This window comes from Glycine max, chromosome 3 (genome assembly GCF_000004515.6).
Source record: "Glycine max cultivar Williams 82 chromosome 3, Glycine_max_v4.0, whole genome shotgun sequence".
Lineage (NCBI taxonomy): Eukaryota > Viridiplantae > Streptophyta > Magnoliopsida > Fabales > Fabaceae > Glycine > Glycine max.
In genome coordinates, this window is record NC_016090.4 from 42,441,858 (window position 1) to 42,513,438 (window position 71,581).

The following is a 71,581-nucleotide window of genomic DNA, read 5'->3' on the forward strand; positions in this document are numbered from 1 at the left end:
AATTAAATAATTCATATATATTTTACTAATAGTATGATTTTAAGTTACTGTTGAATTACTCCCCTTAAATGGTAAGAAAATATTATTTTCACCCATAAATAATCGTTACTTATATAAACATCCGAAATTTAATATTGAATAATTTAATATGATACGCAAATCATCTTCAATAGTAAAAAAAAAATAAACAAAGATGTCTAAAATTAAAAAACTCGTTAAACAATGAGCGTTAAAATGCTCTAATTCATTCAAGTAATCCCACTGACATTCTAAAATAAACTCATTCAGGATAATAGAATCAAGATTGCAGCAGAACAATCGAAGTGAACCGAACAGTAAAAAAAAACTTCTTTACACAAATTCCACCCAGTACCGTTGACTAAAAAAAACATGTAGTGACTGTCAGGGTGCTTCAAGGGATAAAAAGACCCACAAAGTGAACAAAAGGATGCTGACAAAAGCTGGGTTCGTGCGTGTGGTTTTGAAGACGAAGAAGGTTCACCACTGTGGGGCTAATAATAGTACTATAGTACTTAGTTGCTTGGAGTATTGATGGAGATCACAATTAATGCTTCTGTTGCGTGGAGCTTTGCTGTCTTGAAATGTTGGTCAGCGGTAATGAAACTAAGTGGATATTGACAAAAAAATAACAATTGTCTAATATATATTTTATGTAGTAGATGATGTATTTTTTTTTCTTGAACTAGAGATCATTTTTATTTATTAGAGATTACAGTATTTTCTAGCTCATTAGGACTAATTTCGTTGACAGTGTGTAATTGTTATTCATCAATTGTTTTTTTTACACATTATGAAAACACAACAGAGCAGCTTTGTATTACTGCGTGAACCCTGTGGGGTTGTACATGATGCATCTGATTATCTGCGTGTATTTTTTTTATTGACCAATAATAAACAATTAGCAATTTTGTGTGAGCCATTGGTTCATTAATTAAGTCTGGTTATACTGTCCCTGTTAAGTGTTAAGTACGTGTGTTGCAACTTGCAACACAGTTGTAGAAGTCCTAGCTAGTGGTGCTGGTGCATTAATATGGCATATCAAATTGCTATTGGTTGGTATTATTGAAATTTCTAAAGTGATATTGCAATCCGATTCTTCCCTTGTTCGTGCTTTTATCAAAGTTTGCTGCCTCATTTCTGGCAAGTGTTGTAATTTAAGTGGGCATCCTTTGGGTTTGGGCAATAAAGATAAGCCCTAATCCAGCTTCTTCAAATTTGCAATGGAGGGAGGAAAATACAAGATTTATACAATGAACCATTACGAGTCACAATTATATATGGCATGCACTTAAATGACCGGTTATTTTTCAAGAAGGGAAAAATATCAAACATTTTTTTTTTATTTAACACACTTTGAATACATTCCTTTTTATTGATTTTTTTTTTATAGAAATTACTAAATTAGTGATCCCCTATTGTTCATTAAACTTAATATATATATATATATATATATATATATATATATATATATATAATTACTTTAAAACATTATTCATTTAAACACTCTATCTAACACATTTCTTAAAATTTTCTTTAATTGATTAAAATTTATTAAAAATTATAAGATTGGGGGAGAGAATCATTAAATATATAAAACCCACAAAATTTTATCAATTCTAATAAATTTTAATCAATAAAAAATAATGTGTTAAAAGAGTGTATTAGATAATGTGTTCCTAATATTTTTCAAAAATAACCCTTTTGTTTCAATTTTCTAAGAGTAACGAATTTAGAAATTCAAAATCAACTTCTAAAAAATACAATAGGGTTTGGTAAATTCAATATATCTCCTAAGTGAGAACTAGGGACTGATAACTCAAATTATTGAAATCTATTTAAAAAACAGACATTTTTTAATATATGTTTATCCGTAAATCAGAATATGGAGATTAATTCCCATGTAGATGTAGGCACCACTCCATGAAATAATAAAGCTAATGTGATACTGTAGAAAAAATATAAACAACAACTATAGAATACTATTATATTAAGAAAATTTAATGGGTCTCTGTAAAGACATCAAAGTAGCCGCCATAACAAAGATGTTTTTTCTGAAAAAAGAAAAAAACTAAAATCGAAGTATCCCATAATTAAATACTCCTTTTCCTATATTTCATAATTCCCTTGTATAGAACTGCCCTATTAGGAGGCATCATGTCCTCTTTCGGCCCATGCCTCCATTTCTGAACATTCTTCATCACCCAAATTTCCTCAGCTTTGATCCGTTGCAGCCTTATCTTAATCATTTTATCACCTTTACGACAACTATTGTTTCTCAATGCTTCTTTTGCAAACCGCACCTTCTTCTTTGCTTGATGTTTCTCTGATCCTAGCAAACGCAAATGAAAACTCTATGACATAAGCTTTTAATTTCAAGTACATAAGGAATTTAGAACTAAAGTGGAAAAGAAAATGGTAATTTAAAGTTGAAATTAAGGAATGGAAATGGGACCACACAAATTCTTTTGGCCATGTGCGTTTAAGACACCACCCATTTCACACTCAAATATATCCATGAACTTAGATAGTATACGTTTATGGACTTGATGAACCGAGAAGGCCATGCTTCCAGATACAGCAACCACAGCCATGAATCCTAATCTCATGGAGTCCTCCATCCTTTTTGTGTCTTTGTTATTTGACAATCAAACTTTGGATTGGAATATATATGGATATAAACATAGACATTTACAAGTATTCATTCAAGAAAAGAACATACACACTGGTAGGTAGGAAGAAAGAAAGGAATAATCATTTTGTAGAGTAGAGGTAATAAAATGATTACGAAGGAGAAAAGAATATAGGGAAGGACATATCACGATCCTTTGTTGTTGGTGCATATATATATGGAACACAAGAAGGGTGGTAGAGAAAAACCATCTTCACAACACAAGAATTTTTTTAGTCAACTATTTTAAACACGAAATTCCAACAAATGCACTGACGCCAAGTTAGGAAAAACAAAGACTTTTTTATTTTTGTCAAAAGGAAAGTCCTTAAATAGTGAAACTAGAAGACTGGCACCATGCAAATTGCTGGGACACCCAGCATAATAACATGTGAAATTTTAGTTTTGTCCTTTCATAGGTAGGAATCCAACTTGTGATTTTTAAGTTATTAACATAACGTTCTATTTCATAGGTAGGAATCAAATTTGTGATTTTTAAGTTATTAATATAACGTTCTAATCAACTGAGCTAATAAGTTAATTATGTAATAAAATAATTAATGTCACTATATATATAACATTAAAATTTTTAATATATATTTAATGTACATGTAAATTTACATAATAAATTATTTAACAATTAATTTTTATCTAATAATTAATTTATTTATATATGTACATTTTTATGAAACCTATGATTTTTATTCATAATTTATATATGTCAACAAATTAATTATTAAATCAAAATTAATTGTCACAAAATTTATTATGTAAATTTACATGGGTATTAAATATACATTAAAAAATTTAATGTTATATATAACGATATTAATTATTTTATAACATAATTGATCTATTAACTTAATTGGTTAAAATATTATATTAATAACACAAAAGTCACGTTCAATTCCTGCTTACCGAAGGACAAAATTAGAATTTCACATGGCTGGTTGTAGCAGCAATTTGCATGGTGACCAAAGGAAAAACCCTTGTTAATTTTGGGTCCATAGAGTGGCTGCTGGATTAATCTTTGGGTTTCTCTATCTTGAATATAACGATTTTATCTGCAAGTGTTTCTCTATATTCACCATTCAGATAGATTTGCCTATGTAAGATGGGTAAATTAATACAATAAACTCACAATGCTTAATTTAAACTGATCCGGCTTTATATTCTTTCCTACTCTAGAATATTAGGATATGATTCTCTTAAACAAGGAAAAACACTTTAATTAGTACCTTACGGATCTTATATATATATATATATAGTCAATCAAGACTAATCGTTGCATGACAAATATTGTCTCTTCTTATTTGTAACATGATCATATCAAGAAGAGAATACAAGCCCCTAATCCTCTTACAAACTGTGTACAGGATCAACTTGTTGAAATAGTCAAACTACAAATGGACTATGTTTGCAGTTCAAATATTATTAGCCAAACTATATATATAGTCACATCACTAATTAAAAAATTCAAAAGTGAATAAATATTTGTCATTAAATCATATCCTGAATATTCAAGTTCAAGATTAAAATATACAAGTCATATTTTTTTAAAAAGGTCATAACTTTTAAAATAGTCATCATATAAACATCAAATTCTAATCATCCATGCATTATATATATCACGCCAGTCATCTGAAGTCACAAGCCACAATTAACAGACAATGATGCTCTCCACTTATTATTACAACCTTTCCTTACATACTACACATTGCTTAAGTTAAAAAGGTGAATCGTGAGAGGCTGAGAGCAACATGATACTGTCTCACTAACACTTATTTAGACCCCAAAATAGGTAACTAATGGTTTGGGCTCCCAAAGACATTAAAAACTGAAAACGAAAGATCAGAATAACAATAAAGTGAAAATTTCCAATCATACACATGTATTCATTTATGATTTTTCTGAACAGACATTTTTGTATGTATCTACCATAATACAAATGTATAAAGAATAATCAGGGTAATATTATAAAACTAAATAATTTTTTTAATAAAATGTCTACGTTATCTACAACTCACACTCACAGGCTCAGACTTGCTGAAAGTTCCAAGTGCACCTTTCAACGAATACGGTTCACATGAGCAAATGGATCAGTGCTAGCTGTTGGTGCAGGTTTGGAAGCCTGTGCAGTCCCAAAGACATTCCAAAATCTCAGTGTCTCGTCCCCTGCTGCAGAGGCCACAGTACACCCGTTTGGACTTTGTGCCATATACAACACCCTGGAGGTATGACCCTTGAGCTCTGCCATCTTCAGCATTGAAGGGTATTTCCAAAGAGCGAGCTGGTTCTGGGTGAAACCATGAGAGCTAAGCAACTCACGCTCATTCTTGCTCCACAGCAGAGCGCACACTTGTGAGCCTGTGTCAACAGAGTTCAAGCACGCCCCTGTATGAGTGTTCCAGAACTTAATGCAGTGATCACCCCCACCTCCACCAGAAGCTAGGAGATTTGCCTGGAATGGACACCAAGCTAGTGCCTTCACGGCAGCTCTATGCTCCTCAAACCTGTGAAGCCAATGGGTCGGTGAATTTGAAGAAACCATAGTCCTGTCCCATATGTGAATAACATTATCGTTGCCACCACTCGCCAATTGTTGTCCCGAGGGAGACCACCTGAGCCCACAGATTTCCTGTTGATGTCCCCTGTAAGATTCAACAATGTGATGCCTCACTCGAACATCGTTGTTAACAATCCTACCATCCATCCCTCCTGTTGTGAGGATATGATTGTTCCAAGACAGTGAACCCACTCGTGCTTGGTGTCCACCCTTCAGTGTTCTTAGCTGCAGTTATCAAATCAAACCATAACATCAGATTGCATAAAAAGAAAGTAATTGTTATATGGTTTTTGGAGCAATTATTACAATAACAAAAATCTTATCACACTAGAGGAAAATAATTATTACAAAAAATGAACAATTTTTAACTATGTGATCATTCATACTTGGATGACAGTGTTACAAAACATTACACTAAAGGTCAGCATACTATTCTAATTAAATTCTACAAAAAAGTTTGTTAAAAAAGGTATAAAATTTACCAGCCTAGAAGCATGAGAATCCCAGAGCTGAACATGAGAGTTGTTCAAACCAATGGCTACATGGCGTCCATCGGGGGCCCAGGCAACACTTGTAACCGGTCCATCTTCCTCATCCACAGTGACAAGTTCAGCAGTGGAGCTATCAGAGGCATTCCATAGATACACCGTGTTTCCAAGGGCAATGCTCAGAACATCGCCGCTGCCCCAGTCCAACAGATTCAAATAATAATCATCCAGTATATCGGGAGCATCCAGCGTCTTCTCCGAACTCTGAAGACCATTTACACAAACAGTTAGAACACAATTTCAAAGTTCAAGTGTATGATTAGTAAACTTGCAGAATTTTCATTTTGACCTACCTGAGGAATGTACCGTCTTGGCTTAGAGGAATTAGGAGGAGGAGGAGGAGGGTTTAGGATGGAACTGGGAATGAGTTCAACCGGCGTTCGGGGTTTGTTCTTAAACGCCAAGATTCGAGTACGATTCATGTTGAAAGCCTCAGCGAGTTGCTTCTGGTATGCTTCTCGGGACGGTGATGTCACCACAGGGTTCTCTTTCTCTTTGCCCTTCTTATTCCCCTCTGTGAGCATGTAGTGCGCGTAATCGAAGTCCATCGCAGAGCGATTAGGAATAAACCTGTCCAACTGTTTCCGAAATTATAAAAAAAAAAAAGTGAACAAAAAATTCTCAATCTAGGGTTTTTCTTTTTTACTTTCTTTATCGAGAAATTAAAATAGAGAGAGAGAGGTTAGGGTTTACATTTTCCTGAGAATTCTTTCTGCGGAAGAGGCGATCTTGGAAGGAGAATCGGGACTTGATCTTGGAGGGAGAAGAACTCCACGATCCCACGTCCATGGTTGGAGAGGGAATATGAAGAAGGTGGTGATGAGCAAAAGAAACCCTGCAAAAATGAAAAAACAAGTAAATGGGGAGCGATAAGAAAGAAAGGAAATAGAAAAAACAGAGAGAGGAGAATGAGAATGAAAATGATGGTGGGGGTGGTTGATTTTCCGGTTCAGTCACAGTTAGTTTAGATCAGAGAAAGCGATCATTCGAATTTCGATCAATGAGTAGAGTAGTGGAAGAAGAAAGAATAGTAACATGCCATGGACAGAAAAACAGGGTTTCGTTTTATATGTGAAGTAGCCGTTGGAAGTGGTATGACGGAAATACCCTTAAACCCCTTACTAACGTCGTTTTGCAACGGTGGTAGATTGGCTCAAATTGATACGCCAGCATCTTTCGCGGGTTACTAATATTATCACCCATCTTTTTCTTATTTTTTAAAAATAGTTCTGACATAATTTATCATTTAATGCATGTATAAAATATTAATAATATAATTATTTTAGGATTCAAATATATTTTTAATGTTTAATTTTTTTTTAAAAAAATTAGTCTCTCTTTAATTTCTTTTGTTTTTAATCTATACATTTTATTTAGAAACCCTAAGCATATTTTAATTATACAAAATAAATAATAAAAATTAGGTTAAACATCTAATTTACTCCCTATATTTATTTGTTGCATATTCTCATTTTGGTCCATCTACGTACATAAAAACTTATTATTAAATCAGTTCCTACTTCCTATTATGAATGCACCACATACAGAAGACTAAATTAATAATGCCCCACATAATAATGAATTTATAGTAAACTCTATTATCAAATTTATAATTTAGACTTAGAGCCTAATAAACGGTATAAAATCAGTTTGTAATGTAAAGATTATCCAAACTTCACAAGAAATATATTGATGATGTCCTTAGTCGATGTTAAATCTCAACAATAGAAGCAGTGGGTGGACTCATCTTAAATTTAAATTGATCACAGAGATAAAAGTAGATTAATAGTTCATGTTTATTCTTGAAACTTGACTAGTATAGTAGGTGGCATAACCAACTGAAGTTCTTAATACTTAAAAGTTACAATTTACTACTAATATGTTGCACAATCACCTTTAATTCTTAACTACCAGAGTTGCGAGCTTGAGTTAATGAAACAAATCTAATAAGAAGGGTTATACATCCGAAGAAGTTAAATAATTTCAAAAGGCATCTTCTCTAAACTCTCCTTATATTGATGTGCGTGTGATAAGATTCAGCATGATTTTGTTGCTTCAACATGCTAAATGAAATAATACATGAGATTAGACAAATTGAGTGCAATTCACTTGGTAGTTGTCCCTTACATATGATACAATTATGAGTTGTCATTCAATATCAATTTTCTTAATTTCCAGCTAGAAGTTTCATCCGCCGCAAAGAAAGATATGCCAATAAACGGTAACCAAAAACCATGGCTGTCAGAGCAGCAACCTCTGTGAATCCACTGTCAATTCTGATCCCATCAATGGTAGGTGTAATGTGTTCATATTGAACCTTGAGCAAAAGTTTATACGTATGGTAGTTGAAAGATATGTAGCGAATCCATGATATAAATATGGGGACTTTCTGTCAAATTTAGAAAGCAAGAGTCAGTAGCATTTATAACATTTACAAAATTTAGATGAGGTTTCTCATATTCATTGTTTTCAAGTTCTTATATGAAATTATGGCATTTTTTTAATATTCAATAGCTTCTATTAATTGCGAATATGTTTTGATTTTTTTAATCACATGTCATCTGAGTTCTGACTTAAAGTCCAATAAGTCAAATTGTTCCCTTAAACAAATTTATTGAGCATATGTCAGAAAATGAGGATTTTGTATTCCAATAAAAAAAAAAACTCAATTAAATTTACCTTCACAAAAAAACCTCCAGCCAGCATGAAAGTCATCACAGTTACTGAAGCCAAAGTTGTTGCCCTTTTTAAGTCCATTAGTGTAGCCCCAATAGCAAGTCCAAGACCCTGCTTTCACAAGCAGTCGTAATTAGAACTATAGGCCATTTTGTTTTATGTTATTTTCTTTCTTAATAGTTGGATTATGAGATACAATGCATACCTGAGCTGCTATGATGCAGAGAAAAACGGTAAGAATACTAAAGAAAAAACGCCCTGAACCGAGTCTCAAATTGGCCATGAAATAAACAACAAGGAGGAAAAACACTGGTAGCACCAGGTCTAGTAGAAGGTCACTTGTAGTTCTGGCCACGAAATATGCACTTAGTCTGTACATATCGGTTGTTCGTTCCTTAGTCAGCATAGCTCTCTCTTGAGGAAATGTGAATATAGCAGTGAAGACAGGAAAGAATCCCCAAAACACAGCAATAAAGAAAAGCAGTCCTGCCTGCAGTGAAGAATGAAGATGTTAGCATGCAATATGTTTATGCTTTAAGTTGGAATCTGATTATGGCCTTTTAAGAATAGGGGGTTAGGCTCTTGGAAAAAATAGTTTACCTGGTCTTGCAAACCTTTTGGTGTTTTAGCATCTGATTGCCACCAGAGTAATCCTAAGATGACTGCAGTGGCTAGAACTTGGGTGATTCTCAACCAGCTAAAGTAGTCATGCCTCCGTTCTCTGAATCCTCTAGAAAATAATATGGAAAATTGCTCAAACCAACTTGCTCCCCACTGTCTTTTACAAGAACAAACCTTAGACTTCAGTTCTTCATCAAGGGGGACAGGAATCATTAGCTTTGTCTTCTCTATTTCTGCAACTCGAGAATCATATGCCTCCACCAGATACTGTTAAAATTCAAATGTTTTTGATGTGAAAATTATACTCTCAAGTTTCTTTTCCAATTAAAGGATATCAAAACTAATAATGAGAATTTACCTCTTGTACAACTGAAGCTGATGGTTTCCCATTGGATGTTTCAGCTTCAGCATTTCCCATCTGCACTTTATCCTTTAACTCTGATGGCACAGAAATATCATTTACGTTTCCATTTGCAAGGTCTAATAAAAACTCTGCTGGGTTCATGGCAATAAGAGGTGCACACCCTATAAACTGGAAATAGTCCATGGCATCAGATGCTTTTCCAAAGTAAAGCAAGCTCCCTTTTCCTAGAAGGATCAACTTATCAAATTTATGAAAGAGTCTGCTTGACGGTTGATGGATTGTTGTCACTACGGTTTTACCAGCCTGGTATAAGACTAAAAGGTTAGTGATAAACTCAAATTGGACCAAACCATAGTCTAGACTAACATCTTTCCATGTCATGAGTTTAATGACTAACTGTATCACCGGTGATGTTACAAGAATCAAATTGTTAAGGATTCTATTGTCAAGAAAAAGATGGTCAACTAGACTCAATAACAGTAGATATAATAAGTGATATGACACAATAAAAAAAGAGACGAAGAGAAATAAGGGGAATCAAAATGAGTGTTTGTAATGGAGGACTGTCCATATATTATTGTTGCAGGTATGATGAGTTATATAATGTGATAAGAAAAGAGAGAAATAAGAGGTGTCAAATAGGTGTTTGTAATTAAGGGGCGCCAATATATCATCTTAATACTACTAACCTAAATGAGTAAAATTTAGAAAGTTTAATTCTTTCTGAGTTATTTGAATGAGATCTAAGACTTTTTTCTTTGATATAATGTTTGTAAAACAAACTATAACATTCATTAGTAAGTTCAAATTGGGGTGGTTGGATGCTAGTTCATTTAACTCAAAGGGAAGAATGAGGGCAAATACCTCTGCTATGTCTTGTAGCATCTGAACTATCCTCAAGGCTGTTGTAGAATCCAAACCAGAAGTTGGTTCATCAAGAAACAGAAGTGAAGGGTTGATTATGATCTCATTGCCAATACAAACTCGCTTCCTCTCTCCACCAGATATTCCTCGAACATAGGAACCTCCTATCATAGTGTCTTGGCACCTGTTTTCATACACCCGAATTATACTGATTGGCTTTTATAATTAATATATAAAATTTATCACTCACAAGGGCTCACAGATGATTATGACTTTGCTCATAATGATTGAGACACTATTGTCATGGATTGAAGCATTTACCTCTCCAATCCCAGCTCTTCAATGACTTCTAAAGCTCGTTTTTCCTTTTGCTCTTTCCTTAATGTATTTGGCAATCTTAGGAGGGCTGCATAAGTCAATGTTTCTTTTACAGTAAGGTGAGGAAACAGAACATCATCTTGTGTCACGAATCCAATCCTGTCAAATGCATGTTTCATGTAAGTATGGTATAAACCAGATAGTTAGATTTTTTTTTTATTATTATTATCTGATGGCCTCTATATTTGTCTCAGACCATGTAAAAAGTTGTCATCAAAATCGATATAAAAGAAAATTCTAACCATCAAAATTGTGGGGCTACCATAACCACAATTTCCATCTGATTGACTCTTGATTAAAAAACCTTTGATCGTATAAAAGTCAGCGAGCTTTCCAGCTACATTTATAATATTTGACTTGTTAAGAATTCAATCTATGTATTTTAACTTTTAAGTACCTTCCCAGTTTAGGTACAGATAGTTATTAGTAGGATTTTTACCTGCTCTTTAGGAACTTGGAATAAGGTTGATCATTGTAAGTGATAGAGCCACCAATTGTGCATTGAATCAACCTTCCTCCTAGCAGATTTAACAAAGATGTCTTTCCACTTCCTGAAGGACCCATCAATGCTAAAACTTCCCCAGGATTTACAGAACCAGTGATCCCCTTCAAGATATCCTTCTCCTTAGTTGTAGTTATGCCTTTCATCACTAACTTGTAGGTTACATCTGTGAACTGCAGAATAAGAATTTATCTCAATCAGCGGGATCCATCACAAACACACATATAACTTAAAATAAAGCACAAAAGTAAACTCAATGCACGAAGGCATTTTTTTTTTCTAAAAGATTTTGTCTAACTAGTCATACTCATACCCTTTTTTTCTCAGCCAAACCATGTTATTAAGCCTCACATATAGCTAAATCCTCGAAGCCAGAAAGGTTCCAATCTTGAACCTAGGTCTTTCAAGCGTTTGAGAAATAAAACTAATGTGTTGATGCCCTGTCGGAGGCATCAAAAAAGAAAAATTCAGAAAATTTTAGTACCAAGTTAGGCATATGTTGTACTTGTATCTACTGTATTACTAATCATTTATGGGGTAGTCTTGTACATTGACATCACATGAAATGAAACTTTGTACAAGACTGAACCTGACCATGCTATATTGATAGCCATGTAACATGTTCTATTGGCGGCGTTGATCGCTAAATGAAGCTTCATCGTTGCCTGCCCAAATACATATATAGCACTAAATCAAACTCAAGCTCTATTGAAGGTTTGAACAGTACTGGCAGAGGTAGGTGCAGGCAGGGAATGAAGAGGAGCATAGTTAATTTTTGATACATAAAATGTATATATATTACCTTTAGATATATTGGCAGAGTAGGTTCCGTCTGAAACTTTGGCTTAGGAGTTCCAGCTTCAATATCCTCCGCTGCAATATACATAGTAACCCTTTTTATACAATTCATTCACTAGGAGGGAAAAAGAATGGCCTTCATGCAAGAGCACCAGGCAGTTAATTAATAAGTAGCTTCATATATTGCAGTATTTTACTATAAATTAGAAAATGCATGTTCATGACTCATGAGTATGGGTTGCTCAAACAAACACACGGTAATATAAGTGAAGTTGATTTTTCAAACTGTGCACATGATGCTTGAAGTTTCAAAGGGATCATATATATATCATGTGTACTGCATGATTCCATATAGTTAAGGCATACAGGACAAAAGTTGATATAGAGCACTCACTAATTGTGACACTTGATAAAGTAAGTCAAGCTAATTCGACGCAGTGGTGAATAAAAATCAAGCCGAAATTTAATGAAGGGGCCCAAGAATGAGACAACATGCTCTCCCACAAAAAAGGAAGACTGGGTCCAGGTACAACCTAGCTAGTTGTAGTTGGGGAATTATGGGGACCAAGATAAAGATGAGTCATATCCCCCGCATTGTTAGTTATAAAGATAAAGATGGGCACAAGATAGTCAACAAGTTCGAAAAAATACAAAAGTAGTGAATGAAAGTGTCAGTTTGTGGTAAAATATTTACATTGGATTGTAATATTCAATTTTGTTATTTAAATAATTTAGATGCATATCAGAATTTTAAAATATATTTTATTTTATTTTAATACAGAGAAACCTAAACCAATCAAATTAATATCAATCCAGCTAGTAGAATCAACCTAATGGTAAGAGAGTTTAAATAATTTGTATAAGATTATACTTCGTTAATGTCATTATTACACAAACAAAAATCAAATTTCAATCCATTGGTTTGATAAAAAAAAATATTAAGAATATATTGGTTTATAGCATATTTGGAAACATGTTGACAAATAAAAAATCATATGTTAAATATGAAAGCTATAATAATTACTAGCATTTCGAAATGAAAAATCATATGTTAAAGGTGAAACTAATTAAGCATGCCATTAGTATACTAAGTTAAAAATATTGTTTTCATACAAGACTACAAGAGTGTAACATATCATTAATGCTTCTTAAACAAATGTTACCCATTTTCTAGAATTTTAGTTTGAGCATAAGTCATGATCAAAGAAATAAAATAGTGACGTGAATGCAGTCTAGGGAGAAATAGACGTACACAGAGCATGCATGAAATGAAATGATAATTATCGTAATTAATTAGAACCACGTTACTATGTAGGTGTGAATGTGTGATGATAGGGGGACCATAACTAGGCACAAATACAAGTGGTTTATAAGAGATCATATTTTGGATTTTTAATCATATTTTCTGTGGATCCCGTAGTGTTATATTAGTCTGATGTCTTAAATTTTTTATTTCAATAATAAATCTTATTTTGAGATCTTAAATCATTTTTTATAGATTCCAGGAGGGATCCATCTTGTAATATTTATTTATAAATTATTTTAAAATAATAAAAAATAAATAATTATATATTTTTAAATTTCAAAAAATTTATAACGAAAATACAAAATTTATTAATAATTAAAATAAATCATGTCAAGCTATAGTAACCATAAAAAAAAGGGCAAAAAACTATCATGCTTGATAAAAATAGAAATAGAAACTATTTTGCATGATAAAAATAAAAAAGAAACTATTTACACGTTGGAAATATATATATATATATATATATAATTTTATTTTTTGAAAAATAGTGTCGATCATGGTTTTTATAAAAAAAAAAAAAATCAGATCCCTACGTGGAATGAATCTTAGGAAAATCAGATGAAACTAAGATTTCTCTCCAAAAATCAGTATCGGAGATGATGACAAGCACAGTAAATGTGACTCTGTGAGTCACTTGTTATCTGGACCGTTATTCACGAGTTTGCGCTGAGAGGTTGTTAGTTGGTTTGGACCCGACTAAGACACCTCCACGTAACCGAAAACAGGTGAGTCTAATAAGACACGACACTGCCAGGATACAAGTCAAGAGAGGTTCAATTTTACGATATATATATATATATATATATATATATATATATATATATATATATATATATATATATATATATATATATATTTTACTAAGCATAAAATTAAGAATTCGATAGGAAAAAGAAGAAAGAAATGCACATGTTCTATGGGTGTTGAGCCTTTTAAGTTTTAACCAGAACTTACATGCAAATATTATAGATCCAGTTAAACTTTATGAGACTACGACAGTACGACATGGATGTTTTATATTATTTGTTTATTACTCTTTTACATTAATTTTTGTTTTTGTTTTTATAAATGATCTATAATAATGCATACATTTAAACGTGTACTATTTTATTTTTATTTTTGGATCAATAAATATATATGCAAAACTAATATATCATATTGCAAACATCAAAACTCTGTTCTAAAACAGAATCGATTAATTTGGATTATGTTTTAAACCCATTATTGAATCTTTCACTAGGTTTTTGGTTAAATTAATCAAATCTCTTGGCTATCAAGGGAAAAATGTTAGTATAAAAGCAGGTTCTTGAGCTTGATTGTGTGGAAATTTAAGTTGAAATGCGAAGTTTATATTGTGTTAGTTACGTCTTTGAGACAAAAAGAAAGCGTTCTTCTTTGTTCTTTTAATCATTGGGATGGACCAATTAGCTTCACATCGCTTCCGTAGTACCAAACTACCAATGCCCCGCCAAATTATGAATAAGTCAAACTAACTGTCTTTCCTGTGTCTGTTTTAAGTTTTTACTTTTATATGGCTTTTTTTTTATCAATTTAATTAAAAAAAATTGGTTGATATTTCTGCATCCTTTCCTTTTATATATCTTTTTCTTAGCTATCGCATTGTTTATTTTTTCCTTCTTATTTTTCTATTATTCAATCTAATGTATACGCTTGAACCAGCTGTTAAATTATTTTTTATGAATTTTTCTATAATTAGTTTTAGCTTATTGTTAGTGCTTGATAGTATAAAAATTATATTCATATTTAGTGATATATTGTCAAATTTGCAATAAATTTATATATAATTATTGTTAATAAAAAAATTGCACTTGTCTTTAGTGAGTTTAGTATTAATTCCATGTAATTATTAACGAATTTATTATCTCATAGCTATTAACGTGGCCAAACTTATTAAGTATGTTGTCAATAATTAAAAAGTAAAAATATATACTAACGATACATCAAAATTAAATTCTTCATTTATTTGTATAAAAAAATATAAGTTTGTAATTTTAAAAAATAAAAATATTGAGAATCAAATGGAAAAGCAATATTGCTTCATTTTTTTCTTCATCACACAAAGGTTACTCTTTTAATTCTGGATGCACACGTGTTGTCATTTTTAGAAAAGAAAAACAACTAATCACCCACATATCTGAAGTGTTATAATAATCAGTGGATTGGGAATCAATTTGGACCTTTGATTAATTATTTTAAATGATAAATTTATCTTATATAATTAAATTTAACAATTTTTAGTGGTGGGGTTATTGTAAACTGCTGGGGATCACATTGTTCTTATCATCAATATAGCAAGCCTTAATCCCAATATATATTTTTGTGGTTAACTACCCGTAACGACACAAAAGCAAGACAAGTTTTTGAGCATTCCTAACCGTCTGTTCTTTAAAGGACGGAAATTAATTATAATCTCAAACAAAACGTACCATATCAAATTAAACTCGTGAACATTTTAGAAAGCGTATGATCATGTAAGCCATTCACCTCATAGGCTAGCTGAAGATATGGCAAAACTTCCCTCTAAGTAAGAAAAATAAATATATCGCTAATTATTAATTATTAGATTATATTTTAATAAGTCATAACAAAATTTAATTAATTAATTTTAGTGAGGAGCTACTGACGGCTAAATTAGCATTATGTCAATACAAAAAAGAAAATAAAAGATGCTAATTAAGAGTTATGAGTGTGTGAATTTACTTACGGATATCATCGTCGCTGAATGGTTTGGAATCGGCGATTTCATCAGGAGGGAGAGTGAAGCCGGTGAAGGAGAATGAGAGGCCCAAGCTGGCGCTGGAAGCTCGGCTAAGAGCCACGCCGCTGCCAACCTCGTCCACCTCAACCTTCAACTGAGCGCTCCTTGCCTTCCTTATGTATGTGTTTCTCCCACCACCGCCGCCACCCGGCGATGGCGCCGCCGTCATCCTCCAGCTCGATTTCCTTGACAGGGCTCCACCGCCCTCCGCCGACGGTGGCGACTTCTCAGCTGTCGTTGCCACCGTCTCCACTGCTAGCTGATCCGATTTCGTTCTCGCTAAGCTAGACGACGTACTTGCATTTTCCATGCTCCCCAGTCACCACCACCACCACTGTATTCATCAAAAAAATAGAATAAAATTAAACTAACATTTTACACATGTCTTAATTATACCCAAACAAACAACAAAATGAATGAATTTACTTATTAATAATACATTAAACTGCACCTTTATTACGATCTATAAATGTTGCTACAAATTTAAAGACGGAGAAAGATGAAGAAGACATAAGGATAACACCGAGGCTGGCTACAACTAGTTTAGAGCAAAGATATACCGTACGTTTGTGAAATTACGAGTGAGAGAGATCAGAGATTCTTCGTTTGGTACTCCCATCAGTAGTAGGAGAAGATTGTTTGCCATGATAAACTAATTAGATAATTAAACTATAAATGATGATATGAGAAGATTGTTTCCTATGATAATTAAGCTAATCAAATAATTAAACTGTAGAAGGATGATATGAGAAGATTTTTGCAGGCTTTTTTTATCTTACCGTAAGTTTTTTTCTTCCTATGAAAAAGGAGTAACCAGCAAAGAAGGATCAGAAGGAATTTGCGGGATTATATGAGAATGGAATAGTTCTAGACCGTAGTTATCCAACTTATAGCCTATACCAAACATGTGGATTGTGGAGCGTTCACCCTTTTTATAACGGTCAGTACTAAGAGCCAGGAACGAAAGTACTAAACTACCCTTCTATTTCCTAGCTAATATCACCTGCTCTTATAATTATTGCATATCTGTGATAAGCTAATTAGGCTAATTATGTACTCCAGTTGTCCTCAGGGTCGTTGATGCTGGTTGATCAGGAGAATTGCAACGGGTTATGGTATGGCCATAAAAGTTACTAGGCACGTGATATGGTACACAGTACACACAATTCGTGTTGGTACGCGTTTAGTCTCGCCTTTTTATTACATTATTATTAATTACAAGTAGGATAATAGAGAATTATATAAATAAAAGACCCTCATGGAATTTTTCAAGCAGGGGCTTCCCTCTTCACTGAAACTTGAGAAGACGCTAGAATAATGGAAGAATTCAAGCTATGAAGAGATCGAGCAGTAGAATGGGGTCTGGAAAATTATGTTTTTGAGGTGGACTCGCGCGGAGGAACCTTTTCAAGCTATGAAGAAAGAACAAAGTCACTCAATATGCAGAGCTATCCTCTTACTGGATGTTTAGACATCAGTTCAGAGAGTTAAAAAAGTTGTGCTTGAAAAAAGCAATTGAAACACTTACTTGGAAGTTAAAGAGCTAACTGATTTTAAGAATGCATGTGCATTAGAATTCTTTAAAGCGTGTTCCTAATTTTCATTTAAGCATAGCCTTAATTCTCTTTTATTAATAATTAAGGAATTCCTATGAAGAAGAAAAAAAAGCAAATTGTCTTTCCCTAATAAATACTCAAATTTCATTTTGTACCTTTTTCAGTTGTCAATCGCGCACGGCCAAATGGCCAATCTACTCGTATTTTAATTAGGTTCTTCAGCTTGTCAATTTTGTCATTGTAGCTGGCGGGGAGAGCCTCCCCCAACTGGGTTCTTCTTGACCTTGCAGCAGACTTTACTCATTTTCAGCATTAATGATGAATTTTAGTACTCCTTATTTTAAAAAATAAAATAATCAAGTACATACTACACTTGTGACACGTGTAATATTGTAATATGATAATCCTAGAAGTACAATAAGTTTTTAGTACAACACTTTTAATTATAGTATATTTTCTGTGTATATATCTCTTATAACATGCACTACTTATCTGACATCTTTCTTTCTTCTTAATTTTTGTCTATTATTATTCTAAATTATAAAATTTGCATGTTATAAAATATATTGCGTGGGGGTGGCGTCATAGTACGTATATATGTTTATATCGTTTAAGACACCTTTGACCTTGCACCAAATGCACGCCGAGCCCCGCCATGTTTGCCGTACACGTATTGGACATGAATAGTTTTTTTTCTCATTTTCCATGAAATTCTGAGAGTTTGGACACCTTGAGGATGTGTGTCAACTGGTTGGAATTTTGATGTCATGCACGTCAAGGACAAGCCTAACGATTTTGGTATATATTAATGAAGGTTTAACCTTATATGAGGATGCTAATCAAGTACACCTAATATGAACAAATGCTATGTAGTTTGAATAATGGAGTTGTGTTGGGGTTGGAGGGGGGCCTCTGCATGTGTGCAAGCTTAAAAGGTCCTTCTTGCATGCATCCCATCTAGATTACCTGCACAAAAGGGAAGCCAGAGTTTTGGAATTTTGCTTACGAAAAAAAGGTGTACTTTTTCCCTCTCAATGAGAGCACATATATCCATTGTTTTTTGTACGTTAATTTACTATATGTACGTGAGATTTGGTTTAATCTAAGAAAAATAATCATCGTGTATCAATTTTGGAGTTAATTGAATAGAAGGAAAAGAGAGATGAAAAAAAAATGATGTTCAGATTGACATAAAATCTTATATCATTTAAGAATTAACATTAATTAAGAATCATTCATAAACATTATCTTCTTTCAATCTATTAAACTCATCTTTATAAGAATGAAATTATGACACCGAGAACATGCACCTAAATGAATAATACATCTATTACGGAAACATGACAGTAAACTTGAGATCATAACAAGTGATATAATTAATTAATATGGTAATTAACTGATGTGAAGGAAAGGAAATAGACAAAATAAGAAGAAAAAAAATATGAACATAAATAAGATGGAAAATAACGTAATGTAAATTTATAATGACCCTTCTACCAAAAAAAAATATAACCCTTAATTTGATTATTAAAAATAGTACTACTATTATGGATAAAATGATTAATGCAAAGCTGTCAGGTATATGGTCCTGGTCGTTCTGTCTGTCCTTTATTTCCCTCATCATCTAAGTTCAATTAACTTGTGAATATATATCCTTTAAAAAAAATTAACTTGTGAATATTATTGTTCTAGATAGGTGTCTCGAAATTTCTTTGAAACTAGCTTAGGTACATATAAAGTAGGTATATAATTTGTACAAATTTCTTGACACGTCAATTTGAAATTACAAGCGGAGGAATGCATGGGCCACCTAATACACTAATTCCAAATTCTAATTCTTACCTCACAAGACTCACAAAGATAGTTTCATTTCAATAGGCTACACTACATGTAATTAACTTGATTGATAATCTGCTATTATTTAGTTGTTTCTATAAATATTTATGGTGTTGAAATAATCGAGATATAGCAGACATACATAATTACTCATATTCCCGGTAAATAAGTTTTGGGTCGAGAATATATATATATTGAAAGTTGCAGATATATTCTGCCGAATAATTAATTAAATTGTTTAATTACAATGCCAAAGGACATATACCGATCAATGTTGATCTTTTTTATTTATACTAAAGAATAAAGATAAAGATCATAAATCATAATATATGTTTGACTGCATATAATTCGCAGTGGCTTTCGTTATCTATGGCTAGGAATTTGGTGAAGAGTACACGGTTTCTACGTTGAAAAAACACAGGTCATTCTCATGCAGTGAATAGCTGTGCAGAGAAAGATGTGGCCCAAAAGGTTTTAATTGTTTGGTGCTTCCTAACGATAAGCAGCTGTCTATGTATCTTTTTCCTGTCCATGGTTGGTCGCCTTCCTTTTACAACATCTCGCCACGTATTACTCTACTCCAAATCTGCATAAAGGCATTTAATCCCTTTATCTTATAATCTGTATCTAGTATTATATTCCAAATACTGATAATAATAAAAATATTATATTCCAAATAGTTTGCATTTGCACGTAACATGCAACATGCCTTTATCTTCCGAGCAATATTACATACATCTCTGGGAATGCAAAAATTAATTAAATGGAGTTCAAATTAATATACACATTGTAAACTATGTGCTTCATAAATGAACGTTCAATCAAATAATTCTCAAGTTCTATTATTTTGATGTGATGCAGGAAATATTATTAGAAGCCCCTTCAATGCTTGTACTTCAATCATTCGTTATGCATAGGGTAACCATTTTTTATTATTTAAATATCATTATAAATTATTGAACTCTATATCAAACTTCATGAACTATATATATACTTGCAAATTAATGACCTTGACCTTAATGAATATCAGGAGTGATACAAGCATAAAAAAAAAAAAAAATCTTCGAGATCTCACTACGCATATATATAGACCTCATAATTTAACTACATATTTATTTGTTATTGTAAAAACTAATGTGTATATATATGTTGTTGATATATATATATATATATATAGTATCTACATTAAGAAATTAATTTTGATAGATAAAAATTATATTTATTAATAAAATAAAGTGCAACTACTAAAAAAACATTATATACCGTGTCTTTATCTCAAATTTTTTGTACAATCATCGCAATTTAATTAATTGGGTCAACATTTGTCAATTATACAAGTCATGATAAGGATGGAATTCAAAGAAATAGAATACATAACGATCCAAGGTTCCTCTCCCTTTATATCACTAGTCACTACACTACTGATCGACCACTGTTCATAACAACTTTCAAGGGATGGGGGCGGTGCCCTTAGTGGAAGGGAATCTCACGTGACAAGGACGTGATGGTTACTCACACACACTGTGTATGAATTACGTCCACTCACTTATCGTTTAATTATTCAAAATACAAAATTATTATTATATATTATCTTTAATACTTAATACGTCAAAACCAAAATGCTGAGTGTGTTGCCCACAATTCACTGTGGACACCTCAGAGCTGTCACCGCATTGCCATGACACGTGGCTTTTGTATGGCCCTTGTTCCTCCATTTTTTTTCACTTATCATCACGTTTATTCATTCAATCTCTCTCTCTGTTTTTTCCCCACTTTTTAGCCTTTCCCACATTTCTTCGTTTCAGCAGCTACCCTTAAAATAATTTGTGTGATGCACGACATTATATTAAGAGAGGAATATTAATAATATTTTCTTTAACATGTTTTATTATTGATTAAAATTTATTAACAATTACAAAACTATATAAAAAAAGAAAGAATGTATGTGTTGCAGACATTTCTCATATTGAGATTATCAAATAGAGTGGGTAAAATTGATCGACTCGATGGGTTAGTCTGATTTATACTCTCAACTTTGGAGTTCGAAAAGAGTACTATTCGGGATATGTGCATTTTTTATTTATTTAGAAATTATTTGCTTTAATGTTGTCTTTTAATCATGTATGATTGTTTATTGCGAGTATAAATCATATATCTTGTTTATTTTCCCTAATTGGTATTTTTCCTCATTCTTTCTATTTTTTTCTGTATTTTTATGAAATTTATTGCATGTTAAATTAGTGAACAACATTTTCGGTTATTTGAGAGGATTTAAAGCATGTCTTACGTAAAGTGCAGATACCTTATGAAATGAATCCTTAGGTTGCAAGATCTTGAGAAGATATTTGGTTAAATATCAAAATACACAATTTTTTTTGGCAGAATAGTGAAAAAATTGAATCCATAACTTTTTTCTTCCTCTTCTCTTCGATCCTTATATAAATTTATTTTCAACTATCAAATTAATCTTATAATTCTTAACTCCCAAACATCAATATTTTTTTTCAACAAATATTAATTTATTAATTTTATTATAAATGTTAATAAAAAAAATATTCAAATTTACAATCTCTCTTCCTTTCTCCCTCTAACATCCTTGAATTAATCTTATATTTCCCCTGAGCACCAATATTAAGACTAACTAGAAAACACTATAAAAGTTAAATCTATCAAAATGTATTAGAAATAAAATAGATCGAAGAAACTCAAAAACTTTCATGTAATTAAGCTCTAAAAAACAAACATAATTGGCCAACTCATCAACAATTTAAGTAGCTTCACCCAAAGTACGAAACCACTCCAAATTCCCCCCTTCCATAGTGAAATCATTGATATTCTTGGCAAGCTAAACAGACTATTGATGTGAGTTCTCGCAGTCTCATTAATATATATTATTGACTTATCATAACACTAAAAAACAATATACACATCCACAAGCTATGATGTGCGACATGCAACTGCAAGAGAACCGGAGGAGAACCCATATATCAAGCGAAAAAGGCATATATAGTAGACCTCATCATCCACGTAGCCTGTTTCATTTTATTTTTTGCAAACAGACACGCTAGTTGATTTGAAAAGGCTATGCATATGTAGTTTATATATGGTTCTTAGTTTGCAAAGATGAAATTGACACTGTGAGAAAGTCGATAGCTAAGCTATATACAGCTGCCAATACGGTGGATTTTTTGTTAAAACCAAAACATCAATTTAGTCTTTAAATAAGCATTATCAATTAGAGGTGAGACGTACATATATGTGAATTGATCAACTTGATTTGCACTGCTCTCTATAATCCTACTTAGATAGATCAGTTTGTATAAATATGTATTTAAACGAGTTTTTTCATTTAATAGGCTCATATATATATATAGGATACTTATTCATTTATTTTCAAAACGCTTGTTTTTATTTAAACATAAATAATGAATAAGTGGGTCAATAGATTGCTCCACAAACTACAATATTTATTGATTGTTCCTAGTTTAAAAACCGTTGTATTCTTAACAATATATTTTTCATTTATATGGGTATAGCAATTGGTCTGTAATTAATTAATTGCAAACAAGTAGACCAAACCTGCTTATGTGTTTAACTTAATGCAAAACAATCTGCGTGAGTCTATAATTAAACAGATTACTAAGATTTTGCTAATTCAAACCTATGCAAGTTGCAATTTTCTCTAATGAGATTTTTGGGTTGTGATTTAGTTAAGACTAATGCAAACAAATGTTTTTAGGAAACTAATTAAGAAAGTCAAAGGGAAAAGTTTTATTGTGGTGTAAAAAAAATACAATCTCCTATGATTTTAAAATACGCTCTCACATAATTTTCAATAAAATATTTTTTCTTTGATTTCTTTAACTAAAACTAGTGATTAAAGATCCTTTTAATTTATTAATTAGGTATGTGAGTTGTGAATTCATCAATTTTTTGTTTAGTCAGTGCACACAAGATATGAACCCAAAAAAAAGTTATATGCAAGAGGTGACTTTTTAGGGAATTCATGGGTAAAATCAATACCCAAGCTATTGTTTGTGAAACTTAGCTTTTTGCAATGCTTCATGGTCTTCAAAAGGCTTGGAAACTACGGTCACAAAGTTATTGTTTGTGAAACTAATTTGAAGATGGCCTTGGAGTTGGTCAACAACGGTTTAGAGGCTTGCCATCCTTACCTCCCATTGATTAGGAAGATTCGAGACTTGTTAGCCTTTGACTGGAACGTCCGTTCGCAATATACTCTAGTTTGGATGACAGATTTAAAAATTTCTAAAAAATTTAAATGCATAACATTTTAATTATCTTGATTTAAATTTCTTTCATTTTATAAATATTTTGTTTGGATGAAGCAATTCAATTACTTGTCTTTTAGTTTTCTTATTTAGATAAAGTAATTCAATTTGAATGAAATTCAAATTTTTTTTTAAATATTTATTAAAATTACTTATATTTAATAATTAAATAATCAAAATAATTTTTTAATGTTATAATTCAAAATTTCAAAGATGATAATGATGACATGTAACTCAGATTTTTAATTTAAATGGAGGTGGTGATGATGATGATGGATCGAGAATTCATCGCCACCGTTGAATACACCGAAAATTGAACTTTGACTCATCAACGACGGGTGATGTTGTTATCGTTGCATCTCCTTCTGCCACCTGAGCTCCAAAACCTTTCGATGCGAATTCAAATGCTTCGTTGACATGAACGTTGGACTCGCTGTCGGGCAGTATTCTGGCACCAGCCTCCTGGACTTGAACCTCATGTCGAACATGTTGCATAGAGTTTTCGGTCTCATTGATCCCGTTCGCCACTGCGGCGTCTTCTCCGTGCCACAGTGAAGGCATTTGCATCCGAAACACTCCACATTCATTCCCTCTCTCTTATTCGCCTGCGGCGGCTTCACCTGCTCTAGCGTGACCAAGTGGAGCAGGCGCGTGGACCAGTCCCCCGATGCTGCGCGTGAGCACTTGCTACGTGCCTTCCCTAGGCGAGGAGTTTTTGAGTGGAGAAACGGTGAGTTTTGCAAGGTGTCGTTAGAGGCGAACGGCGGAAGCGTGTCGGTGGAGGAGGAGGACTCCGACGTCAAAAATGATAGCTCGTGACATCGCTGAGAGAGAGTTATGGAGTGTGGCTAAGAGAGGGAGAGAGAACTGGTGTGTTCTAAGAAATTTTAATTCCTTTATTTTTGGTGAGAATTTAAAATGCTGTTAAGTTAATATATTAAAATGCTTTTAAAAAATGACAGTATTTTAATTACTTCTAAAATATCTCGTCCAAACATATTACATTATGGAAAAACATTTTAATATCTTATTGAAATATTTACATGTTTTAATTTTTCCATCCAAATACATTGTAAGGAAATTGATCCAAGCTAATTTATATGCAGATTGACCTGCTAAATATGGATTCAATCATGATGATAGTTTTCTTTCTTGGATGCATTGTCCTTCTGATATAACTCCACTTATGATTGCTGACGTAATGAGAATTATTCATGCACTTCTGATGTATAAAAAACTTGCATAAGTATGATCAAGTAAAATAATTATTTACGCCATTGTTACTGCAATGGGAGTTATTCATATTAGGATCTAGTTTTTTTTTTCTGCTTTAATTTCTTATGTATAAAAAAATACCCAAGCTATTTATATTATTTCTTATTTTAAAAAAAAACATTGAACTTAATATAAACGTTGACATGCATTCAATGGGAAACAGCGCTTTTTGAACGGTCATTTCTTAGCATTTGAATTAACTGCCACATTAATCCCAGTACTAGCTTACAGCCGGCAAATAAATAATAATAATAAAAAAGTGTCTCCCTATATATTATAGGAAGACTTTGACCGTGGTGATCTTTGTCAGCAAATTCTGGTCCAAACCTCGACTTTTAACACGATTTGTAGCAAGTCAGACATGACAGCCGGAAAATATTCTATAAAAGTAGCAAATTTCCCCATGTTGGTATCTAAAGTCCAAAAGCACAAAAAAAAAAAAAAAATCAAATACATCTGTATTATTATAAATGCAGATTGCAAAGTCTACCAATTCAGACTAGACCATGGCGTTTGAGTTTTGACGATTGTCTACTTTCAACCAACACGCACCATTACTCATTCATATAGTCATACTATATATACTTGATGTACCACCGATAAGCCTACACCACTTCTCAAATTCTAAAGCTCAAGCCTTATCAGCAATTCAACATCTTCTTTACATACAGTAAGATATGAATTCCCAAGCAACAAGCAGACAAAAGCAGTTGCAGGGTCCAAAGCCTGCTTCTCTAATGATTAACAGAAACTCCACAAAGATCAATAAGAAGCAGAAGCAGCACCTCTCACATCATTCCCCAGTTATAGTGCATTTGAAATCTCCCAAGGTCATTCACGTCAGGCCTGAAGAATTTATGAGTCTCGTGCAGCAGCTAACTAGGAACCCCGTATCAGCAGCTTTTGCTGCTCCCAAAATGGACAAGAGTAGCACCGTGGTTGAAAACCCAATAGAGGATTTTACTGGTTGCATAGGTCACACTTCCAATGTTCCTGTTGACTTCCAAGCTTTAATGCACTTTGTAGATTTTTTTTAATCGCTCCCTCAGTTTTTCTAGCTAGCTGTTTTCATAGTTATTTCCAAATCAATATATCTGTGCAAAAACTAAATTAACTTCTGTGTCTATTCTAACCCAGACTTCAAATTAATCATGATTACATGAGCTATTTGCATCTTAAATCTATCTGTTTATAACCAAAGGAATTAATGATCGTCTATAATTTGGAGGTAGTAGTAAGGAAATATACGAATTTGTTCGTCAAAATTATATAGACATGGGGCTGTGAGATAAAAGTAGAAAAAATTGGAGCAGTGCCATAGAGGAAATAGTTGAAACTTGGCGTTAATGACCAGAAATTGAGTGGTCTCGAAGCGTTCAGGGACAGTGTTTGACCTAAAATTCGTAGGAGGACATACATAGATTTGAAAATATTGTGCGTCAATCTAATTAATTAGTTTCTAACCAAAAACAAAAAAAGTAGTTGAGAGCTGAATTGAATATTTCAATAATTAATAATTTTTATCCGGTGGCCTGACCAAATATTACCTATATTTAATCAATTAATTAATAGCCGTCTCGTTCCCAAACCAAAAGACAATGATGTATTACAGAGTTAGTGTCAAATTTATAAGGCGTAGAATGTTGTCTATTTGTGTATACTAATGCAAGAAAATGAACTTCGAAGTGAATATGTTCATTCATTCTTCTCCCTTCTCAGTGTAGGAGGATGTTGTACAATCAAATCGATAACAACAATATATACACAATTATTTTTAAGTGAGTCGATAAAATATTTTTCTTTTTGTAAAACTAATATAATGCGAGACTTTTTAATTTGATTATGCTATAATTTTGAATCAGAATGTATATTTGTATTATAAATTTCAAATTTTAAATTATGAAAATCATATTTATTCTAATCACCTTAATTAATATATTCGTGTATTTTTTATGAATAAAAAAATGGAAAATATTTGTACTTTAGGTATACAAAATTCCTGAAATGCATTTGCCTAAATAAACTAATCTCGCAAGGATTTTAATTTTCTTTTTATAAATATGAACTTTTTATTTTTCTTTTAAAATTTAAATAATTAACATTTTAAACTAAAATAAAACTGATTTAATGTCCTACTATAATGTTATATATGTTGCCAACTATGTCATTCCTACTGTAATCTCCTCACCAAAAGTCAGGTTAAACAAGATTACCAATCATGAAAAATATATGTGACCTAGAGGAAAAAAAATTCATTAGCAAATAGCAACAGTTTCAGATATTATTGTAGTTTAATGTACGTATATAATTAGATATAAATAAAAAATAAATGAAATTTATAAACACTTGGGTCAATCTCATTTAAGAACGCAAAATGCAGAACATATATAGACATAGATGAACTGCGATGCTGTTCAAGGTAGTAATATATAAACAAGATAAAAGATGCTGAAGAAAATAAAATTAAACAAGGGATTGACACACCTTATCCATGAGAGGAACTCTCCCATGTATATGAAGTTGCTCTTTCAAAATATTGGCAACAGAGGTAACCCAATCTGTCACTGAAATGCCAGAGACACAGTCTTGCTCAGACCCTCCTTGTGACAAAGTTCTATCCCACCTCCATAACATATCACATTCACAAATCACCACAGGAAAAAAAAATATATATGCAGTTGGAAAATTCGCTTTGCCAATAACAAATTACCCATTTTCCTTAATAATTTTGCATAAATTAATTAACGTGTTTGCTAATTAAAAATACAAAAAAAAATGTCTTTTCGAAAACTGATTTATCATCTTTATTAAAAAGATGAGTAGATTAATAAATATTTTTTTTGAAGGGGATTAATAAATAACTTAGGAAGTGAGTTTTTGAGTAATATTTTTTTTATGATTATTTTGATAAAATCCCCCCTTGCCTTTGTGGCTTTGCCTCTTTCTCGAGCATTTTCATATTTCACAGCAAAGGAGCTAAGAAATATTTCAGTGGGGTCCACAGAAAAGTTTTTTTATTCCCTGAAATAAATTAGGTAGAAGCATCAAGATAGAAGATTAGTTGGTTTTTTGATAGAAGGAGGGAAAAAAGAGAAATGACATGAGTTTAATTCATTTTATGCTATAAAAAAATTATTATTTTTATGTTTATTTATAAGATTTAACTTTGAAACTATGTTTATTTTATTTTATGAGATTTAATTTATAATATTTGTTTATATTAGTTAATTTTAGACTACAAATATTCTTAAATAAAAGAAGAAGAAATCTATTAACAAACAATTAAAAGACAAATGAGTATTAATGATAATAATAATATTAAATAAAAAAATTATAAATTTAAGATAAATTTATTGTTATTAATTACATTAATATTTTTTTTAATCATGATGAATTAAATGAGTAGGTCTTGTAATTAGAGACAAAATGAATAACAAAATAACTATTAATATTTACTAATAAAAAATAAAAGAAAATAGGTCAAAGGATTTTTCTTCATACACCCAACAAAAATTCTTTTACACCCAGTGTAATTTTTAAAATTTAAACCTTATCCCTGTTTATTTCTTCTTCTTCTTCTTCTGGTTCGTTGTGTTTTTTTCTTCAAATACCATTCTCTCTTTTGGGTGAGCTCCTACTTTGTTGTTGTGGTTGGTTTGGTGGATGTGCATTATCGCGGTGGTTCGTTCGCAGTTCGTGGTTATTGTTGTGGTGGGTGTTGCGGTACAACGACGAAGGAGATAAATTTTTTTTGTCTACAACTTGAAGTTGGATTTGTGCGAATCCGTAATAAACATACGAATTGATAATCCGTATGAAACTGATGGATTGACAATCTGTATAAAACTTATGGGTTAACAATTCGTAAGTTTCATATGAATTAGCAATCTGTATGATTCATACGGATTAACAAACTATAAGTTTGATGCGGATTGACAATTCGTAAGAATCATATGGATTAACAATCTGTATAACCTAATTTTTTTTATAAAAAAAATATTTTTAATGTTTTTCTTTATAAATTTAGTTATATTTTTTAATATATTTATGCAAATATTATTATATTAAGTAATTTATGTAAGTCTATAAAATATGAAAAATTAGATATAAATTTTCATATATATGCTTATCAATTTTAATGCAATATATTAGTATATGCAATAAAAAAATTGTGTGATAGTAGGTATTAAAAAACATATTAATTGATATATCGACATACTTATCTTCTGTAGGAAATTTTAAAATAAATTTCAACATAAAAGTTTTTTAATGAATAAATTTATTTGTAAATAATTATTATTATGTATAGTGTTCTTAGGTGTCGTTAGTTTGTCATTCAATTTTTTTAAAATGTTTTGTTAAGATGGACGAACATCAATAGATATATGACCGTATAATGTCTGAAGAAGTTAATATGAATGAAGATAATGGAGAGCAATCTGGTGTGTTTGAAAATATTAACTACTTTCAATACTTCTCGAGTATTGATATGATTTTGTATTTTGTTAAAGTAAAGGAATGTCCCTTTAAGACTAAACATGTATTATCCATTTTGTAGGTTTTTGCTACCCGTGATGACGTTTTGGATTGGACTCGCTCTATTGCATATGATATTGGTTTTGTGGCGGTAATAATGAGGCCAAACACAAATATTGGAAAGATAGGAAGGATCTCAAATGTTTTAATTAGTTGTGAGAAAAATGGAAAATATAGGACATACAATAAAGATTTAGTATGAACAATGATTGACAGTAGAAAATGTGAGTGTTCCTTTAAGCTGCGAGTGAAACCAGTGTTAGGAGGTGAAGAGTGGATGGTGAAATTAATATGTGGGAGTCATAATCATGCATTGACCAAGTCATTCTTTGGACATCTATGTGTTGGTCGACTAACTAAGGATGAGAAGATTATTATTGGTGATACGACAAAGTCAATGGTCTATTACTTATGATATTGATTTTGTGACGGTAATAATGAGGCCAAACACAGATATTGGAAAGATAGGAAGGTTCTCATGTGTTTTAATTGGTTGTGATAAAAGTGAAAAATATAGGACATACAAGAAAGGTTTAGTATGAACTAATAGTAGAAAATGTGGGTGTCTCTTTAAGTTGCGAGCGAAACCAGTGTTAGGAGGTGAAGAGTGGATGGTGAAATTAATATGTGGGAGTCATAATCATGCATTGGCTAAGTCATTCTTTGGACATCTATGTGTTGGTTGACTAACTAAGGATGAGAAGATTATTACTGGTGATACGACAAAGTCAATGGTCTATTGCTTATGATATTGGTTTTGTGGCGGTAATAATGAGGCCAAACACAGATATTGAAAAGATAGGAAGGATCTCATGTGTTTTAATTGGTTGTGAGAAAAGTGAAAAATATAAGACATACAAGAAAGATTTAGTATGAACAGTGACTGATAGTAGAAAATGTGGGTGTCCCTTTAAGCTGCGAGCGAAACTAGTGTTAGGAGGTGAAGAATGAATGATGAAATTAATATGTGGGAATCATAATCATGCATTGGCTAAGTCATTCTTTAGACATCCATGTGTTTGTCAACTAACTAAGGATGAAAATATTACTATTGGTGATATGACAAAGTCAATGGTCAAACCAGATAATATTCTTCTCACTTTGAAGGAGTACAATGTCAACAATTATAAAACAATGAAGCAAGTATACAATGCAAGATATGCATATCGTTCTTCTATAAGAGACAATAATAGTAAAACACAACAACTAATGAAGCTTATTGAATGTGATCAATATATTCATTGACATAAACTTAAAAATGAAGATGTTGTACATGATATATTTTGCAGTCATTCAGATGCGATGAAATTAACCAATGTCTGTAATTTGATATTTCTCATATATAGTACCTACAAAACAAATAGATACAAATTGTCTTTACTTGACATTGTTAGTGTGACACCTGCTGGAATAGCATTTTCAGCTGCATTTGCCTATTTGGATGATAACGTATAAACAATGTTGTTTAGGCTCTAGAATGGTTTCGAGGTATTTTTCTGAGACGTTATGCAATCCCGCAAGTTATTGTTAGCGATAGAGATTTAACATTGATGAATGCAGTGAAAATTATTTTCCTTGAGGCAATTAACTTGTTGTGTCGGTTTCACATTGATAAGAATGTGAAGACAAAATGTAAAACTCTTATGGGTATGAAAAAATGCATGAGATTATGTCATGGAAGCATGGAGGAGTCTGGTGGATTGTTCTTTTGAACAAGAGTTTGATGACTGCCTTATGAAGTTTGAAATTGCTTATTCACCATGACCAATATTTGTTGACTATGTCAAACAAACATGGTTGATTCCTCACAAGCAAATATTTGTTAAAGCCTAAACAAATAAGGTGATACATATGGGAAACACAACAACTAATAGGTATGAAAATTGTAAATGTATATTGGTTTTAATAACAACACATCAATGGATAAAAATAATTGTTTGTGTTTTTCAAATACAGGGTCAAGTCTGTACATTGGGCCTTAAAAAGACTACTGCAGAATAGCCTTAGAGGCCTATGTAGTAGTTGGGAAACCATGAACAACTTGATCACTCTACAATACATTGAAATTAAGGCATATTTTGAAACAAACATACATTTAGTCGGACATGTTTTTAAAGTTACCTTATACAAGAAACTAATTGACATGGTATCAAGGTATGCATTAAACCAGATTGTTGTTGAGTTTGAGCGTGTAAATTATGTTGGCATTGACAATTCTTGTTGTGGATGTATAATCAGAACTACCTATGGTCTTCCATGTGCATGTGAGCTAGCTAGATATGTTTTTGGTAGCATACCACTTGACACAATCCATATGTTTTAGCAGAGGTTAAGTTTTTCAGACCAAGGTTTATCTGAGCTCGAAGGCAATTTTGCCACGATAAATGTCTCGCAACCAAGCTAGGCAGGCATATGCTCTTTTGCATTGCTCAGTCTCATCTTTTGCTTTTTGTGTACTGACTTCAAGTAACTCAACTAACAAGTCAACAACTTCCTCTATATCAATAGCATCAAAGGTATGGAAGACACCTGTAATGGGAAAATGTAACAAGGATGCCACATCATTGAGGGTTATGGTCAACTCTTCTATTGGTAGATGGAAACTACTAGTTTCCTTGTGCCACATTTTCGCAAAAGCAAGTAAATTTCCCCTATCACTTTTCTCCAACGAACATGTAATCAGAGAACTTAATTTTGTAGAAGCCACTATGCCTTTAATCTCAGGTAGGGGTGGGTAAGCGGGCCAGCCTGTCCCGCATAAGGCCTGCCTGCATTAGCAACGAACCGGGCCAGTCCGCCTCGCTTCTTACACGGACCAAATAAATTGGTCTGCTCCCGCCCCGCGGATCCCGTGGGTCAAACGGGCCGGTCTGCGGGCCTAGTTTTAAAAGAATTTCAATTTTAATAAAAATACAATACAATCAAATTAAGTTCAATACAGATGTAAATAAAATCTTAATAATTAGTCAATTACATCAATAAAATAAATAATGTCTTAACAAAAGAAAATGATGAGAATCATGAAACTGGCCAAATACAGGCTAAAGGCCCAAGTGGAGAAGGACGAAGGCTCAAGTGGAGAAGGACAAAGCCCCGAGTGGAGAAGGATGAAGGCCCAATTGGAGAAGGATGAAGGCCCAGAGGCAGAGACACTATCAAGACTATTAATTGTTGCTGAAGGCCCAAACTAATTTGAAGGCCCAAGTTAAATAAGTTTTTAGTTATAATTTATTTTTATTGTAATTTTGACCCAAACTGTTTAAAAGGCCCATGTCTATTTTTATCTTTTTGTTCAGCTACACTATAAGTATGGGTTTTTGTTTTGAATAAAAAAACTTTTGACATTTGATAAAATTTGGTGAGAGTTTCTCTCTGAGTTCCTTGTTGAACCAATCTCAGACTTATCAAGGTAATCCTTGTGGCGTCTATCCTGACTTATCTTCCTTCACCGGAAGTGGCGTCTACCCGGACTTATCTTCCTTCACCGGAAGTGGCGTCTACCCAGACTTATCTTCCTTCACCGGAAGTGGCGTCATCCAAAAACTCTACAGCCTGTATCAAGTGATCCGCCCCGCAAGATTCACATCATCTGGTATCAGAGCTTCGGCTCTTGATACAGGTTCTATCCTATCCTATTTTTTTTTCTTCGTAATTTGTCTAGGTTCCTGGTTGAACCAATTATCAGACTTATCAAGGTAATCCTTGTGGCGTCTATCCTGACTTATCTTCCTTCACCGGAAGTGGCGTCTACCCGGACTTATCTTCCTTCACCGGAAGTGGCGTCTACCCATACTTATCTTCCTTCACCGGAAGTGGCGTCATCCAAAAACTCTACAGCCTGTATCAAGTGATCCGCCCCGCAAGATTCACATCATCTGGTATCAGAGCTTCGGCTCTTGATACAGGTTCTATCTTATCCTATTATTTTTCTTTGTAATTTGTCCAGGTTCGTGTTTTGTCCTTGTTCTGTTATTTGTTTTCTTGTTTGCGTCTTGTTGCGTTCTTGTTTGTGTCTTTGTTTCGTTCTTGTTCTTATCACGTTTGTGTTCTTGTTGTTGTTCTTGTTTCTAGTGTCTTTCAGACTTTGTGTAAAAAAAAAAATTGTTTGAGTTCTGTTTCAAGTAAAAAAAAAAGTTGCAGAAATTTTGAAAAAAAAAGAGAAGAAAAGAAGAAAGAGAAAAAAGAGAAAGTGGGTGTTTGATCTTTGAACACGAAATTGAGGCAGTTAGAGGCTTTTTTTTTGGCAGAAAATCGTGTACCAAATCCCATTATCTAGATTCTCCTCTGAATTCTGAGCGTTTTGATATATAGTGGGCCTCAAACGGACAACCGTAGCAAAAGTTATGAGCATTTGAAATTTACTTGTCATATTTGTTATCTTATCTGTTATCCTATCTGTTATCTTATTTGTTATCATATCTGTTATCCAAATTAAATCTAATTTGTTATCCAAATCTGATCTATTATCCAAATCAAATCAAATCAATTTTTTTATCCAAATCATATTTGTTATCCAAATCTAATCTGTTATCCAAATCAAATCCAATCTGCTATCCAAATCAAGTCCAAGTTGTTATCCCAAATCAAATCTGTTACTCTGATAATTATATTGTCTTTCCTTTTATTTTATATTACCTTGTGTGTCTAATTCGATCCATCCAGGAACTTAAGAGGGAGTGAGTGGTAAAAGGCAAGAGTGAAAACATCACACAAAAGCCTATATTGAGAGCATCAAACACGAGTGAACTACCATTAAAGAGAGAAACACGTGAGTAGAGTGTGGTGAGGTCCTGAATTTTTTTTAATTTACTGCAAAATTCTTTGTTCCTTAATCATGGCAAGAGCTGGTGACAATGGTGGTGTATATCATCAACTGGACGAATCTCAACGCTTATTTCTGGACGCATGGACTACACAAATGCAACGTTTGTTGAACCGTAACAAAGAAAAGCCCTACAGACGAATAGCCAAATCTTCCTCGTTTACTCTTAAACCTCTATCCCCTAGAGAAGTGTGTGATGACCAAATCAGAATGAGAGAAAAGAGAGAACAAGAGAAAGAAAATAGTGAGGCACCACAAAGGAATATGAAAAAGAGTGATACACCCGAGGAAAAGAGTGATACACATGAGAGAAAATTTAATTATTTTGCAGAGGCGAGTGAAGTGAGGAAAGTGTTACCTGCTCATGAACCACTCAATCTACAGTATTGCAAAGACAGTAAAATTTCTACTGATAATTCTAATGAGTTTACTATTTCTATTTCTCCTAGTGTTCAACCATTATTGCAGGAATTTAAAAATGTCTTTCCTAAGGAGATTCCTCATGGACTACCACCTTCAAGAGGCATAGAACATCAAGTTGATCTCCTCCCCGGAGCTTCATTGCCTAACAGGCCAACTTACAAAAGCAATCCCCAAGAGACTCAACGTAAGGATGCACATGCCAAAGTTGAGTATGTGAAAAGATTGTATGACCAAGTGAAGGTGCAAATTGCAAAGAAGAATGAAAGCTATGTCAAGCAAGCCCACAAGAAAAGGAAGGAAGTGGTACTTGAACCCGGTGATGATCCTGAACATTTGAGGACAAATGTTTTCCAAGAAGGAGGGAATGATGAGAATCATGAAACTGGCCAAATACAGGCTAAAGGCCCAAGTGGAGAAGGACGAAGGCTCAAGTGGAGAAGGACAAAGCCCCCGAGTGGAGAAGGATGAAGGCCCAATTAGAGAAGGATGAAGGCCCAGAGGCAGAGACACTATCAAGACTATTAATTGTTGCTGAAGGCCCAAACTAATTTGAAGGCCCAAGTTAAATAAGTTTTTAGTTATAATTTATTTTTATTGTAATTTTGGCCCAAACTGTTTAAAAGGCCCATGTCTATTTTTATCTTTTTGTTCAGCTACACTATAAGTATGGGTTTTTGTTTTGAATAAAAAAACTTTTGACATTTGATAAAATTTGGTGAGAGTTTCTCTCTGAGTTCCTTGTTGAACCAATCTCAGACTTATCAAGGTAATCCTTGTGGCGTCTACCCTGACTTATCTTCCTTCACCGGAAGTGGCGTCATCCAAACCTCCGTAGCCTGTATCAAACGATCCACTCCTACTCAGGTTCACATCAGAAAATCCAAGTAATAAATCTAAAATATGAAATTTAAACATCTTCAACAACAAATGATTTCATATTTGAAGTAGCTTGAGTCTTCTCCATCTCCATATTTAAGAGTACAACAACAATGAATCAGCCCCAACAAAAATAGGATAAAAACAAATTTTAGAAAGAGAAGAAATGTACTTCGCATGGTGGCGCGGTGGTGGGCCGAGACTGTGCTGTGGTGTGTTGCGTGACTGCGTGAGTGTGAGTTACGTTTTGTTTTCCTTGGAAGGGAAAGATTCGTATGACTTGCGCGCGTGCATGACTACGTGGTGGAGAAAAACCGTGAGGAGAAAAAATGTTTCTAGCCTGCTATAATGATAACTGCTAAATATAATGTGAGCTATTTTTTATAATAAAAATATATTGAAATATCTTTAAAAATATTTATTTAACAATTATTTTTAGCTTAAAGAATAAGAATTGATATTTTTATTATTTATGGTTTGCAGATATGAAAAAGATAGATTAAAAGAAAAAAAGATCGAGAAAATATCAAAAAGGAAGATTTTTAACATGCTATTACTTATCTTTTTTTTATCTTAATATTTTATTTCTGTTATTTTTTATTTTTCTTATCTTATCATTTTTTATCTTTATCATCTTTTAATTTAAATCTTTTATTTTTATCTTTAAATCTTTATCTTATCTAATATATTTCTTTATCTATTATTTTAAAAGAAAAGTTTAAAGTGAAAAAGAGAAAATCAAACATAATAGAATTGGGTCTGGGTCATACAAATCAAACCTAATGTGGGCTGCGGGCAACCCGCGGGCCAAACTCGCATTGTCCGCGGGTTAAGCGGGACGGATCCAAAAATATGACATAACTATGAACCTTTTAAAAAAATTGATCCGTACCTCGCGCAGACCGCGAGCCCCGCGGACCAGTCCATGGACCTGAACCCGTTTACCCACCCCTAATCTTAGGTATAGACCTTCCAAATTTCTTTGCCTTTCTCCCTTGATATCATTTTCAACTCAACATGTTTTTGCAAATAATTAAAATTAATTAGTTAAAATAGAATGATAAATAATTATTCAAATATGATATAATTAAACAAATAACTGCATCTCCTATCCAAACTCTGGCTGTCACATGATCAGCATATGATGTCAACACTGATGTACCACGGGGGCCGCTTGAAAAACCCTTTGTATCAACACATACATGATCTGTAAGTGGCCCCTGAGGCTCCTCATGAACCTCGTTAGCAGCATGATCCACATGCTCAACCTCCTCAGTAATAACTGCAGTTGGCCATTGTCTACGTGTCAGTGCTGTTGACCTTTGATGTTAAGGGGCTTCTTCTTTATCATCAACAACCTGTCTACCGAAGGTTCCTCCTAAAGCTCTATCTAAAGTCTGACCCAATCTTTGATTCTAATCATAATTTACAAATTCGTACATTAATATCAATTAATGTAATTATTTAAATAATAGTCAAGTTTCATATTTCATAATAATTTTTTTCATTCTATTACTAAAAAATTAACTAATAAAATTAATAATAAATTTCCCAAAATCCTACTGTATTATTAAATGTAATATATTTTTTAAAATGTAATAAAAAAATAAATTAACATTAAATAATTAATCTAGAAAATTAAAATATATCATCAAAGTAAAATTACAATTTTATTTTTAATATTTTATAAATTACTATTTAAAAATTCATAAATAAGTATTTAATTATTTTATAAATCAATGTACAAATTCGTTTTTAAAATTTTTATACTTCAAACCTATATGTCTCCACCGCCCAGCAGGTGAGCCCAACATAAATTCCGAAAGTACAAACGGTCACGAACGCTGCTGTAACGGCGTCACAAACAGGAGGGAAATCAAAATTTTCGTTTTAAAATGTAAACGCACACGTAAAAATGAAACGAAGCATTTTCACTAGGTCCCGCTTCGCTTGCCCGCTCCCATTTTCGCTCTCTTCCCTCTCCCTCTGCTGCGCCGAAAACCGATACGACACCGTTCGCCGTTGAATCTTCCACGACACGATTCGGTCTCTTCTCTTTCCCTCCTGCTTCCGATTCGCATTTATTCTATTCTATTTTTCAAAACCTAAGCCGTTAATCTATATTCCCTTGCGCTCATAATTAGTAGCACACTTATCGTGTTCTCTAATTGTGCAATTTGTGAATTCTACTGTAAATCCTTTCTGGCTTACGGAATCTGCACTTGCAGATTATTCTCGATGACGTGTTTTGATTGGTAAAGTACGCGCGACGAAACGAGGCATGGCAAAAGTGGCTAAACCAAGTTCTGTGCCCTCGAGCTCTCACCAACTTGGCTCCGGACCTTTGAAAACTGGATCTATGGCTAGAAAGAAGACACCGTCAGAACTTAGGGTAAGTTACCAAACTCTTGACCTCAATTTAGCATTCAATCTGTGTGATTATATTGAAGATGTTTCGGTTATCATAGTTCATTATTGATTTTATTATTATACATTTGTGAGTTGTGACATTTAATTTCATTTTCACTAGTCTGAGGATTAGTTGCTATATGTGCTTTTTGCTTGACTAGGTGCATGCTCTCAAGGTGTTTTTGCCTTGAAGATAATGTGTAAATGGTTGCCTTGAAGTAAAATATTCCCTAGGATTATGATTTGGGAGTAAACTATGCAGACTTATTGTTTGTGATGAGTTGCATCTTTATTATTTGTCATGTAGTATTGCATATGCTCATTTCTCATTTCAATTGAAATGCAGTTTGTATTCTGATGCCTCCCAATCCACATGTAGTCATAGCACAGTTTCAATTTTAGAATCAAATAGTAATTTCTTTCTTTCCATATGAACAACTAGTATTTAAATGTGGTGGGGGTAAACATTTAATTTTCAATCTGTACATTCTTGACAGGGAGAGCTGTTGAAGCGGGCAAGTGTTGTGGACTTTACTGATGAATCTCAACCCCCCTTGGCTGATCCTACAAAGTAAGCTTATGCTTCCCTTTCAATCTACTGCTTCTTAATTTGCTTAGAACTTGCTTGATTTATGTTTGCAGGACCACTGAAGTGGACAATGGATTTAAAAAATCAAAGTTGTGGAAGCCCCCTAGATACACAGACACACGGGTTGATGAAGTATTTGCTGCCAAAAAGTCCAGGTTTAAAATTGCATCTGGCAAGGAAAATGCAAAGGTTATTATGTTTTTGCCCAATTTATGACTCATTTAGTTTATTCAGTTGGCATCTTCATTAAATCATTGATCCCAAGATGTTAATGTTTTTGATATTTGTTACTATGCTCAGGAAAATCCATCTTTGGGGCAAACTAGTAATCTGAAGAATCTTTCAGTTTTTTCAACTTTTGAGGCTAAGGGACATCAAGGAAATACATGGTTTGCTTCATACTTTATATGTTTGCTTGATCCCATTGTTAAATTTTCCCAATGCTGATCGTGTTTCAAATTTGTTGTCAGCTTGGAGAATTCTGTTACTTCCAGTGAGGTCAGCAAAGCTAGTGTATTACAATCTTGCCAAACATTTGAAAAGTGGAGCCAAGGAAAATTTCGTAGTGTTGCTGAACTTTCATCAGCTGTTGATACATCTTGTGGCACGGCTACTATTGACCTGGTATACAATGACAGCATCTGACCTTTTTTTATCTGTTTGCTTACATTTTAAATCCTCATAATTAGGCTATTAATATCAATAATGATAAATTATAGGGAAAAGCATTAAGAGGACTAGCTGCACTTGAACCATCTAATCCTAATGACACGGCTGCTGATTTGTCTGAAGGACAAGATTTGACAGCTGTTAAAGGAAATTTCTTATCCGAATTCCATTTACCGGGCAAGAAGGTCCTTTTGGATCTTACTCTAAAAACCAGCATGCGGATTGTATCCTCCTCTTCTGTGAATTGGTAAGTAATGAGTGCATAGGATGGACTAATGCATTGGCATCAAGCCTCGTAGGAATAGGAAACAATGGACCGAATTAAAAAGCTTTTTACACTGGAATTCATAGTTTATATATTGAAAAGATCAGGTATTTTATGTTTCCTTAATGCTTTTATAGTTTGTATGAAAATCATTTGATTTTATGCTCAATGTTGACATAGAGTCTGATGAATTATTTACCAAATGTTGTTAAGTCAATTCAACTGGATTGCTGTCAGTATTAGATAGCTGGTAAATTTTTTTAAACATAATGGTTAGTTTGAGCTATATGACGGGAGTCCAGTTTCATGATATTTCAGAAATTCAGAATAAAAATATTGACATTTGATGTAATGATATGGGTGTTGATGGAACTAATGCATTTACCATACATGCTGTATAGTATGACCGAAATACTTTTCAGGCTCTCAATATTTTCTTTATTTGGATGAACTAGGTTACATATTGCTAGTATAATTCCTTTTTCTATCTTAGTAACCATGTAAAGTTTTCATGTTTCTATCATAAAATCTGTTTTGTCTATATAGAGCTTGTTTTGCACAGACATTGATACCTTGAATGGGTAACCAGTCTCTTCTGTTTATCTATGTGTTATGTAGACTATAGTTGCAGCACCTATTTATGAGATTTGTTTGGATTTTTCATTTCTTGCTTACTTTGGTGTCAAATCCTTGTTGTCCCTTCTTGTCTTTTTTTGAAGGTTATTTTGATTTCCAAATTTCACAATACATAGGTCACTTGTGTGTGGTACCATGCCTCAGTTAACCTCCCAGCATAGTTATTTCAAGAGTCTGAATATGAGAGGTTCCAAGGGCTTTAAAGTTTTACATTCATGGATGTATCCGCAATCCATTCTACCACCTTCTCTAATTTCTGTCTTGAGCTCATCAACATCAGATGCAGGTTGTCAATCAGTTTTCAGCATTCTCATTTATGGTTTCTTTTTAGTTTTCCTTTCTCTATTTTCCTTAAGCAATATTCCCCATCTTTTCCGTCAATAGAATTGGAGTTCTTAAGGAAAAGACAAGTAGCTTGGGAAGAATCCTTCCGGGACCTCTATTACATGCTTCGAAAGAACATTTGTGGCCTTTTTTATGGTAATTACACAATACCTTCAGTTTCTTTTGTCAGATAATGTTGTAATAATTATATAAATATGTTTATACGATGCTTTTTTATATTGCATTTTCTATTCTGGATTTTTCTGTGTCTGCTTGTGAGATGCAATTCAATTTGTTTCTGCATAAAGATATCATGATAAAAAATACACTTGTTTCTTGTATTGATGCAGGTTCTTGAGGTATTATTGATGCAGACTTAATTTTGCTATTATTTGATTCTTCCAACTTCATTATGCATTATCTTTTATTAGCACATTTATTTATTTGTATTGGAATGTTGAATGTTGCAGTTGTTATTTTTTTCTTCCTTTTATTTTCTAGTTAGCACTGCCCAGTTTGTGGTGATGTTCACTGGTGGGGACAGCTCTGGGAAATCCAAATGTTCGTGCCATGCTTATATCTCTCAGTCAACCCAGGGATTAAGATCATTGTTAAGAGAGCATGTAAGCTGTACTCATATTATTATTCATTGGTTTCTAATAGTCTATTTGTAAATAAAAATTGCCCTTTTTTGTGTGTGTTGAGGGGGGGGGGGGGGGGAGCGGTAATGTTTGCCTAAGGTTTCTAGGAAACTGTCTGTGAAAGTGTAGTAGGTATAAGGCAATTTATTTGTTTTCTCTTACTAGATTTTTGTCAAAAAGTAGTAGACTGATTGTAGTTGCCACTTGCCAACAATGTGTTCTTTAAGTAGATCATGACAAGGAGCATAATGAGTAACAACTCAACAAGGGCTGTACTTATTCTAAGACTTTGACTACTGACATTTTTAACTTAACGAAATGTAATTTTCCATACAAGTACTCATGTTATTTTAGGGCTTTACTCTAGACTGCTTGTTTAGCGGAGCTTCTTTATTTTGTTGTTGTCATTATAATATTTGTTTTGTTGATGATCTCTGAACTTTATTTTTGGTTGTATGCCCTTTTATTAGGATCTCTGTTTCTCTATGCCTCTTTGCCATTCAAAAGTGGAACAAGTTTCAACTGAGGATCTAGTTGAGTTGTCAGAGATAGAGAAGCAAAACTTAGGACAGGTTTGTATCTATATGCTATTTATATAGTGCTTGCTTTTCCAAATGATGTTTGTATTATCTCTGTGAATGATCAATTCCCTGACATATAGCGCTTATCTCTTTGTGATTCTATTGATAAATTTTCTCTGAATATTGAAACTATACTTCTCTGTTACTGTTGGCTCCCAGTTAGCATTAACTGAACTATTTGGTGTTTAATTTAGAATTGTGTAAAAAACATTACTAAAAGAGTTGAGTTTTACATGTATATCTAAATTAAACTCAACTTGTTGATGGATAAAATTTCATTAATAAAATGCATACATAAGCTATTCAAATTAGTTATTGTCTTGCATTTCGTGTTAATAGTTGGCTGTCCTTTTTGTGCATATTATGGTGTTCTGTGAGTTTGTCTATCAATTAATTCCAGTGCTATTTTTTTCTTCTCTATGTATAATTTACATTAATTGGTGCTTGCTATTTGAAATAACACAGACTCGGCGATTAAGGTCATTCTCTGATGTTGATAATAGCCCAGAATCTTTGCTGGCTTTTAGTGGCAACAACAATGTACATGCTTTATATGACTTTTTACTAAATTACAGGTGACTGACCTTTTAAATTCTTTATAGCTTCCTTTCCAGGTTTTTTAATTGAGACTTTGGCATGTTTTGGTAAACAAGTTAACTAAGCATTTGTTCTGTAAGTTCTTATAAAATGAGAGCTTATTTGTAAACTTGAGTGTGAAGTTTACTGAAAAAAAAATTAAAATATTTTGACAAGCTTGACTATGAAATAAGCTAAACAATGCTTTTAGGAAAGGTCATCGGTCACTTTCATTAGCCTAAATTAAATCAGACTTATTTGATGTTTACTCTTATATTTTCAATCATGCGCTGCTGACTAATGTTTTTTTGTCTGCACTCTGCAGGTTTCTCTTGACCTCACTGTCTAGTGTGGACGTACCTGTCTTATGCTCTCCTGTGCCATTTCAAAATTCTGCTTTGTCTTCTCCTGATGTATGTCCTTGGCTTCATTTTCTTTCCATTTAATTTCTCATGTTCTTTGATTCTGTAATTTGTCAATTTAAGTTGATTATTGAATTGTCCTGCCATTCCTCTTATAAGTTACTTGGGCAAGTAATACTGTGTTTCCAGTATAGAGTTTCTTATGTGGTCTATGTTATTGTTACTAGTTGCTTAGTTTTTTAAATCTGTGCATTGGTCTACTATCAATAATGTATTGTTGTCTTACTGAACTCCATGTAGAGGAACCCATAGCTTGAAAAATGATTTTTTTTTTGTCCAGTTTGTTTAAAGCTGCAATAATTATTTTTCTTCTGCTAGCTATTTTAAATCATTGGAATTCTATACTTCTGTTTCTCAGATTAAATGTGTGGAGACTAGAAGAGCTGAAGACATTGCTGCTTCTTACAATGGGTCTATATGGAAAGATGGTGAGTCGGCACAAGGGTCATCAGATAGCCTTTGTACCATTGAAATTAAGGATGCACTTCTTCCACCTTGGATTATTTGTGGTATATGTGCATTGATGGCCTCTGAAGGAAGAAGCTTTGAGGCAAGGTATGAATAGCCTTTGTTTGGTGATACTTTTTACAGTGTTAATTTGAGCTGTTTAGATAGGATAATTTCATGTGGCCAATACAGCTACTTTTAGTTCATCTGTAGCTGTCCAAACAATTGGGGTTATGGTCAAGGCTCACTCTCTGACCTTGTTGAAATGCAAGCCACGTGTTGGAGGTTAATGAGTGAGAATATGGGTAATACATGCAAATTCAAGTAACCTGGATTTAACTTTAGAGGAACACTGCTTGGTAATGAACCATGGTTTTGAAAACAAGTCAAGCAGAGCCCTGACTGCTATGATTGAGGTTTGTTGTGGTGATCTAATGTGGACCTATGGCTAGTGGGATTTTGGAGCCAAATTGTTTATGGCTGAGCTCTGGTAACGAAGCTTTCTAATATGTGAATGAGAAAACTTGTCTAATGAATTTATGTTAGGATTTTTTTAGGAACAATTAGGCCATGTTGGTTTGAGAAAACATTTTAATCCTCTTTCCTATTCTGAATTTCTCATAGTAACTTGCCAATTGTTCTGAGTCACAGTGATCTCTATCCAATCTAATAAGTAGAATTTCGTGAACGTTTGCTGAGATGTTATGAATTTTTGCTGCACATTATCCAGTTAAAACTAGTTGTACCATACGTAGTTGTTTTACAAACCTAAATGGTGTTTTGTTTTTCATATGGCTTACAGTTTTGTGACGGAACCTAGCTCAATTGGCTTGAATGTTGCCTTAAAATCAACTTGTGAAAAGCCGGAATCTAAAGCTGCCGGCAGTGAAAGCTTACAAGACCACGGAAGTACTTTTGGCATTCCAGAAGCTGTAGTCACTTCTGGACTGTGTTCATGTTCATTAAAAGGCGTAAGGTACAGTGATGAATCTTATACAGCATCGCTATCCCCTGTATGATCTTATAAACAACTTATATTCATCACATTGATGGCTAATTTATTTAAATGCCAACTGGTCCCTTGACCCTCCAGAAAATTAAAATCAAGGAATGACCTTGTGAGGGAACATTGTTGGCAACCGAGAATGTGTGTTTTAAGCGATTCTAGCAATTGATGCATTTTGAGCATTTCATTCAAGATTACAAAACTATGACCTTGTGAGGGGAAATAAATCAATTACGAAATGTCGAACTCATTGTGCCTTTTGGCCTTGGCATTGAAATATGTAATTGCCATTTGCATTGAGCAATAGCGGGATATTTCTTTTTCCCTGATTTTTTTTTGGCAAGTTGCCTGAATAGAACTTATCATCTCGTTAATAAGTATTTTCTATGTTTCGAACTCAAGAACATATATATAATTAACCAAGTAAACTCTTAGCGATGCAAATTTCTATATTGTGACCATTGATGATCTCGTGCTGTGCATGTGGCACATGGACCACTATATACTTTTAGTACAGCATTCAATGAATTATACTCCTTTACACCTAAATATAAGTAACAAGTATTTTTTATATATATCAAATTCTAATGAAAGATATTTAAGGAAAAAAATATTTTTTACAAGAATATTAATATAAAATTAGTTAATTTTGTTTATATTTAATTTTAGAGGGATTATCATTTTGGGGTTACTTTATTGATTTGAATGATCTGTTCTGAATAAGAATATGAAATAATCTTGGGACTCTACACGTTAGGACAATAACTGAGAAAATGTACAACATCTGGTTGCTTCAACCTCATTCTTAAGAATCCTTTATTTATTCATTTGTATGATTTTTAAAATCAATCTTAAAATCCAAATTCGAACACATCTTGTCTAGGCTATTTTCATTTACGTTAGGACAATAACTGAAAATGTGTACAAACTCTGGTTGCTTCAACGTTTATTCTTAAGAATCCTTTATTTATTCACTTGTATGATTTTTAAAATCAATCTTAAAATCCATATTCAAACACATCTTGTCTATGCTATCTTCATATATTTAGTCCAATTAAAGGTGTTTAGGTTTAAAGTCAAATTAAAATTAAATTTTATTATTTAATTTATTTGGACTAATTTAAGTATAATATTTGTTTAACTGACAGTATACAAAAAATTCTACACTGTTAGTGTCAGTGCATATAATTTTTTTCTATATTTTTAATTAATACAAGCATGATAAAAAAGTTGGACAATAAACATAATCGTATAAATCTGATACAACAAAAAAGAGTTTAAAATAGAGATGATTAAATACTAAACCTAAAAATTAAATAAAAAATTATCGAATAATCAGATTAGTTTTAATTCAGCTTTAATAATTTGAAGTTTGGAACAAACTTAATTCATTTGATTTGAATTATTGGGATCATCGATAAATCCCATTCGAACTACCCTTTATCCTAAACCGTAGCTCTAATCTGTATATAGTCACATTGTTGTTTCACCAGTAATCCATGCAAGAACGCGTACCTTCTTTAAAGTGATGGAATCGGTTTCGATCTCTCACAATCAACTCCACTTGGAAAACCATTGAAATCAACTTGGTAGCTGTGTGACAATCTTCACAGACACGCAAGTTTTTAACAATCCGAATTGGTGTAGGAGGCCAAATCTTGATAATATATGCAATGGCCAGCTTCTCACTATGCCTGTGAAGGGCACCTTCCTTTTCCTCTTCATCGATGTCAAACATTGTCTCAGCGGTATTTCCAACATAGCCAGCTAGTTTTATTTTTGGGAGTATTATATCTTCCCACATTCTTTCTATTTTCTCTATTTCCGGGTGTATTTTATCTCCAATTGTAAATTCGTGTACTTTTCCATCTATCTCAATGAGACTATATCCAGTTGGCTTTCTTACTCCTCTGTCCTTCATCATTTGCCTCATGACAGTAACATCTTTCCACTTATTTGCACGAGCACATATGTTGGAGAGTAGCACGTAATGACCACTATATTCTGGTTGCATCTCTAACAAAGTCTTCCCCACCATTTCCCCAACTTCCACATTCTTGTGAATCCAGCAAGCTCCTAACAATGCTCCCCATATTGGAGAATTTGGCTTCACAGGCATTTCAAGAACAAACTTCTCTGCCTCTCCCAACTTTCCTGCACGGCCAAGAGGATCAACCATACATCCATAGTGCTCCAGTCTCGGCTCCACCCCATGATCACGTTTCATGCTTTCGAATATTTCCAAACCCCTCTCAACCATTCCTGCACGGCTGCAAGCTGTCAACACTGCAGTAAACGTAATGTCTCGAGGAACAAACCCCTTTTTCTCCATTTGTGAAAAATACCAAAGTGGTTTCTCTGCATAACCATGCATGGCCAATCCAGCAATCAAAGCTGTCCAACAAAGCACATCCTTTTCCCGCAGTTGTTCAAAAACCTTAACAGCTTTCTCAATATTCCCACATCTTGCATACATACCAACCACAGCTGTCCCAAGAATCAAATTCAAACTCAAGTTATTCCTTATCACATACTCATGAGCTTTCTCCCCCATTGCAAGAGCCCCCAAATGAGCACAAGAAGATATCACATCCACAATCACAGCCTCATTAGCCACCAACCCTTCTGCCTGAAGAGCCTCAAACATCTCAACCGCTTTCTCAAAACAATTTTTATGGGCATAACCGCTAATCATCGTGCTCCATGTCACCAAATTCCTCTCCGGCATTCTATCAAACAGTTCACGTGCAGATTCAGCATCCCCACATCGGTGATACCCCGCAATCATGCAAGTCCATGACACCACATCAAACCGGCACATCCTCTGAAAAACACTCCTTGCAGCATTTATGTCCCCAACAGTGGCATACATATGAACAAGTGAGTTTTGAACGTAAAAATCTTGTTCAAATCCATGCTTAATGGCTTGACCATGTCCGTGCATGCCCATAGGTTCATTCTCAAGCTGGGCACATGCCTTAACCAAAAAAGGGTGGGTGATATTATCAGGTAATAGACCAAAGCGTAGAGCTTTGATGTAATAATGGAATGAATTTTCTGGGTTTTCGCTGGTGGAACACCCACGTATGAATGCATTGTAGATGAACAAGTTGGGATTTTGGATTTGGGATGCGACCCTTATGGCGTAATGAGCAAGTTGGTGGTTGAATCTATGCAGAAAGCAATGAGGCGACTGGCTGCAAACACGTCGAAGAAAAGGTGGGCATGGATGATTTTGAGGTCCCCAACATTGGAACAACACTCAACAGTACAAGGTTGTGATTCTTCAGCCTCAGCGATTTTAGGATCGAGTTGCTACCACTAGTGATGCTCATGTTTCAGTGAAAAGAACACCATAATACAACAACAAAATATCAGAATTCAGAATCATGAGTCATGACATTATTTTTATTTTATTTGTTTATAACAAAAAATTTATGTGAGTTGATACATGAGCTCACTATGACTAGAGTACGCCTACTTACAAAGATACTTGTTTACAAATTATTAACTGACAAAATTCTTACATCACAGCGAGATTTGAACAACATTCTTGTAGGATGAGTCCAATCTTTACTAATTGGACAAATATTTGTTCGTCAATCATGGCATTATATGTTTGTTGGTAAACACATTGTATGTGTATTGAATTCCTCATTTTTTCGAAGAAAAATAAATAGTTTTAATTCTTATAAATTTTAAAAATAGTTTCTAACCACCATTCAATACTGCGTACCATTTTACGAGACTGTTTTCGTTCTAACAAGCATTTTCCCATACTTATGTATCAGTTAAGGTACACTAGTCTGTAACTATGAGATCGCCATTTTAATTATTATTATTTTAATACAGTCCATATGTTAATTTATAAAAACTCTTCCATTTAACTTTTTTAAAACATTGATTTTAACTTCGCAAAAGCAAACTATCTTATAAGAAAAATTTATTTCATTTTTCCCTCTTATTTTTAACTTCTATTAGTGCTTATACAAAAACTTGTCTAAAGAGGATCTTATGTCCAGGGAATGCAAATTGAGTAATTCATCACCAAATAATTTGCTCTCCGTCAAATTTCCAAGGATACCCTCCATTAAGTACATATCTTCAGTAGGAATCCATTGTTTAGCACTTTGGATAATTAACAACAGGGAGCTTAAAAATGGAAGATTGCCATGACATTTATAGCATTTAAAAAGGAATACAAAGAGTACAAATACAATCAATAGAAAACTAATCAAAATGTCAAAAATTGATGCATAGCATCTTCCCGCAATGTGAATCAGCAACATCAGTTGTCACCGAGAAATACTCTAGAAAGAGAACTTGAAAGCCCCCGAATAAGTATCTGCATCAGTATCCCAGAAGGAAAGTTTCCTCTGCTGGATCTTTCTCTCTTCTTCTTTCCGAGTCAATTCATCAATTTCTCCAGGAAAAGAAGCCTCAATAGCATTCTTAAACTTATCGTACAAATTCACTCGATCCCTTGTTCCAGATACCAGTGTGGCATTTGGCCTTTTAAGAAAATCCAAGACATTCATCAAATTTCTCCTGCAACAAAATGACCACCAACATTTGATATTAGATTATCATTTGCACATACAAAATACAAAGCCGAATCTAAATTTGAAATATCATTAAATTATTAGTAATTTAGTATTAATATGTCGAGTTCATTTCAGGAGTTTCATTAAGTATTCGGGTTATTAAGAATAAATGCAAGTATGCTGTTATTATTGAGATGCACACTTTGCTCATTAAGTATTCGGATTATATTGGAAGACACATTCCACATGGAAAGATCAGATGCCATAATAGTTTAAATAAGAAATTAATATATTTAAAGATCAGATGTTATCATAAGTGACTTAATCCAGCATCTAATCAGTCCCTACTCTGCTTAGGCATACATAACAATTCTTCACCCACCCTCATCTCCAAATATAATTAACCTTCGTGCTATTACAAACCAGGCAATAACCATTTGCTGACCCTTCACAACAGCAAAATGAGTCCAAATAAACTTTCAATTGTCTAACCCGAAGGGTGATACTGATACTCTAAAGTGCCAATGGATTTTTTTTTGCTCAGCAAAAATATAATATATATATAGACTAGTACCAGTGTACTGAAATTACATAGAAATAGAAGTGAATCCAGCTATTCCAAAAAATTGAGAAAGAGCTGGAGACACAAAAATGTGTTACAAGAATCCACCCACACCTGCCCCCCCTAACATCAACAACAAACAAATAATGAGTATTCCGAGAAAATGTTTCTATCAAAATATCTACTTCCTTGAAGATTCTCAGGTTTTGGTGTCATATTACAACTAAAATGAGGCACTTGATTACTCAACAGAACAAAAACAGACTAGTCAATCCATCATACCATTCAAAAGCCAAACATGTATCAAACTACGATTAAGGGAAAAAAGACCAGCATCAGTCCATCCAGAAACAGTCAATGAGGTCAGACATAACTTTATCAAGCTCTCCACAGTTATTAGCTTAAAAAACCCGTATTAAAAACAATTAGTTTAGTTTCAATGGATTGAAAATCCACTCTCACAGCAAAGAAGCTAAAAAATTAGTATTTCATTAATCAAACTTGGGAAACATACAGAAATCAATAAAAAACCTCACTTACTGACATAATTTTGGGTTATGGCTATAGATTCCTCCAGGTTGATCACCAAATGCCACCATCCACAAGGCACAAAGATCACCTCTCCAGCTTTACATACGCACTCAATTGGTTTCTTTTGCCAATTTTTGGTTGCACCATAGAAGTTCATAAACCATTCAATTATCGAAACAGGAGATGCCGCATCCGCACCATCAGGACTGGGATGAACGCCAGGTGGAATCACATCGGGAGGAAACAAGATCCACTTCTTGGACCCCTTGATCACCGCATTCCAAGCCGAAGTCGAATTCTGATCAACGTGGAAAGAAGATCCAGACCCGGAAGGTCCAATAATAACCCACCTGTAGTCCGGCCTCTCGTTGCCCAAAACACCAAACAAGTCCTCCCTAAAGTACACCGGAACATCATAATCATCGCCCAATTTCGAAACTTTCTCGGCAAACTTAGGATCAAACAAATACAAAGGCCTTTCCTCTCTAACCTGACCCGAGTACCCAAAATACTCTCCAAGCTTCATCTCCAATGACCCAACTGAAAACTTAACATCACCACACAACCTCACCAAATAATCCCTATCCCAATTCCTCAAAACACCCCAATTATCAATACACCCTTCCAACAACACCGGCTTATTAGGCTCCTCAAAATTCAACACAAACTCCTCAACCGAATTCCTCTCTTCCGAACCACATTATCCCTCTCCAACCACTCCGGCTTCATTCCAAGGTTAGCACAGAGCCAACTCTGGAAGAGATAATCCGAATAAAAGTTGCTAACTTTGAAACCCCCAAGAGCATTAGTGAAGAAATCAAATGAAGGGTAACAAGCAGAAACATAGGTGGATTTCCAAGACCCTTTGTAGTGAAATCCACCAAGGAGATTCTCCAATACGAGATTCCTCCAAAAGGGGTTCGTGGTTGGTGAACACGTAGAAAGATTTGCTTACAGTGGCTAAAATCCCCAAGGAAGAAGCATCCAAAAACCCGAGAATGTCGAGAACAAGATCATCCGAAAGGGTATGAAGATTACCTAAGCCAGTGTCTCTGGAGTTGGTGGAACCTGTGTTCAGATAGAGATTCCCCAAGGGCTGAACACCGTGAGTGTGTGACGGGGCAGAGCTTTTGATGTTGAAGCCTTCCTCGTTAACTTCTTCTTCTTCTTCTTCTTCTTCCACTAAACGTGCTAATTCTTTTGTAATAGAAATGCAGTTTCGTGAAGTTTTGTTTCTGTTTTCGATGGTTTTCTTTTTAACACTGGATAACAAGTTTCTCATCCTGAAGCTCCGCATCGTGTTGTCGTCGACGGCGAGGTTTTTGGTTTCGGTTTCAATATGTGAGTGAGTGACTATGCCGCCAAGCCTAGCTTTCCAAAAGCTAAATAAAATGAAAGTGATATAATTTATGATTAGACGAAGATTTAAAATTATATTGTGAATGTATCACTATTAAACTTATTTACAAATGTTAAAATTGGATTTGAAGCAATAATGACTTATAAGTGTTAGCAATTTATGTCTCTTAATAAAATATTTAAGTGTTTGAATCCTGAATCATCCTTGTCATAAAATAAATCAGAGAAAAATATTTATCTTTAATAAAATGTTAAATTTAATTAGAAAATAACATTCATAATATTTAATATCTTGTTATTGAAATCTAAAAATAAAATATATTTTGAAAAAGTAAATGGGTTTTAGATTTTAGTGTAATAAGTAATTTTTAATTTCTTACTATTAATCTTAAAATTTCATTTTAACAAAATGAAAAACTAAAGTAATAAATTATAGTCCATCGTGCTTTTTTTTTTTTTTTTTTCTGATTGGTCTAGGGAAGAAAGGTCCGAGAACCAATAAATAATATTAGACCACACTAGGTTCATAGAAGAAGTAGAAACAAAAGGGTGTTGTTAGGTGCACTCAACAATATTATTGGTATAAGTATTTTTTCAATTTATCCTTTCATCTGTATGAGTCATATGGATGTAGTATGATTCTTATGGATGTAGTTCATCCGTATAAAACATGTAGATGAAGTTTATCCGTATTGATTTTTTGGTTATTTTTTTAATTCCTTAAAATTTTAATTTTTTTAATTATTAATATGTTAAATTACTCATTTGTGCATTAATTTTTTTTACTATTACAAAAATATACATTAAATTTTGTAATAATAAATATTTTTTGTTTATAAAAAAATATACATATTAAATATTTCATATAATTTATATCAAAATTAATTGTTACAAAATTTATTATTTAAATTTACATGCACATTAAATATATATTAGAAATTTTAGTGTTATATATAATAATATTATTTATTTTATAACGTAATTATCATAAATATTTTTCAAAAATATTAAAAAAAACTTTTATAGATGAACTATATCAACTCTTACGGATGAAAGGATAAAATTAAAAAAATACAAAAATACTAGATGCAACACTCGGAACAAAAGCATGAATGGAATTATAAAAACAAACATCTGAATCTCGTCCAATAGATTAGAAAAATCACTAGCCGTTGGGGGATGTTCATCAATGAGCCTTAAAGCTTCAGAACAATCAGATTCAACCACCATCATATGAGCCCCAACATCTCGAGCAATGCCCCAATCTTCTAGAGAGCTTTGATAAACTCCCCATTACTACTCCACACGCGGCCAAGTCTTCAGCAGGGTATTCATGCAACATTGATTCCAACGAAGCATGAAGTTGCAGAGCTTTAATAAACTCATCTCTTGCACTGTTGTCGTGCACCAAGGACCTAATATTTGCACATACTCCAGCAGTATTCAGTATTCACCCACTTCGTTTGACTCTGAACCATTACATATGTTAGATTCAATCCACCTATGAACATTATGTTGGAAAAAATTCCAAGTGTCATTGATTCCCAGATTGTTCCATGCCCCTCTTACCCATGTGCAATCACCAAGAGCATGACTTAGAGTTTCAGGATATGCATTGCACAGGGTACAATAATCATCAAGCGCCATGCCTCTTATAGCCATTAGTGGGAAGAATACCTTGCACAGGGTATAGTCCATCGTGTAAGATTCGCGGAATTATAGTAGTATTAATTTTTTTGGTAAAGATAGTAGTAGTGATAATTTAAATTTCTAGTTAAATAAATGAATTTTATTTTTTAAAATTTATTATGAATTTTCAAGTTTCGACAAATGCTTATAAAAATCGCGTTAGACGTAAACTTATATTTAACAGAAAATATCTTTTGTTACTATATGACAAATCTTGATTTAAATAACATTTAGTCATTTTAAATTTTATGTTTTAAAATAAGATTCATGTTTATCAATTGTAATGTTTAGAAAACAAATCGCCCCTTTTATGAGGAAGAAAACACCAGATTAATCGACATATGCCAATCCCAAATTTCCTATGTAAAAAAAATATGCAAAAATACATTAACAATTGATACTTGTCTTCTCTTAGACAGGTTTATAAAATTATTTGCATAAGAATTTGAGCAAAGAACGGATCATGTAAATTTTTCATTCTCACATAAAAGAAGCAAATGTTCAAACAAAATTTATATATTGGTAATTCTTCACATAAAGCTTTCATTCTCAGGTAATGTAAATACTTTCACTCATAGTTTAGATACTAAGAAGAGATATAAGATTGATTGGGTGATTAAGAAAAAAAGTAAAGAAAAAATATGGTGGATTCAAACTCCTATTAAAAAAAGATCAACATCTAATATTATACGATAAAAAATTAAAATTAAGATGTTTTTCATGTACAAATTTTATTCATATATTACTACAACCTCTATAATATTTTCATTTAAATCTTTGATTCTCTTGTAATATAAATATTTGTTCTTTATGATTTTTTTTCCCATAGAAATCAAAGATAGTATAAGAGGATTTCCAATAACACATACGCTTTGATTAACCAACTAAACTACACCCTTAACCTGTTATTTATGATTTAAATATCAATGTACTATTTTTATTCTTATAATTTAAAAGTAATGTGCTTTAACAATTTTTTTATTCACATTTTGTTTTCAATTAATTAAAAGAAAAATACACTGCTATTTATTTTTCTCTCTTTTATTTTATTCTCATCCTAGATCACAACAAAATCTAGAGAGAAGGATCTAAATAATTTGCTTTCTTGCGGATGAGATGACTCATGAACATGATTAGCAGATAAGCAAACTACAAAATTCCTTGCTCTTTCTTGAGGGCGATTGCCTACAATTTGTGCTTTAACATTTCTCAACCTGAATATGTTCCATGTCATTACTATACTTGTATGGTATGGCTGCAATTGGGTTAGGAATAAGGGATCATGAAAGTTTTAAAATCTCCAAAAGCAGACAAGGGGTGCAAAATAGATGCATACAAATGAAACACAACAAATTTAAAATCTGAAGACCACCACTGATGTTAGACTACATAAAAAGAAAAAGAACCATAAACATGAGCTATACAATTTTCATTAGTTTCTTTTGTAAAATCTCTACTTCAGCCAGTCAAGAAAAGAACGCTTAGTCACCCCATTAAACTTTCCTTCCTCATCAAGTTAATTAGTTGCTGCAGATACACTCAAAATATCCTAAAACTTAGAGGGATAGAAAAGGAAAAAACCATACCAAACTGCTTTATTCTGACTAACATTGGTGTTAGTGTTACCCAATGTTTTAACATTACAAATAATCCAAATAGTTTCATGATATTAATGGTAATTAATTTAGAGCTAAAATGATACATTTTCAATTTATAAACTCGGGTAGATTGCTGAAATATATTGTCATATCCAAGTTTTCATCAGTCAACCAACAAATTACATTTAATTTCATACAAAAGAAATAAAAGACCATTGCACAAAACGCCACCTTTTTGGCGAGAAAAATCTAAAGGAAAAGAGAAAGGAAAAAAATTATAGTGTGATTCAGACTCAGTTGGTGCTCCCCACTCCCACATATGAGCTTACCCTTTAAGCTAAAACAATAATTGGAGATGTTTCCCCATTGATAAAAAAGAAAAAAAGAAAAATTGGAGAACTAATCTCCCACTTGTGTACTTTGAAGATATCTCCATGACCTTACATGGGGTCCCTTGTCAAGCAGCATTAGCAAGCCCCCACTGTCAGATGGTAGCCCAAACATATACCTACAATTAGAAGCAGTTCAGAAGATGGATAATTTCTGGTCAAGCAATCATTCAAGGATCCCCTAACAAAGTTCCTTATGTACCCTCTAAACTCATCATTAATAGACTCAACACATTGAATTTGTTATATTAATAAGTTTGCTTTGAGAGGACTGTATCAATATACAATTTGTTATATTAATAAGTGTGCTTTGAGAGGACTTAATCTAGGCATGACACGTGATTAAATTCTTTCCATGGTTCAGATTTAATTGTGTTTTGGGTTGCAACAAGGTTCCAAGGGTAAGACCACAGTGTTTTGGTATCGCCACGACCTGCAAGTTGAGACAAATGCGGCAGCAAGGGAATTTTTTTGATTCGTATTATAGGCAAAAATTGGTGCTTCGAAACAGAACCATGAATCCAGATCATATCCTAACTCATAATCAGAAATCGGTCCTTTGAATACTGAGAATGAGAGGCTGAGACGTGGACTGCCACCGCCAAACCCCTGCAACCTTCAACCCAGGAACACTTCACCAGAGAGAGAGAGAGAGAGTCGAATGATGTTAGAAGGAAAATAGAAGAAAGGCGAATGAACAATAATGGGGATTTTGCTCTAGCACATTGAAATACGACAAAATAGGAGAATCAACACACACTACGCCACTTATGTTGTGTTATGTGCCTTTGGTAACTTGAAGTGGTGTTTCTGTATCAACTATGAACCCTTCCAGGCTCCAACAATTGACTCGTTTAGTGAGACACATTATTGACAGGCTTAATCTCGTTTTTCTATTGTTCTTGTTGAAAACTTTCTACTCCCCTTCCAGTGAGGCATACAAATTGTTTCTGAGATGCAATTCCAGCTATCGAACAGGGCACCAGCAATGTAAAACTGGAGAAGTGCTGTGTGCCCAAGGAAAATGATACGGGAGTTAAAAAAAAAACTTCTTTAAGTTTTACTTGATGCATAAACCGTAAACGGCATTGCATTTTACCAAAGAGAGCACCTAAAACATCCGTTTTGTCTTCGATTCATTTTTTTTTAAATAAGCATTAGATCAGTTTTACTCCATGTGTCAGCAGAGACCACAAAGGACTGGAGATGTGCATTTCTTTTAGCAAGTGGAGAGGAACTATACTCGTCAAATTTCACAGGAAAATGAAGAATCTTCAGAAATGTAGAATGACTGGATCAATGTTACAACATTCTTTTGCAAACATTATGCGTTATGAGACTACTGAATTCAAAACTATTGTTTTCTTTAAATGATTTCTGGCTACGGTGGTTGTGAGAATTATGCCTGATTTTGCACACTTTTCGAGACTGCGCATTTCAACTCAATCACCAGGCAACATCCCACCAGATGTGGTACACAAATTTTTAAATAAAGACTAAAGCTACTAACTGCTTACTTGATTTGATGAGCTTTCTTTCTCCAGAAAACAATTGAAGCAATCCACTGAACAAAAAAAGAAAAATGAAATAGCATAAGTGCTGCTACTGTCAAAATCTTCAACCATGAGATGAATGTGAAGAATAGAAATTATATCAAAGGTACCTTAAGCTAAAAAAATGGGCAAATTAACTAGGATACAAGTCCATATTTTCATATAATTTGCAGACACCAGTTGTTTATAAAGTACCTTAAAAACTGTAAAGAATGAAAAGCTGCTAATAAAGGATCTCGCTGTCATTTTTTTCTGCTGTGACATCTCTTTGCACAATTCTTGAGCTATTTCCTTCAACAAAACAAGCTGTGCTTTATCAGTGCGCATTGAAATGATTGCCTGCCTCATTGATTCCCTATCAGCCTCAAGTGCTTGAAGCCTCATGTAAAGCTTCTTTACATGTAGATCTTCAAAATCTGCATGATCAACAAAGTCCCTTGGAGTGGTTGCATAATAATCGTAAACGCTAGCTCCGGCTTTGAACTCAGAGTCAATTGTATAGACTTTATCAATCATATCATCACCAGCTTCCGATGCATTATCTACCTTCTTCAAATTGGAAAGATCCTCATCTATCTTCCTAAAGCTAGGAGAATCCATCATATACTCAGGGCACAATGAAGACGAGTCACAGGAAAATTTCCTGGAATGTTTAGCCCGTCTTGGAGACTGTCCAACTATCACCTTCTCTAGAATATTTTTTCCACTGAATTCCCCATCCATCTGACTATAAGTGGGACTTCTCTCCATTTGAGATATCCTACTTTCCAGGTTCTTCAAACGGTCCTTAGGAGTTTCGCCAAATGCATATTTGTCAATGTCTATCTCATCATTATCATCTGTTGAAGCATGCATTGCATTACATCTCAAAGGAGGGTACTCATAAGGGGGAAATTCATACTGATCCCCTTCTCCCTCGGACTCACTGATGCCAAAACTCATCAACCTGTGCTTATAAGCCTGCACCTCACATGTGAGCGAGTGAATTGCCTGCTCTCTCTTATACAACAATTCCTCCAATGCTAGAAGCTCCTGCTGATCGTGCGACGTCCTCTCTTCCACAAATCTCTTGAACTGTCGTGCTTCCAGCTGAAGCTCTGCCTTCTCCCTCTGCAGCCTCAATATCATTGTCATGGTCTCATTCGCAGCCGAGGAGGCCGCATTCCTCTCCTCCTCCAATTCTTCATACAAATCCTGTATTGATTTCTGTTGGCTGCTGACAGCCTCGCGTAGTGCATCACATTCATTCCCAATCTCAACACGCGCCACCAGATCGCAATCTGGCCCCGGCACAGAGAATTGGTCGCCCTGTTCCAGCTGCTTGTGCTTCCTTTTCACAGAACGGAGCCAATTCCCTGAAGATTGAGCTGCCATGGAGCAATCACTACACCCGCATCCACAGTGCTTGCAGCATTTCACCGAATCGCCAGAAGATTCCAAATCCATAAATCAAAATGCATGCATTCAAACCGAAACAATTTCGAAAATAAAACGAAATTCACCGATGATTTTAACAAATGAAGAAAACGATAAGAAAAAAATCTGCGATATCCTCTCGTTTTTCAATTCAAAACACCACCACCAAGCACTCTCTTCCCCTCCCTCCAATGTCAAGCACCTTCTCCCTTGGATCAATCATCCAATGAGACATAAACCTAATAAAAAAAATATAAAAACAACAATCACGTGATGTCATTAAGCTATTTTAATAACAATAAATGAAAAAGAAAACAAATCTACAATGACTGAGTGACGGAAAAGGAAAAAAAAATAAAATTGCAAGGAATAAACACGGCAGAAATTTGATCCCTCTGGTTTCAGCTTGAAGAAGAAAAAAAAAAGGAAGAGGAAGAATGACCTTGAAGTTGAAGAAATGCGGTTGACGAATGGAGAAAGGGTGAACCCGCTTTCTTGGGAGGAAAGAATGCGGGTGTTTGGTTTGGAGGGAAGAATGATTTGGAAACCCTAGATTGAATTTGTTTTGTTTTAACCTCTTTTCTTTTTATTAATCTCTCTTGAGATATGGATTGTGGATTTTGTTGACGTCGTTTACGTTGAGCTCTACTCTCTCTTTCTCTTATCCCCACAGATATCTGAAAATCGACGGTTTCGGTCGTCTCGAGGGTGGCACTTTTTTCTTATTCCTATTTTAGTATTTTACTCCTACTTAGATAAGTGAATATTTTTTGCATTTTTTAAAATCTCATTGAAGCATGCAATCAATGTTTTTAAAAAGAGTAGGATGAGCAAATTAATTGCTAAAATTGCACTTGTGAAAAAAGTTATCGAAATGGTAATTCGTCAAATATTTTATAAAGTTACATTGTAACGTGTTGTTTAATAATAATATTAATAGGCTTAAAAATATTAATCTAATATTTCAGATATATAAAGTTGATTTTTATGTAAAAAAATATTCCGATAGTAAATGATAAAAAAGAAAAGAATAGGTCGAAACTATTTCATATCAATATTATAATTAAAAAAAATAATGAATACAAACAAAGACGAATAGAGAAGATTATTATCAGGAAGATTGTAGTATCACTTATTATAATTTTAAAAGTTATATGTAAGACCATTTTAAAAGTTGAAGGCACAATATGAATCTAGTTAACATCTTTTTTTATCATATTACTTAGTTTTGTTTTTTCCATCCACGAACATCACAGTATAATTTTGTGACGATAAGAACTAATTTAATTTTTTTAAATAAAATAAAGAATTAAAATATTTTTTTTATAAAATGCGATATCAAACTAAACAAAATAAACAAGAACCAAAAGTAGTGCAGTGAAGGTTAATAAAAATTATCCATTTTAATTAAGCCTTCTTTTTATTCCATTTTATCTCTTCCACACACCATTTAGGGTATAGGTTTCAAAGAGATATAACTAAAAGTGCAGAGTAAAGCAGCTAGGGGCTTAAAATTCACACTTTTGAGTTAGTCGTTAGCAATGATTTATCACTTGCATCATATATTAGATAAATGTAATTTTCAACCTCTTTTCCCTCCACTTTATCTCTTCTACTATATCCATCATTAATTTTGACATGGTCATGACTGAATGATTCATTTAGAGTAGTACTTCATTGATAGGGATGATTGACCAACAAATAGAGGTCAATTATAATTTTTTAATATAAAAGGGTATACTTTACATTAATTATATCAATCTCACTTCTTTTTGCTGTGTATAAAAAAAATACCAAGTGAATATGAGTGTTTTTTTTCTTGTCATTGGTGTAAAGTATCTGTTGATTGCTCATAATTAATGTATAACATTTCTAATTTATAATTTGAAAAGTCGTTGAAAAATTTAAAAATATTAAAACTGCATGCGTATTCTGACAAATTTAAACACACAAATAAACAGCATACAAGTTTTACTGACTCTGGATGAATGCATCTAATTGAATTTTTTCACCTTAATTATAGATCATTCTTTCCATTTTTTGAGAGCCCCGCATCAACATATGTCACATCATTTTGGTGTTAAATATAAGTCAGGAGTACCACTCTGTCTGTTACTTGGGGTTCTCGCTTCAGACTCAGGGCGTTTTATGTTGTGAGTAGTGAAAGTGATGACTGTTTTTATTTTTATTGTCATCAGCAAAACAAGTTATTTACATTTTATACTAGAGGAAATCACCATGCGTATGCCTAATAATAATATCATCTGCAACAGCAACACCAAGGGGAATATGCTAGAAGAATGTTTACACAATAATGCGCCTTCATGTGAGGTTAAGACAGTGGGGTTATGTTAAGGTATTTCTGAAATCAATTAAAAATGGAAACAGATGGCATGAAGAGATACATGATGGGGGAATCGAAAAAAAATATGTTTTCTTTATCCTGTTTTTTGTTTGGTTTTTTAGAGGTGGTGATGGATTTTGAAATTTCAATTAATATTCTTCTTACTACATCAAAAGCTAATTAACTCTGGTATTCTTATTCTTCGCCAAAAAAGTGTGTATCTGATTATCTGCTTTCAATTACATGCATCACTCGAAATACAGCTACCCCTTCACCATCATATTTACATAGGCATGGACTTGAACAAATTTTAATTAAGTAGCCCAGTAGATGCTAATTGTTTTTTCATTAGTTTACAAACGAATGCAAAGAGAAACTCGTCCAATACGTAATTATTTCAGCTAAAGGTGTGTAGTGTCATGATCTATATATATCATACCAACCAAGAGCAATTCTGCAAGTGTCATGTTACCTCCAGCAGGATCTATCAGCCTTTGTGACTTGTATTTTAAGTAAATGCATAGCATAGGCTCTCATTTTTCTTTCACGAAACTCCAAGCCACCAAACTCTCCAACCGTAACTAATTAAGCACATTCTTCGTGGATGACAGTCCAAGATGGTTCCTTCCTCCCTTTTTTTTTTGGCTTGGTATGGTTCATGCAAATTGTGAATTTGGAACCGCGCATTTTTGGTTTTCTAATAGCAAATTTCTTGTATGAAAATGCAAATTAGACTTTTCATATAACTTGATTTCAACTGTTTTTTTGTTTTCCCGTAAAAAAAATAATATTTCTTTGCTTTTTTGGGGGGTAAATATTAATAATATCTAAATAATGGTGAGAGAGTTTAAAAGTTACATACAATTTAGTTTATCCTTAACTGATTTATTTTAATTATTTCAACAAAATCAAATATTTTTAATTTTAAAAATCAAATATTTTAACTACTTTTGAATTTTTTTTAATATAAACAACGTCTTTTAAGTTTTAACTTCATGCCTTTTATCTTATTAAACTAAACTGGCCAAAGCCCAACTAAAAGGTATACCACCTTTACAACTTGGGTTGGGCTTCCCCTCTTTACTATAATTTATATATCGATTTTTCAACAAGACAAAGGACTTTTTTTTAGCGTCTAAAATAATTTTGGATCAAATAGCAAAGATGTGTTTCTATATATATAAGTAAAATTTTTATTAAGCAACAGAATATAAGGGATATTATAATCTGAATACAATAATCCTTGATTATCAAAGGGATAAAAGAACACAAGCTACAAGATCATTATATCAATCAGAAAAGAACATTAAACACTATCCGTTTTGACCTTGAACGATGTTCATATATAGTCTCATTTACCAAGTCTAAAACACCATTAAAATCAACCTGAATACCTTGAAGTACAATTTTGTTACGCATAATATTCAAATAAACCATACCACAACCTTCCAGCAGAGATGACAAATAGGCCGCACAACTTTTTCCTTCTTAAGACGTACGCACACACGCGCATATATTATTAATGTATCTAATATAGTATATTACAGCATATTACTAATATGAACTTATAATCATGCCTAGTATATATTTTGTACTAGTGAACAACATTGTTTTTGTAACAACATGAATTTAATTTGGTGATAGCTCTTTGTGCGACAGTATATATGTAAGTCCATTCGTGGATGTAGGCTTGAAGCAGTCATTTGTTGCGCCAATAATTAGCACATGTCATGATTACTCTCGTCCATTATTGCTTGAATCACCAATGGGTCATGGTTTTTGACATTTGGACAAAACAAATTGTACAATCATTGTGAATAGCTTGAAACATGACTTAGCCAAAAGTCATATATCTTCTTCTCCCACTAGCTAGTTTGAGACTTTGGCTACATTGATTTCCAATTGAAGATGCATAATAACCAAAATTTTGACTCGAGTGTGGTATAATTACATTATAAGGATAGGGGTTTGCCTGTGCCAACGCTAAGATATATATCAACTAATCTTTGATGCTTATCGTCTTCCTTTTAGTGCCGGAAAAAGTAGAAACGGATCAATTTCGGCAATAGTGGATTAATTAATTTATAGAAGTTTAGTGAGCTCAAGCATGCATAGTCAAGATCCACAATGATAAATTGGCGCAACAAGTATTATTTAATTTATTTAACCTTTTCAATCCAAAGATTGCGTCTTTTGTAAAGAGTTTGTAGCATGAAATTCCTTGTCTTGACCTTTTGGTCTGTTAACTCTTCAGTGGCCACGAAATGATTTTAGCACAGGCTCTTACAGTCTCAAATGGTGGAGAACGATATATGATAGTTAATAAATTAATAACTAATTAAATAGAGAAAACTGAAAAGTTTATCATATACATTTAGCTTCCGTGCCTTTGACACATGTCCAAACTTTTGCAGCGAAAATATGGTCATTCTAGTGGACATTATGGAATGTCCACTAGTCTAGCTAGATTAATTATTTTGAAAATGTCCAATCAATCTAAAACATTCCAAATAAAGAAATTAAGCTAATTAAAGAAAGCTGAAAATTTCATCCCTTATGGATAAAGGCCGAAGCTCTTGAGGGCTTCTGTCACTACAATGAACTATAATTTGTGGTTTTGAAACACAGATTCTTTGAACCTGACACGGTAATTCGTGGAAGAATGATACGGAATGCGAACCCCGAAACTGAGGATGCATCATGCATGCATGTGTTTCCACTTTCCAACAAAATTGGTCTTCTGATATGCATTGCATTATCTTTTCAGAATTGATGTTTTATATAGTACTAAGACCAAATTTTATAGTTAACGTCGGATATTTAACGACGAGTCAAATAAAATAAATCATAATAAAATATCTTTACTGAGAAAAAGAAAAAAAAACTTGTTTTCAAATTAAATAAAAGAAAATTCCATCAAAATTTATTTTAAATGATTCAAATAATAAAACTTAATACCATCCATTTCATTAATATTGTATTTTATTATTAGTGATCTAAAGATAACATCTGTGCCTGTGCATGTATCTATTCCGGATTTGTGTGAGAAAAAGGTGGGTAATAGCTATAGCTAGATTCAAGCGATGGAGTCGGGGATACCCTTGTTTTGGACCCACAAATCCACGCAAAAAGCATCTTGACGTTGAGATAAAGCACATTACATTACTCACCAAAACATATGGCAATTATGCAAATGAAAAAGTTTGCGAACACACGTGGGTATCGTTTGTCTGCTTCGACCTTCCAGATAATTTTCATGTTTTGTAATTTGAATTCACCCTAGTAAAAAAAATCACTCAATCGGGGTAGTTCAATTTGAAACGAGTCAAACTAACAACAACAACAACAGTCATCAAACTAATAGACTTAAATTTTTATAAGTTCTAGAGTAGCTTAAATTAAAGTAATATTAATACTAAAATTCTAAATGATCATAAATAAATAAAGTTACAGAATCATAAATTAAGTATCTAATAGTTTTAAAACGATGTGATTGTTACTTACTACTTTCCTATTTAGATATACTTAGTACGTGGAGATTTTGTAAATGATACTATGATGCAATGATGTATTTGTGAAATGTTGTTAAATTATAATTGTCTATACTATCTATATGTCGATAAGATAGAACTCTTATGCATGCCTAATGTGATATTCAATGATTAAGACTAGAGATGTTACATATGATATAGTCCATGGTACTGATTTGATTATATATTGATTATATTGTTTGTCTGTCTAAGGGATGTAGATGTTATTTCTTTATCTTGGTGTTCAGTGATTGAGGTCAAATGATAATGAACCTATGCATGCCTATTGAGGTAGAAATATGTTATATAAATGAATAAAAATGACTCTTGAAAGATGAATCAGTCTCTACAGATGTATATCAAGAGTGCATTTTAGTTAGATGACATGATAGAAGGCCTAATGGGAGATGGAGTGGGAAGTTGTGGTTTGGTACGCCACGAGTTGATGTGTGTGGCCTTAGATAAGGTTTAAGGGATGAAAGCTATCAAGTGTGTGGCGCTCCAATGAGTAAGTTGATCTCATATATATTTTAGGATTGATAGTGTCAGCTCATAACATGTTGATAATTTTGTGTGATGATGTAGAAGGTATACCTAATGATGTAATGATGATGTGACCTTGTGAAGAGATTGTTCCTTGATTTGAGCACGCACACACACATTAGAATCAAACTTCACTCATTGTTATTTTATTTATATGTATGTACTTCTTGACGGGATAAGTGATCCAATTTATTTATTTCTGTATTTGAGTTAGGATAAAAATTGCGAATTTCTCGCACTAGATTTTTTTATATATTATTTGGGATTAGCTAATGCACAATTTATTTGCATTTATTTTTACAGTGTGAAATGAAGTTATTAAAAGAAGATCCTGCATTTCAAATTAAACATGCATAATAAACATTTCCTTTAATCTCGAAAAAATTATCCTCATTTTTATAATAATTAAAACTAATAAAAATATTAGTGTGAATTGTGTCTAATAGGATGTTATAGTTATCATCTATTGATGATTTGGTCACACCAACTGCCCTATATCATATGTTGATCACTTCAGGATAGCCCAATTCCTCAATTATGTTCAACACCTCCCAATAACTCCATATTTTTCCTTCATACTTAATTAGTTTTGTATGGGTCCACAAACCGAAGGTGGACATCAACAAAAAGAAAAGTTATTGTCTATTCTCGTAAGACCTAACCCACCAAAACATCATTACATGCCCAACACAATATATACTTCAAAAACAAAAACTGAATAACACACACACACATGCCAACACATAGCAACAAACAAAATTGGACCAATTTCATTCAATTTACACAGAATAATAAATAAATACCCCTAATGCCCTATATGTGTAGGACCACAATATCAACCGAAAAAAAACCAACTCTAGCTACCATTCTCGCAATAAGCAATATGTTACAAATTGATCTACCTTCAAAATTTGTACTTTTAAGATCATAATTGCAAATATCTAACGGAGTTAGATGACAATTGAATCACTAAGGTCAATTTAATGATGGGGTTGGAGTACGTAGTATTCATGAAGTCATAAATTTAAATCTCAACGCGATCATAATTCATAAAAAAGAAATTAAATGAAAATTGGCAATTTTGCAATTGTTATATTAAAGTTTGCAAACATAAGACACTAACTTAGTACAAAATAAACATAAAAGGCGAAATTAAAATTAAAACATCAAAAGTATAAATTTGTCTAAAACTAAATTTTGATTTTAAAAACATCTCTTTCAGGATATCATGTATTCATTTTATAAGATGCTACTTTATCAACAATTATTACTTATTAGATCACTAATGATCAAAGGATTCGGCGATCCACCTTAACCATAAAAATTAGATACTACTTCATCACTAATTATCACCTTGAATACATTCTCAACCCACTAAAAAGGAGGACAAAATAAATTGAGTGTCTAGTGGAACTTAGATAAAAGTAAGTACGTCATTCATGTCTTCGGATGTCTTCTAATTTCGAACACAGAAATCCATAAACTGATGTTATTGGTGTTATCCGTCATCTTTTATACTCTATCTGTGTGTCACATTTTATGATCACGAACAAGACGTGAATGACCTATAAGATTCCCACTCCCACTCCCACAATCTCATCACTATAAGCTTGTCAATTGTCATTTATATACCTATCAATCATCATCCCACTTTTTTTTTCTTCTTCAAAATATCTAAATCAATTTCCCGAGTTTGATATGGAATGAATGAATAACGTCAACCTGCAAATGAAGAACTTATACAAATGTAGCATACATTTGAAATAATTAATATCAAAGTATTTTACATTGCATGTAACTATAATTAATTAATTAATTAAATTATCATCATGATAAAAAAAACATATAACTGTTTTTTAAAATTATATTAAATGAAAGCTGAAACATAATAAAAATATAGAATTCTTAATTAAAATTCTATTATTATGATTTTTTCGCTTGAAAATTACTGATACAATTAAAAAAGTTATAGCACAAATAGCTAAGAAAGATAGTTGACTACAATCTCCAATGAAAAGCTAGTTAGTTACACGTACACACCATGAAATTGACATATATATATACTTCATTCCCACGAACTACTACTTTTACCGGGCTAAAAATATATATACTAATTAATTAACCTTAATTACATCTCACTATCAGTATCTTTCTACTGTTTAATTTTTTTAACTAGAAGTTTGCAAGCATGAATCCTTTAAGGATTTGGATGACCTCTTCTGTAACTTCTGATGAGAATGAATCATGCGTGAAAAACCCATGCTCGCACCCTTCAAACTCAACGTATTTAATGTCCTTGTCTAATTTTTTTAACCTTGTTGCATAGTTTTTTGCCCTATCCTTGAGCAATTCATTGCCACCTACTATTACCAAAATAGGATCAAGCTTCACTTGTTCAAGATTTGGGCTTCCAGGTCCGAACGGATTCGCCAATGGGTGGTCTCTGCTCTCTCCAACAGGCATCGACAGCCTCCAAAATCTGCTTGATAAAAATAATAATTCGATTAACCGCATGTGTGTGTTAGAGAGAGACCTAAAAATTAACTACATGATCATCACATAATGAAATGATTTCACGATCAAAATGTGTTTTTTTTTTAATTTTTATACGTCAATTTCTTTTTCACAGTCTCCTTAATTTGTATTGCGCATACTTTATTTCATTATCACCTAGTATATATGACGAATATGTATCTAACAATTGGCTTTAATTTTTGCCAAGCATTTCGGAATAAATAATTACTGTATCATATTGCATTTTGGTATAATATTGGACTAGGCATATCCTCTCGAAAGTGGAAAAGTTTATAAATGATTTTGTTCTCGATTTGGAAATCTGAAGTGTATTGATAAGTAATTATATGATTTAATGTTAATGTTGTACACGCGGTTTCAAGTTTTAACCCATTTTTTATTCTAAGTAAACAATTTATGTCACTACTAGGGAATTTATTTATATGAATTTAAATTTTTTATATATTCTCAACACATTCTAATTTGAGACGAAAAAATAAAGCATTATGATTTTAAATTTACTAGATTTATTTTTAAATTAATTTAAATTATTTTAAACATAACTTTCATTATTTAAATTAAACTCAATTATAGATTATATATTGAAATATGTATTACAATATATAAAATTACAATGATTTCATCTTTTTTTCATATCTACATATAGGTCACTACGAGATAACATAAAAGAGGTGTGGAAGAGGGTTTAGCCAAATGTCACCTCTAATCACTTCAATTACATTCATTATTGCCGTTTTGATTTCCACACGTTTCAAAAGTAATCCTTGACATGTATTTATGCGGATTATAAAATTAAATATTTATTATTATAAGTTTGTAATTAATTAAATAAATATTTTTATATATTTTTTTTATAAAAGTATAAGCATGTTTTAAACGAGTTGATTTTACCTAAACAAAATTATTTATAATATGGTGAGATTATGTTTTTTTAACATTTTTTCACATATAAAATTAACTTGATCTTAGGATTTTACTTATTGAAAAAATATTTAATTAAAATGTTAAATATGTTATGCTTTAATTAAATATACGAAAATGTGTATTTTATTTTTTTAATAGTATTTAAATGTATTTACATGTTTTTAAGAATCAAAGATGCTAATATATTTATTTTAAAATGTTAGTTGAATATATTTAAGATTTTAAAATGTTTATAACTATTATTCTTTATATTTTCTATTTAAAAATATTATGTTAAAAACATATTAGCTTCAGTAATCTTGCTAAAATAAATTTTAGTATTAAGTAATCATAAGAAATTAATGAAAAACATATTATAATTTAAAAGGAGCATCAAAATCATTTAACTAATTAAGAATTAAGACTAGTCTATCCAAATGCGGTTGTGTCTTATTCATCGCATATTCCTTTCCCATATAAGGTCAAAACGCAGACAAGTGTAGTGAAGTGTTTTAAGTGGGTCAATTCACATAGGCACCACTTTATAGCATTTGTTCATTTAATTACTTACATACCACTTCCAATGTAGCAGTGACATTGATGCTAAAGTGGTCCATTTCAAAGAAGTTGGAAATAACACAAACCTAAGAATGAAAGGACAAGATTGAGCAAAAAGACACTACACACAAAGAGTGGATTTTTTTTTTCTTCAAATAATTCATACAGAAAAGAAATTAAGAAAACGATTAATTAGAAAACAGTATATATAATTTAAATTTTTAATGTTTAGTTTAACCTCACCTGTCTAATAACTCGAGGTTCAACATGTGCTCTGGTGGACCTTCCTCGGACTTGGTCCGAACCTCCCCGCCAAAAAACGGAGCAAACAACACGTAACCTCGTACCCGAACCGGGTCCATCTCTCTCGAACCGGACCCCAACCGAACCGCCAGGTGGTGCGCAATGTTCCCGCCAGACGAGTCACCCACCACGAACACGCAATCAAAGTCAACGCCCCCACTCAACCACGCGTCCTCCTTCAAGCTCAGCCCCTGCCTCTGGAGCCACCTCACCGCCTCCACGGCGTCGTCTACTGCGGCCGGAAGACGGTGCTCCGGCGCCAGACGGTAGTCCGGCGAAACCACCACCGCTTGGAGCCCCGACGCGAGGCGCATGCAACAGTTGTGAATATGGGGCCACGTGCGCGAACCGAAGCAAAAGCCTCCACCGTGAAGGAACATCACAATAGGAAGCTTCTTGTTATTGTCTATGGGTGCTACGTGTTGGGGCTTGTAGAAGCGAAGAGAAAGGTTGAATCTCTTGTCAAAGAGATAATCTTTATAGGTTATGGAGTTGTCTTGAATGGGTGAAACTTTGAATTCTATGTCGTTGGAACGGAAAATGGAACCGTCGCTATAAAGTTGGAGGAAGCCCATGCAGTCCTCTACTACGTGAGGGAGGGAACCCATTATTGTAATTATGAGCTAGCTAGCTTCTGTGTGTGTGTTTTGTAAATTGGTTGTGAATGTATATATATATATAAGTGGACAATGATTGCGATAGTGGAGCTAGCCTTGCTATTAATTAGTGGGGATTGGGAAGAGTGATCTTGTGATTATAATTAAATGAAATTCGGTGCCACATTTATCCCTACCTATTGGTTTCTTTTATTTTTTCTCCTGTCAATATATATGGACCTTAGGTTAATTAGCTAGATTGGATCCCTGGAATGTTTATTTTTTAGTGTCCATTAATTAATATGATATGGGGCATGCAGGAGCAATATAAATTTTATCACTTAAGTTTGTCACTTGATCCCATATAAAATTATCTGTTGAGATAAGTTAATCCTTAAATGAATATTCATATCTTTAAGAGATTAGTTATTATTAACTTTAAACCAATAAATACCCAAATTCACCCCAAAAAAATTCGAGATATGTAAGATTTTAATAATTAATCATATATTTGCAATATAAATTAAATAATTTTACAGTGTCAACTAATTAAAAAATCATGAATATAATTTTTAAAATAATTCTTATAAAATTTAATATATACTATATATAATAATTTATGATTAAACAATAATATAATTTGTAGATTGCAATGCAAGAGAATTTATAGACTACAATACATATTGATTATAAATGAGACAAAATGATATTAGTAATTAAAAGGTCATTTTTTTAATTGGCATTAAAAGGTCATGTCATGTTAAAAAGTGTAAAATATTTTTAATATAAATAAAAATACTAATTAAATTTTCTTAATCTATATAAATGGATTATGAATAGATATAAAGAATAAAAAATAATAACAATAGTAGTTATAATAACCATTACTCTAAAAGGTGTTTGATATATAGGAAAAAAAATTAGTCTCTTAAAATTTGAATTTAGAAATCTTAGTTTTCTATCTTTGGCATTTATAACATGGACCAACAAGCTAGCAAAGGCATGAGGTATATAAAGGCATTTTGATACTTAAGTTAACATGTAAACTAACAAAGTGACGATATATATGAAAAGAAAGTTTGTCTGATAATTCTATAAGTGTACGTCTTTTTAATTTATAAGGCTATACAATGCGGGTAAATCACGATCCTAGTATATACATGAGTGTATCCACAAGGTAAATCTTAATTACCATGATATGTGAGTGTCTCAAATTCATTTACGATTTAGGGTGTAAAGAGTGCCATGAATTAATTACAAGTTCAATGGCTTTAATAGACTTCAAATTAATGAATCCTTGACCTGATGAGAAACTTGGATGTACAAAGCAATATGTTAATTAGTTGGTTTTCACTTGATTGTGCATATCCGTACAACCTAGAAGATGAGTCCTTTAGTTGAATATATTAACAATCCTATGTATATGGTAATTTATAATTAAATAATACTTTTCTTAACATAGAATTTTACTGATACACTATTGTTTTTACATTTTAGATACGATATGGATTCGCGCCTAATATCATTCGAACATCTTCTGTTTGGGATGAAATCACAGTATAAATAATAGTATAATAGTAAAGTTAAAATTTCCAGAAAAAGTGGATAGTGCCTGGTGATTCGGATAGACATTATTATATATGTTCATAATTCGCACGCTAAGCAATTTGGATGTATGTAGCATGACATTGACCACAACTTTTGAGATTTGATTTTTCCTTTTACATATGATATATTATAAATAAACGATCCTGCTGTCCGAAGTATGTATCAAATTAAGTGAAGATTATTTGATAAACTCCACTTAAGTTTATCGTTTGTTTTCTACCCAAGAATTATTTTTAATTGAAAAAATAAAAATAAAACATACAAAAGATATAGCTTGATATTATGTTAATTACTCATTTTTTCAGCAGATTTTTAAACTGAATAAATAATCTTTTTTTCCTAAAAATATGTTGCACTTGACAAATACTAAATTTTATTTTATCATCTTTTCAGATAATACACTTTTAAAAATAAAAATAATTATTTATCCTTTTAAATTTTGTTGCAGCCAAAAAATGTGAAAGACCAACCTAGCAATTCCTTGAAATCAACATGAAAAAGAGCCCAAAGGGGAATTAAAGTGCCACGAACAGCATCTATATTCAATAAGAGGATAGGAACATACTACATAGTCCATGTTCCACCAACCAATAAGTTTTTTTGCATTATATTCCCAAAAATATCTGGTGCAAAGATATTTCATCAAGTAAAAAAATCGTGTAATACAGATTAAATTGAATAAACTATAAATGTAAAATCTTTATATTACTATAATTAATTTAATAATATACTGATGTATTACTGAAAT

The 71,581-nt window shown here is 32.9% G+C and overlaps 8 protein-coding genes across 10 annotated transcripts; 1 reads left to right on the plus strand and 7 right to left on the minus strand.

Moving 5' to 3' along the window:
• Positions 1–2,030: 2,030 nt before the first annotated feature.
• LOC121174614 (uncharacterized) lies at positions 2,031–2,714 on the minus strand. The gene is made up of 2 exons (XM_041014163.1): positions 2,555–2,714; positions 2,031–2,350 (listed from the first exon to the last, which is right to left on the minus strand). The coding sequence occupies exons 1-2, from the start codon at positions 2,637–2,639 to the stop codon at positions 2,112–2,114; spliced, it is 324 nt and encodes a 107-aa protein (XP_040870097.1). The 5' UTR covers positions 2,640–2,714; the 3' UTR covers positions 2,031–2,111.
• A 1,896-nt stretch (positions 2,715–4,610) lies between these two features.
• On the minus strand, positions 4,611–6,851 carry LOC100801495 (cell division cycle 20.2, cofactor of APC complex). The gene is made up of 4 exons (XM_003521456.5): positions 6,497–6,851; positions 6,097–6,381; positions 5,738–6,007; positions 4,611–5,480 (listed from the first exon to the last, which is right to left on the minus strand). Exons 1-4 carry the CDS (start codon positions 6,590–6,592, stop codon positions 4,758–4,760), a joined length of 1,374 nt encoding a protein of 457 aa, XP_003521504.1. The 5' UTR covers positions 6,593–6,851; the 3' UTR covers positions 4,611–4,757.
• Positions 6,852–7,581: 730 nt separating this feature from the next.
• On the minus strand, positions 7,582–16,998 carry LOC100802030 (ABC transporter G family member 22). Of its 3 annotated transcripts, none has more exons than XM_003521457.5 (11): positions 16,871–16,998; positions 16,038–16,425; positions 12,011–12,081; positions 11,146–11,381; positions 10,650–10,805; positions 10,329–10,512; positions 9,459–9,767; positions 9,080–9,367; positions 8,685–8,969; positions 8,483–8,590; positions 7,582–8,192 (listed from the first exon to the last, which is right to left on the minus strand). In XM_003521457.5, exons 2-11 carry the CDS (start codon positions 16,399–16,401, stop codon positions 7,971–7,973), a joined length of 2,223 nt encoding a protein of 740 aa, XP_003521505.1. In that variant the 5' UTR covers positions 16,402–16,425; positions 16,871–16,998; the 3' UTR covers positions 7,582–7,970. The 3 variants fall into 3 exon arrangements, with proteins under 3 accessions (XP_003521505.1, XP_014629414.1, XP_025983695.1); XM_014773928.3 differs by lacking the exon at positions 16,871–16,998 and adding an exon at positions 11,803–11,873 and having other exon boundaries at positions 16,038–16,106; XM_026127910.2 differs by lacking the exons at positions 12,011–12,081; positions 16,038–16,425; positions 16,871–16,998 and adding an exon at positions 11,522–11,746.
• A 20,605-nt stretch (positions 16,999–37,603) lies between these two features.
• LOC100816076 (uncharacterized) lies at positions 37,604–44,601 on the plus strand. Its single transcript, XM_006577043.4, has 15 exons — positions 37,604–37,753; positions 37,936–38,099; positions 38,614–38,687; positions 38,759–38,894; positions 39,006–39,094; positions 39,176–39,329; positions 39,425–39,621; positions 40,392–40,561; positions 40,660–40,755; positions 41,101–41,222; positions 41,711–41,812; positions 42,287–42,396; positions 42,723–42,810; positions 43,178–43,374; positions 44,069–44,601. Exons 2-15 carry the CDS (start codon positions 37,989–37,991, stop codon positions 44,283–44,285), a joined length of 1,863 nt encoding a protein of 620 aa, XP_006577106.1. The 5' UTR covers positions 37,604–37,753; positions 37,936–37,988; the 3' UTR covers positions 44,286–44,601.
• A 1,126-nt stretch (positions 44,602–45,727) lies between these two features.
• On the minus strand, positions 45,728–47,801 carry LOC100816601 (pentatricopeptide repeat-containing protein At5g06540). The gene is given in 3 exon segments (XM_014773929.3): positions 45,728–47,422; positions 47,425–47,532; positions 47,535–47,801. Coding segments are annotated over 3 exon segments (1,845 nt in total). The 5' UTR covers positions 47,608–47,801; the 3' UTR covers positions 45,728–45,758.
• Positions 47,802–48,425: 624 nt separating this feature from the next.
• LOC100817138 (F-box protein At5g06550) lies at positions 48,426–51,271 on the minus strand. Its single transcript, XM_014773930.2, is given in 4 exon segments — positions 48,426–48,820; positions 49,915–50,590; positions 50,593–50,821; positions 50,823–51,271. Coding segments are annotated over 4 exon segments (1,527 nt in total). The 5' UTR covers positions 51,207–51,271; the 3' UTR covers positions 48,426–48,582.
• Positions 51,272–54,660: 3,389 nt separating this feature from the next.
• LOC100802555 (myosin-binding protein 7) lies at positions 54,661–58,620 on the minus strand. Its single transcript, XM_003521458.5, has 4 exons — positions 58,356–58,620; positions 56,693–58,152; positions 56,462–56,508; positions 54,661–55,063 (listed from the first exon to the last, which is right to left on the minus strand). Exons 2-4 carry the CDS (start codon positions 57,941–57,943, stop codon positions 54,955–54,957), a joined length of 1,407 nt encoding a protein of 468 aa, XP_003521506.1. The 5' UTR covers positions 57,944–58,152; positions 58,356–58,620; the 3' UTR covers positions 54,661–54,954.
• Positions 58,621–66,356: 7,736 nt separating this feature from the next.
• Positions 66,357–69,314, minus strand: LOC100803077 (probable carboxylesterase 15). Its single transcript, XM_003521459.5, has 2 exons — positions 68,570–69,314; positions 66,357–66,809 (listed from the first exon to the last, which is right to left on the minus strand). Exons 1-2 carry the CDS (start codon positions 69,235–69,237, stop codon positions 66,503–66,505), a joined length of 975 nt encoding a protein of 324 aa, XP_003521507.1. The 5' UTR covers positions 69,238–69,314; the 3' UTR covers positions 66,357–66,502.
• Positions 69,315–71,581: the final 2,267 nt, after the last annotated feature.

Excerpts from the sequence above, each read along its gene's own strand:
- LOC121174614 (XM_041014163.1), bottom strand. The coding sequence starts at position 2,639 with ATGGAGGACTCCATGAGATTAGGATTCATGGCTGTGGTTGCTGTATCT. Across the intron at positions 2,351-2,554 it reads GGTTCATCAAGTCCATAAAC|GATCAGAGAAACATCAAGCA; the intron begins GTATACTATCTA and ends TGCGTTTGCTAG.
- LOC100801495 (XM_003521456.5), bottom strand. The coding sequence starts at position 6,592 with ATGGACGTGGGATCGTGGAGTTCTTCTCCCTCCAAGATCAAGTCCCGA. Across the intron at positions 6,382-6,496 it reads GAAAGAATTCTCAGGAAAAT|TTGGACAGGTTTATTCCTAA; the intron begins GTAAACCCTAAC and ends TTTCGGAAACAG. Across the intron at positions 5,481-5,737 it reads ATTCTCATGCTTCTAGGCTG|CTAAGAACACTGAAGGGTGG; the intron begins GTAAATTTTATA and ends TGATAACTGCAG.
- LOC100802030 (XM_003521457.5), bottom strand. The coding sequence starts at position 16,401 with ATGGAAAATGCAAGTACGTCGTCTAGCTTAGCGAGAACGAAATCGGAT. Across the intron at positions 10,513-10,649 it reads GAAGAGCTGGGATTGGAGAG|GTGCCAAGACACTATGATAG; the intron begins GTAAATGCTTCA and ends GTATGAAAACAG. Across the intron at positions 8,970-9,079 it reads CAAAAGGTTTGCAAGACCAG|GCAGGACTGCTTTTCTTTAT; the intron begins GTAAACTATTTT and ends TCTTCACTGCAG.
- LOC100816076 (XM_006577043.4), top strand. The coding sequence starts at position 37,989 with ATGGCAAAAGTGGCTAAACCAAGTTCTGTGCCCTCGAGCTCTCACCAA. Across the intron at positions 38,688-38,758 it reads CCCTTGGCTGATCCTACAAA|GACCACTGAAGTGGACAATG; the intron begins GTAAGCTTATGC and ends TTATGTTTGCAG. Across the intron at positions 38,895-39,005 it reads CTGGCAAGGAAAATGCAAAG|GAAAATCCATCTTTGGGGCA; the intron begins GTTATTATGTTT and ends TACTATGCTCAG.
- LOC100802555 (XM_003521458.5), bottom strand. The coding sequence starts at position 57,943 with ATGGATTTGGAATCTTCTGGCGATTCGGTGAAATGCTGCAAGCACTGT. Across the intron at positions 56,509-56,692 it reads CATTCTTTACAGTTTTTAAG|TGGATTGCTTCAATTGTTTT; the intron begins GTACTTTATAAA and ends TTTTTTGTTCAG. Across the intron at positions 55,064-56,461 it reads AAGAAAGCTCATCAAATCAA|GTATATGTTTGGGCTACCAT; the intron begins GTAAGCAGTTAG and ends TTCTAATTGTAG.
- LOC100803077 (XM_003521459.5), bottom strand. The coding sequence starts at position 69,237 with ATGGGTTCCCTCCCTCACGTAGTAGAGGACTGCATGGGCTTCCTCCAA. Across the intron at positions 66,810-68,569 it reads AACCTCGAGTTATTAGACAG|ATTTTGGAGGCTGTCGATGC; the intron begins GTGAGGTTAAAC and ends TTTATCAAGCAG.